The sequence below is a fragment of the Hemitrygon akajei genome, chromosome 20 (genome assembly GCF_048418815.1).
Source record: "Hemitrygon akajei chromosome 20, sHemAka1.3, whole genome shotgun sequence".
In the NCBI taxonomy this organism is placed as follows: domain Eukaryota; kingdom Metazoa; phylum Chordata; class Chondrichthyes; order Myliobatiformes; family Dasyatidae; genus Hemitrygon; species Hemitrygon akajei.
In genome coordinates, this window is record NC_133143.1 from 57,034,881 (window position 1) to 57,106,969 (window position 72,089).

The window sequence follows — 72,089 nt, forward strand, 5'->3', positions numbered from 1 at the left end:
AACACAATAAATAAAAAAATGTATGCAACCATTGCCTTTATATAAGATAGAAGAGAATGGGAAAAAAACATAATCCAGCTGGTTTTTGTCAAAAATGTTGATGGTTGTCAAAAAATTCAGGAAAACAAGCCACAATGCATATAATGACGTAATTCACTTAATTTATATTTTTATCTTTCTTCTATGGTATTCAGGAGTCTGCAGTACAAAGATACGCCATTACTTTTTGCTGTACATTCCCAGGAAAGTCTGGGCTGATAAAATCAATTCCACAAGAACAAAGAGTGCAGGGACTCCTGATTCCCATTAAAGCTGGTTTCAGATGTCCCAGTCATTTTCTAAGAAAGTCGGATACTTTCATCAGACAAGTTAATGTCACAAGGTGCTCAATTGGTGTATTAGTATTATCGATGTTATGAATGACCCCTGTTGATCATTTAGAGACAAAAGAAGTTATTCTTTCAAAAGTTATTTACGCAGACAAACAGCAGAGGTTTGGCGGTGTTAGTGATCAGTATAGGGTTTAGGAGAGGGGCCATGTTGTTAACAGGCATTTTTGGCTAACCAGTCACTAGGCCTTTAGCCTGAACCTGTGATTGAATGATACTCTCAGTGGACGCGTTATTAGGTACACCTAGACACTTACTCGCTAATGCAAAAACCTATTCAGCCAATCATGTGGCAGCAACTCAATACATAAAAGCATGTAGACATGGTCAAGAGGTTCAGACTTAATGCCAGAATGAGGAAGAAATGTGAGCTAAGTGACTTTGACCATGGAATGATTATTGGTGCCTGACTGGGTGGATTGAGTATCTCAGAAACTCCTGATCTTCTGGGATTTTCTCATACAACAGTGTCTAGTGCTTCCAGAGATAGTGTGAAAAACAAAAGATACATCCAGTGAGCGGCTGTTCCATGGGCAAAAATGCCTTGTTAATGAGAGAGGACCACTGGATGGGACAGAGTTACGATGGTGCTTAACAGTCATTCCTTCGAGCTCATCTGCGGAAACCAGCTTAATTTCTACCTTTGATGTCTTTCTTTTTGTTTCTCAGGATGGATGGGGTTCTATCGGAGACCCTGACCTGGAGTTACACTCAGACATAGCTTCTTTGCGGTGCTGGTACCAGCTCCCAGGGGTTCATGAACAGCCATTTTCTATATCCAAAGAAATGCGGCCTAGAAGAGAAGCGCACCATCAGGGTTCTGAGGCTTTGCGGCCCTGCGGATGAGTCAGTGTCCTGGGAGAAAATGTATCATTGGGAATAGCATATCGGCTTTTGGGAGCTCTGTACTCCAATAGAGAATCTCTCTCTCTCCCCCCTCCTCTCTCCCCGTCTTCCACTTCCTCTCTCCATTCTTCTCTCCCTCCCTCTCTCTCCCTCTCTCTCTCCTTCTCTCTCTCTCTCTGTCTCCCCCTCCCCCCCCCGTTGATGGAAGAGTTGTCGCCAATTCCCGAGTCAGAAATTTCAGAAAGAAAAGTGACGCGACTGACTTTATCATCACAAATTGTTTTGTTAATGCCTCCCCTCTTGCTGAGTGACATCTCTTTGCCCCTTCAGTAGGGAGAGAGAGAGAGAGAGAGAGAGAGAGAGAGAGAGAGAGCTGTGGTATGTCGAATTGTGGGCTGAATGATTAGCTGTTGTTGTAATGCAGATGATAGTCTTTCTTGGGGGCCTTGCTATCACTTGTTTGGTGGGTGGAGGGTTCTGACGTTTTTTGGTGAAGTGAGGATGGGGTAGGTCATTGCTTTACTGCTGCTTGTAGTGGGGAAGTAGGAGGGGTTTTGGGATTCCAACGTTTCTACTCTCACTTATCTTTGGGGCTCTCTTCTGTTGTTGTTGATGTCTGAGAAGAACAAGGATTTCAGGATGTATATTGTATACATTTCTCTGATATTAAATGGAACTATTTGAACTACTCAGGATGGCCAGACTGGTTGACAAGAAAGAGACAGTAGCTCAAATAACCTTCTGTTACAATAGTGGTGTGCAGAAGAGCATCTCTGAACCTATAACATGTCGAACATTGAAGTGGATGGGATACTGCAGCAAAAGATCATGAACATACACCAAGTGTGTATTCAAATGTGACAGAGACTAACTTTGATATACTTCTGCTTCAGTCTAAACTCACAGTGATTGAGAAAAACTGTTTATCTACCTACAGGACAATCTTTCTTTGAACATAATTCATATGGCCTCTGTCCATGCAGGAGTAATAGGATTTGCAGTTCATAATATCTCTATCCAAAGGACAAGAAAGATTTTGCTTCCTGAATACTTTTAGGTATATCTTATGGATTTTGGCCTGCCTAGATTTCCCTACCATGCACCATTTTATTGAAATCACCTAAGTTTGTTACTTCAATTCATAATTCAATGCCAAATAACTGTTGCCAAGATTAAGGAAGACATTTTATTTGGTTCACAAGTCAAACAGGTCATCAGAAATATTTCCAGTGGGACCGGGGAAAATCCCATGCAAGGCATTCAAGGGTGCTGTTAAAAACTTTTCTTGGCAACTGCAGAGCACCAAGTAGCATGGAGCTGGTTGATAACATGCTTCAAGCATATAAATCCATGAAGTGCAATGTGTCACTAAGTTTCAATTTCTGCATTTCCATTTAGACTTCTTCCCTGCAAATCTTGGCATTGTCAGTGAAAGGTTTCACCAAAATATTGCGGTCATGGAGAAGCAGTATCAGGGAAACTGAAATCCATAGATGCTGGCTGATTATTCTTGGACTCTTAAGCAAGAAGCCTCAGACACTGAGTTCAAATTAAGATAATCAAGAAAACATTGAACTATTGGCAAATGTCAACACCGTTTGCATTTAAACATGTGAGAATATAAAAGCGAGGATGGAATGTTGAGTCTTTATAAAGCACTGGTGAGGCCTCACTTGGAGTACTGGGATCAGTTTTGGGCCCCTTAGAAAGTATGTGCAGAAGTTGGAGACTGTTCAAAGGAGGTTCACAAAAATTGTTCCAGGATTGAACAACTTGTCTTATGAAGAGCAGTAGATGGTTCTGGGCCTGTATTCACTGGAATTCAGAAGAACGACCGACCTCATTGAAACCTTTCGAATGGTGAAAGGCCTTGATAGAGTGGATGTGGAGAGGATGTTTCCCATGGTGGGAGAGTTGCTGCCACAAACTACTCCAGCTGCTACCATTGGGGAAATGGTAGCACAGCATAGAAGTCAGGACCAACAGGCTCCAGAAGGAAAGTGCTAATCTCAAACCTCCACTGCCTTCCGGCTATACCCACTCGTGGGGAAGGCTCGGGAGCTGGAGTCCCTAAAGCAGTCCAACGTTGAGTTCAACGCTTAGCCCCAACTCCTGAGGCACTGCTGGTGCCAAATTGTATCAGACTCTGTCATCAGCTGCATGGAGAAAGGGAACTTACCACATGGGCTTATTCTCCATATTGTACTGCCCAGGCTTGTGCATCACGGAGACAGCTAGAACACAGTACCCATGGTCGATCTTGTTCTGGAGGGAATCTACTGAGCAATTAGAGTTCAAATAGTGATCTGTGTGTGAAACTACTTCCTAACCTGAATAAGCTCTTCACTTTCTATTTTCTATCTTCCAAAAATGACCAGGCATTCCCTTTTATATCTTATTCTTCACGGTTCAATCCTATTTAATTGATTTTGTGGTATTTTATTCAGTCTAAATATATTACATCGATTGCACTGCCTTTCTTTACAGTGGAAAGGGTTCGTTTGCATACCATCCAGGCCAAACATAAGTGCACTGAGGCACAAAACAGCGTTACAGCCACAAAGACATTTGATTCATGCTGTTGATGAGATCACTGCATTATGGATGGCCAATAGCTTCACTAAAAGTATTATACAAAGCTGAGTTTTATACAAAGCAGTACAAAGTATTATACAAAGCAGTCAATGCAAAACGCACTTGCACAAAGAAATCACAGCATAAAGAAATAATTAACTAAATTGCGACGGATTTTGGTTTCAGCCCTATTTCTGTTAGATACTTCTTATCACAGCTATCACTGCCAGTGTTTGGTGCAACCGTATTTTGTGAATTTTTTGCTTTTTAACTCAAGAGGCTTGGTGAGATTTGCCCTCATCAGCCGGAGATTGGACATTGAGAAACCGGATTATTTCTTTCTCAGTAGGTATCTGTAATACGACTCAAATCATTATCAAATTCCATGTGGTTAGGAAAGGTTTACAGAAGATCTGAAGAGGTTGCTACAATGCCCACACACAATGCAGAAAATAGAAAAGCTACTGTAAACCAAGATGAGACTCTATATAATGGTGATGAATTTGAAGGCAGTAAAATTCAAGGTTCAAAACAGGTATACAGTATGTCCCAAACATTACCCTGAGATTCGTGTCCTTGCAGGCATTCATAGTAGACCAAAGAAATGCAGTAGAATCAATAAAAAAAACTACTGAAAGAGACTGACAAGCAACAAATTTGCAAAAGAAAACAAACAGAGCAAATGCAAAAAATATAAATCAATAATACTGAGGACGTAAGCTGTAAGTGAGTCCAAGAGTTGTGTTCAGTGTTGTGGTGAGTGAAGTCATCCATACTGGATTAACTGCACTAACTATGTACAGTTCATTAAGAAAGAACTAGTGAGAAGTATTAGCACTAAGGCAGGGGTTTCCAACCTCTTTTAAGTCATGGACCACTATCATTAACCAAGGGGTCCGTGGAGCCCTACACTAAGGACTTCCCTTAGAACATCTGTGCCTTTGTGATGTGGCTCGGTGGTGGGGAAGCTGTTTAAGGGTATTACAAACCCTACCATCAGAACCTCTAAAATAAAAATTGACATTTGGCAAAATCACACTCCCAGGGTATTCCTCTCCATAGATGCTGTCTAAACTGCTGAGTTCCTCCAGCATTTTGAGTGCCTTGCACGTGGTCGCTTCTTAAATCATCAGTGCCGATATTGTATCACTAGATGGAGCACTTCACCATAGAGGAGTATTCTGTGTAACAGGTAGGACATTGCCTGACAGTAAACTTAGCATCACACCCCCCAGAACATGTGTGTCCTTTCAATGTACGGCTGTACTACTTCGATGGTTGTGAATCTAACACTATAGGTGTTATCTAATTGATGAGTAAAGCAAATGATTTCCCTCATCTAAGGACTGAGGTACAATTTCTACATAGGTCAGGAAGATGATATTTGTTTCCAGGATAAGGTATTAGTCTTTTCAGTATTACCCAAACTCTTGAAATGTTATTTGCCCTGAACATACACAATTCCTTCTTGCCTTTTGCGCAGCCGAGATTCATGCATTATTAACAATCTGGCCTCTTCCCCTATACTTTCCCACTCTTGATAAATGGAGCCAGCCTGAAACATTCCCCTTCATGGATGCTGCCTGACCTGCTGATTTCCTCCAGCATTTTGTGTGTGTTACTATTAACAGTTTAGTTGTACCATGATGAGGCAGATTGGAAAGGAGCATTAATTACTGAGTCGTATGGTCTGCAGTTGTCTGAACTGTTGTGATGGTACAAGGGATTTTACCCACTGCACACTAGACTGGTGGTCCCTAGCGGGGAAATGGACAAATGGTTACTTGGGAGATATCGCCCCGAGGCTCAGTCCATGTGTGAAAGGAGCAGACGAACTGCCAGACATGAAAGGGCATCCAGTGGTTTCAAAGCCTTCCTAATACAGGATGGCACTCTCATAGGAATTAAAGCATGTGGCCAACCACAGCCCGTATGTTGTTAGTGTGCTGTTTTAGTCTGGAACTAAACAGATTGTTTCTTTTCCTCTGGGGGTTCAGTATAAGTGATGCACCATCAATAACTCACTCTGAGACGTAAGTAGTGAGATATCGGCTTTTATTGACTGGAAGAATGAACAACACAACATCCTGGAGAATGAGGGCCGGCCTCAGGCCTCATTCGCCTTTATACAGGGGTTTGTGGGAGGAGCCACAGGAGCAGTCAGCAGGGGTCTGTTGGGAGCAAACCACTCTGGTATATGTAGTTCACCACAATAAGATATGGTGGCTTGAACAATGGAGCACAATAAACCATTTTTTAAAAAGTTGACGAACAACTGCAGTTAGAAACATAGAAACATAGAAAACCTACAGCACAATACAGGCCCTTTGGCCCACAAAGCTGTGCCGAGCATGTCCTTACCTTAGAAATTACCTAGGCTTACCCATAACCTTCTATTTTTCTAAGCTCCATGTACTATCCAGGAGTCTCTTAAAAGTCGCTATCATTTTCACCTCCACCACTGTTGCTGGCAGCCCATTCCACGCACTCATCACTCTGAGTAAAAACCTTACCCCTGACATCTCCTCTATACCTGCTTCTAAGCACCTTAAAACTATGCCCTCTCCTGCTAGCCCTGGGGAAAAGCCTCTGACTCTCCACATGATTGCTGGAATTCAGAAATAAAATGGATACATTGAAAACATTAAACCGGTCAGACAGCGTCAGTGGAAAGAGAAACAAAGTTAGTGCTTCAGATCAAAGGCCTAAGGGCAAATCAAAGATCCAACGATGCTGACTAATTTGCTGACTGATTCCAACATTTTCTCGGCATCTCAGCATTATCTTTCATTAATTCCCTAAGATATGGGGGAGGGGACACGGGGAAAGGGGCACAGTGATAGTGCCATCAGAGAAAATGAATGAGAAATAAGCTGGTTAATAAAACTATACAAACAAGATCAGACCATTATATGCAAATAAAATCTCTCCCATTCAGTGTGCAAAAAGAGTGAAAACAAATTCTGATTAAAAAAAAATCTTTAATGTGAAAGATTAACTCTCTCTCTTGACTTGCTGCGTGTTTCCAAGACTTTCGCTTTTCATCACTAACGTATTACACTAACTCTACAAGTGATTTAGTCAATTAAAACTTGCACAAATGATTTCATCTATGCAATCCTCTTACTTACAAAATACTGTACTGTTTCTTACTCATGTATTTTTAAGCAGTTCGAACAAAGAAGGAAATTAGTGCATCGAACTTCTATAAAAAACAGATTGATTTTTCGAAGTTAACTAAAAATATGACATGTGTTTTACTGGCTAGCAAATATTAAGAATAAGTTTTAATCTCACCAACATATGTCATGAAATTTTGTTGTTTTGTGTCAGCAGTACAGTGTAATACATTAGAAAACTATAAACTACATTAAGAAATATGCAGTGAAACACCTGAGTTTCCCTGGCTGCGTAATTCCAGGGAAGACAACCTCTGGCCCTGCCAAACTTTAGAGACTGAGGCGCACTTGATCCCACCCCAAACCCCAGTTTGTGTGGATGCTGTGTCATTTGCTACCCTGTTACAACTTAATGCCACAAAATAACAGGCAGTACACTGCATACGATTAATGGAATCATATTTATGAATCTTAACTGAAGGGTTTGTAAAGAATAATAAAAGGAAAATGGCCCTTTCTAATTAAACAGTCAAATGTGCACCAAGTTGGAGCTCATCTTGAACTTCTCTGTCACTCACATGCTGGGCCCTCGGTCTGTGTGAAAGCACACAGCACCTTCTGAACGTCGCTCGCAATCCACCTGGAATGAGTGGGTCTCCCACCAGATCGTATGCCAAGACCAGTTCTCCCAGCGTCTTCTCTCTTTATCTCCTCTCAAACAAAAGCCTAAGACCAACCTTATTGTTCCTCACCAAGAAAACCTCCTGCTAATTGGATGGCACACAAACCACATCAGCCCTCATCTTCAACACTAACCCAAACAGGCTGAAAACAGAACAGACTGCTCTTACAGAGCTGCTAAATGAAACACCTGCAGCATAACGGTAAAGATGTGAACCTGGCCATTACAGCAGTATATACGAGAATTAAATTGAATAAGTAGAGCAAAAAGAGAGAGAATATAGTGAGGTGCTGTTCATGGGTTGGGTCATTATCCATTCAGAAATTTGATAGAGAAGGGAAAGAAGCTGTTCCTAAAATGACTGTGTGTCTTGAGGCTCCTGTACCTCCCCTCTGATGGTGGTAATAAGAAGAAAGATGCCACCTTTTTGAGGCATTGCTTTTGGAGTGATTCATGATGCTGAGGTGGCTAGTGGCCATGATGGAGCTTGTTGAGTTTAAAACCCTCTGTAGCTTTTTCAGATCCTCTGCAGTGATATTTTGACATACAGGGATACATGTAAATCCATACTACATTACACTCGTATTTTGAATTCTATATTAATTTTTGTAATGGTATTTTTCTGAAAAATGCCTTCTAAAAAAACTAACCTCCATTCATTTTTGGACAAAGTTTCAATTGTTTGCTATTTATTACAGAAATATAATCTGTTCCTTTCAAAACACAAATACAGAAGAAAATGATCTATCTTTATATTACCAAAATTTACTTCAGTCATTTTACAATAATAATAATAATAATAATAAAAACACAGTGAAGAACATCCTAACATGCTGCATCATTGTGTGGTATGAATCTGCATTGCGGCAGACAGGAGGTACTCCAAGGGTCATTGTAACTGTCACAACAGACTCTCATGGAAGAACAGTTTGATATCTGATGGTGGTCCCTCAATTTCCACCTTTCAATTTCCTGCAAACTGGATTCAATCTAATACAAAAGCCTGACAGGACGACCAGATTCAAGGACAGCTTACAGTCTATAGAATGTTTTCCTAGTACAATAAGATGCACTCTTGATCTCACAATCTACTTTGTTATGACCTTGCACCTTGTTGTCTACCTGCACGGTGTTCTCTCTATATGTTGCAATCTGCTAGTGTTTTACATCAATGCAATGTATAATGAATGGATCTGTATGAACAATATAGAGGACAGTATGTAATGAATTGATCTGTATTAATGGTGTAAAGGACAATGTGTAATCAATTAATCTGTATGAACAGTAGAGAGGACAGTATGTAATGAGTTGATCTTTATGAACAATAGAGAGGATAGTATGTAATGAATTGATAATTATGAACAGCAGAGAGGACAGTATGTATTAAATTGATCTGTACGAACAGTACAGAGGACAGTACGTAATGAATTGATCTTTATGAACAGTACAGAGGACAGTATGTAATGAATTGATCTTTATGAACAGTACAAAGGACAGTACGTAATGAATTGATCTTTATGAACAGTACAGAGGACAGTATGTAATGAATTGATCTTTATGAACAGTACAGAGGACAGTATGTAATGAATTGATCTTTATGAACAGTACAAAGGACAGTATGTAATGAATTGATCTTTATGAACAGTACAGAGGACTGTATGTATTAAATTGATCTGTACAAACAGTACAGAGGACAGTACGTAATGAATTGATCTTTATGAACAGTAGAGAGGACAGTATGTAATGAATTGATCTTTATGAACAGTACAGAGGACAGTATGTAATGAATTGATCTGTACAAACAGTACAGAGGACAGTACATAATGAATTGATCTTTATGAACAGTACAGAGGACAGTATGTCATGAATTGATCTTTATGAACAGTACAGAGGACAGTATGTAATGAATTGATCTTTATGAACAGTAGAGAGGACAGTATGTAATGAATTGATCTTTATGAACAGTACAGAGGACAGTATGTAATGAACTGATCTTTATGAACAGTACAGAGGACAGTACGTAATGAATTGATCTTTATGAACAGTACAGAGGACAGTATGTCATGAATTGATCTTTATGAACAGTACAGAGGACAGTACGTAATGAACTGATCTTTATGAACAGTAGAAAGGACAGTATGCTGTCAAGAGAGGTGATAAAAGCAGATACAATAGCAATATTTAAAAGGAACTGAGACACGCATGAACAGACAGGGAATGGGGGATGTGGGCCAAGTGCAACCAAAAAGGATTGGCTAGATTGTCATCATGGCTAGTATAGATGTGGTGGACTGAAGGGCCTGTTCCTGCGCAGCTCTCTTCCATGTTCCACTTTATAATGCAGCCTGGAGAAATCCATGCTGTCTACCCCTGAACATCTCAGGCTATCTAAGTGCTCATCTTCAAGGAGGAGATTCCAGTTATTTTCTCATAATGGACCATTTGGTTTCTTAAACACCAAACCCATTTCACAACACCCATCTCTGAACTGAAGGTAAATATTGCACTTGCACAATTATTGTGCGAGACACTAATTGCCACATTGGTGAGTGTGTTCAGCTAACTCTTAATGGAAAACTCCAAAGTGGACAGATAATGGGATCCCTCAAGTTCAGTATCAATTTGGTGTCTGTACTTCCAGTCAGCATGTCAGCAGTACTCTCCATTAGCCTCAAACCACCGAATGTGTTCAAAAATAAGTGAGCACCTGCATAGTATCCATTGGTTACTTTCATTATGCAAATTTCATAAAGCAAAAGAAGTCTCAAACAATTGAACAGGAGCATTACTAATAAAGAAATGAATTATGTTAGCTATATTGTGAGAGAAATGCAGAAATCCATCATTTAGGACTTAGTAACAGTATTCTTAGAAAATCACAATGTGCTTACAGACAGTATGGTTTTATTCAAAGATTCAAAGTACATTTATTATCAAAGTATGCATGCAGTATGCACCCCTGAAATTTGTCTTCCCCACAGGCAGTCATGAAACAAAGAAGAGCCATGGAGCCAACCCATTCAAAAAACATCAAATTTCAAAACCCCCCCATGTGAAAAAAATCGTGCTGATGATTTTATGAAGGCAAAATCAAGCAATGGTTTTGATGGAGCTACTGAAGAATTTAAATGTATGCAGATTTGGTGATAATACAAAACTCAATGAAAAGAGGTTAAACATGCGGACAAGGAGGTTACAGCTTGTAAAACTGACGTTGTACATTTTGGCAGGAAGAATATGAGAACAGGTTATTTTTTTCAGTAGTAAGATACCAAGAAAAAGCACATATGCAGAATGTGTTAGATTCAGGAGACTCAGAAAGGAAGCACGTAAGTACAGACAGTCAGTAAGATAAATGCCTACCTGGTCTCTTCTGCAAGGGATTTGGAGCTATATTCCAGAGAAAGGGAATGTTGTCCTTGGAGCCAGTGCAACACAGATTCACTGGAATTTCTACCCACAGAGCACTGTAAATGCTGTGATATTCCACCTGAGATTCCAGTGGATGTTCAGTTGTTGAATATACTCAAGCTTGAGATTACTAGATTTTTAGACGTCAGAGTGAAGGAACGTAAAGTGATCACATCCAAATTGGGATTTAGCATGGGATTATTCATTGTTTTATTAAATGGCTGAAAGTTACCCCTGATTCAACTTTCTCATACTCTTACATTCAATGCAAGAAAAATGACCAGATATAAAACAAATGCAATTCAGTGCCACAAAATTCAGACGTAAGAAGATAATGTTAAATTATGATAAGATATCTGATCACACTGACCTGCAAGAATTGGAAGAAAATAAATACAATGGGAAGGATTAAATTCAGGATTTTCACTACAACTGTGAATAATATGGGCAGCACAGCAGTTTAATGGTTATTGTAACACTATTACAGTATCAGTGACTAGGTTCAATTCCTACCACTGTATGGAGTTTGTATATTCTCCCTATGATTGTGTGGGTTTCCTCTGAGTGCTCTGGTTTCCTCCCACAGTCCAAAGACCTAGGAGGTAGTAGGTCAGTTGGGTGGTGCTGGCTCTACCTTGAAGTAGGTAAATCTGAAGCATTGTGAAATGATTAATAATAGGTCATAATAAGGTCATAATTGCACAATAATTATGAACAGAATGAAAGGGGTTATACATAGTTCAGCAATACTAGCTTATTGAAGCAGTGTCTATAATTATTTTAAAGAAAAGTTAGAAAGTTATAAGAGGAAAAAAATGTCAAGAGTAATAAAGTAAGTGATCAAACATTTTATTGGTATAGTCACATATCTATTCATGTATGTATTTATTTGTTTGTTTGTTTGTTTATTATTCATTCATTCATTCATTTAGAGATACCATGTGGAACAGGCCCTTCTGGCGCAACGAGCTACACCATCAAGCAACATCTCCTATTTAACCCTGGCCAAATCACAGCCTAACTTACAATGACCAATTAAGCTACCAACCAATAGATCTCAGCAATGTGGGAGGAAACGGAAGCACCTGGGGGAAACCCACATAGTCATAGGTAGAACGTTCAAACTCCTTAGAGGTGGCGTCAGAGCTGAATTCCGAACTCCAGAATCCCAGATCTGTAATAGTGTCGCGCTAACTGCTTCACGATCATGATGCCCTTATTTTCTGAGGAATTGTCTCTATAATCCTAAACCATTATACTAATTTGGAACAAAAAGGGACTGGGAATTTAAAGAAAACAAGGCTTTTCAACAGGGTTTGCGCCTGTACAATGAGAAGAGAAAAGAATAACAGTGCATTTTAAACTTTAGAAATCTAGAATTACAATAGGGAATGCTGGGGACACACATCTGTCAGCGTTTGAAGGAGAAGGACAAGGTCAATTTCAGCTGAGACCCTTCATCAGAACAGACATGTTGAGGAGGATTTAATAACATAAAGACTGGAGAGAGACCCCAGGCAGAGGTCAACACTATTTTCGCAAACAAAAAGGCATTGGCCTTGGGAGCCTGAGTGTAGGTTCGTCAGAATCATTTATTCAAGACACCTGAGAGTGTAATAGATTTACAAATGATTCCATATACAATTACAAGCATATATTAAATTTAAAAATAAAAACATTAACTTAATGCAAATACCATTTTCTTATTTATGGTGATCTCAGGTCACTGCTGGATTGTAGCAACAATAAATCAGAAAGTGACCAGCAGAAAGTGTAACAAATGGTGAGTTCATTCTCAATCTGTCAATGGCTTTATATGTTTCCCTTTTACCCTACAGCAACCTTGTGACTGATATTCTTCATAAGCATTACAAAAGGCCAACGAGATCAATATGTTGCTGGTTAGTTTATGGAGTCCTGTAGCTTACCGGCACAGCTTAGTTTTCATGAAGGTATAAAAATCATTAAATGTGCTAAGTATGATTTAATAAACTCTTAAACAACGGATCTGTGTCAATATTTCTATGACATTGCTGCCTTGAGTCTTTTATAAAACGTGTAAAGTTCCAGCCTCGGCCATAATGCTATACTGCTATTCATAACTTCTGCTGATATATTTTGTTAGTTTTAATTTATATTTGCTCTTATCTCCTTTAGAAGTGCAAAAATAACATGATTGTTTGTGCCCACAAAATTTAGTCACTTAATGTAACTCAGCTTGAATTTCATGCAGTCATATTAAAAACCAAAGTTCGGGATTATTTGAAGTTAAATTTTAAACGCATTACATAAGAGACTTTTTAATATAATTTCCATTCAAATGTCAAACCAGAGTCTCTCCCTATATTTCACTCTGATTACCATATAAAAATTTTGCCATTAGGTTGGGATTTTGATAATCCTGGATGAAAGTTCTTTGCATAAACAATACCCCTATTTCTTTCTCTGTTACAGGGTCTCGGCCTTAGTGGCAGAAGTAAACACAAACCTTTGACAATACTCTCACTGTGTTTCAATAGGTGACAGCTATGGCACAAAAGCAATGCCAAAAACCCTTGACAAAGTTAAGGAAAATGCCAGAAATCATAATGTGAAATCAGAGATATTGGAAGCCTCAACAGTTATGTTGCTGGCCAGTGGGTAGCAGTTTCAGTAGTCAGCATAAGAACCACTTCAAATATTTACTTCACCCTCCAGAGATCTAATATTTTCATTAAAAATAGTATGATGATATCCACAGATCCTCCACAGAACCAATGTATACAAACATTGACAAATACTAAAAAGAAAATTACAAAGCATTTTCATGTGACATCAAAGCTAAGATACTAAAATAGTCACCTTTCTCTATTTGGGGAAATCAACTATTCCCATTGCTTTACATTGCCTGGAGCCAAAAATATTGCATCAGATTTTAAATTCACTTTTTTGAAAATCCAGTGACCAATTGCTATTTTCAGCTTTGCAAAGGCTACTTTTTAATTGAGTACGCTGCTGTCTAATTAAAAGTTCACTGTTCTTTCAATTAATTGGAAATGCAAATAAAGGCGCCTTGTCCGTGCCTTTCATCATGGGTTTTCAATCGGTGAAGACCGACCGAATCGGGATTTGAATCAAGTAGTAGGGACATCATTTTATTCAAACAAAGTAATTAGAAAAGAAAGATAAAAGAGACAAAATAAACAGATTAAGGAGTCTTACGCATTCTTCGTATTCTTGCTGGATGAATCAAATAAGTGAATTTTGACCAAGTTTTCATTCATGAGATTCCTTGAAATACAGACAATGACCTAAAATGAAAATGGAATGTCTTTGAGGAGAATGGTATGGCAAGTGATTAAAAATTCCAAGTAATATTATCTGTCATCCAAATACGCGAGGTTTCTATCCAAACTGCATATGCAAAGCTAGTCTAAGTGAGTACTAATCCACTTGACACTTTAAATTGGCCTCTTGGTGGGAAAGGGATAAAACTCTGCACTGCTACACCAATTCCCAGTATGATCTGATCCGTATCTTGATGAAAGCTGTAGATATCAAACAAAGCAACTTGTATTGATTGCTCTCTGACCAGTCTGGGCTGTAATAAACTTGTTGTTACCAATTAATGTATTAGATACAGAGGAAGAGAAGCAATATTATTGTCCGTACTCTGCAGCAGTAATTTGCTTCATAATCTGCAGAACTACCAAACTATTCAGCAGTTTATTATCTGAAAGTATTTCAGAAATTGCGCATAGAACAGCTGGGGAATAGTGTGACTGTAAGATGTGAAAAGACAATACAGCATCAATTTAACTTTTTTTGATGATAGAGAGTGTAGATCAGGGGTCCCCAACCTTTTTTATGCCACAGACCAACGCCATTAAGCAAGGTGTCTCAGATTGGTAACCCCTGGTGTAGATACACATTCTGTACTCTGTGCACAAGCCAGGAAACATATGAAATAAATCCCTAATACTTACGTGACTTTTACTAACTGTAACAAAACAATAATATTAGAAGCTGGGGCAAATTTCCCATTCTTGGTATATTTTCCTCTATTTTTAATACAAGTAGAAAATAATCAAACCAAGAAAAAGCTCTAACATCAATCTACGTTGAGTCCAAAGATGTCTTCCTCAATGAACTCCACTAGTTTATGAGAAGTTTGTGAAAGTAACATTCTGTTAATGTTTTACCTTGTACTGCAACACTGTGTAATAAATGGATCTGTATAAATAGTATGCAGGACAAGCTTTGCTCTTCACCTTGGTACATGTGACAATACTGGGCCAATTACATTTCCAATTGCAGGTCAGAGAAATGTTTTTCTACAATAATGGCAGGAAGAAGCCTTCAAGGACTCCAAGACTCCATGACAGAAGCAGACGCATGAGATCAACAGCAAGTACGCTGCCGACCTTCATGATCCACACAGGAGTTGCGTTAATGATCAAACGAGGTTAGTATCTGAACTTCTGCTCTGAGCATGTACCTGCCCAGTTGTCCTTTAAAAGTTGTTATTGTACCTGTCTCAACCACTTCCTCTGGCAGCTCATTCCACTTATATAGCACTGCTTGTGTGAGACAATTGCCCTTCATGTTTCTATTAATTTTTTCCCCTTTCACCTTGAACCTATTTCTTCTAGCTCTTGATTCCCCAACCATGGGAAACAAGTCAAATGTATTCACTATTTCTGTCCCTCATGATTTATATACCTCTCTATATAAAGACCTCCTCTCAGTCTCCTACTCGCCGATGAATGAAGTCATAACCTGTCACAGCTCTCCCATCAAGTCCTGGCAACATCCTTGTAAATCTTTTCTGTGCTTTTACTAGATTAATATCATCTTTCCTACAGCAGCATGACCAAAACTGACCACAATACTCCAGGTGCAGCCTCACCAATGTTCTGTACAATCATAGTATGACCTGCCAACATGAAGATCAGTGTGCAAAACCCTTCTTCACCACCCTGTCTAACTGTGAATGCACTTCCCGTGAACCACTTACTTGCATTACAAGGTCCTTCCGGCCTACAGCGCTTCCCAGACTCCTGCTATTCGCTGTGAAATCCTACCTGGATTTGACTTTCCAAAATGCAGCACCACACATTTATCTGAGGACGTTGCAGAGCTGAACCAATTCAGTAAAGAACTGGATATCATCAATTCACCGCGGGTTTTGTTTTTTTAAATATTGGCTTGATTTCAGTGAAATGCAACTCAGCCAACTTCATCATAGGCACAAGACTCCCTGCCATCAAGGACACCTTCCAAGGGCAGTGCCTCAACAATGCGGTGTCCATTATTAAGGATCCTCACCATCCGGAACATCCTCTATTCTCATTACTACCACGAGGAGGAGATAGAGGAATCTGAAGAAACGAACTCAGTGTTTTAGGAGTGGCTTCTTCACCTCTGTCATCGGACTTCTGAATAACTGAGCGAACTTGGCCTTTTCTCCTTGGAGTGACGGAGGATGAGAGGTGACTTGATAGAGGTGTATAAGATGGTGAGAGGCATTGATCGTGTGGATAGTCAGAGGCCTTTTCCCAGGGCTGGAATGGCTAGCACGAGAGGGCACTGTTTTAAGGTACTTGGAAGTAGGTACAGAGGAGATGTCAGGGGTATGTGTTTTTTTAAAAAACACAGAGAGTGGTGAGTGCATGGAATGGGCTGCCAGCGACGGTGGTGCAGGCGGACACGATAGGGTCTTTTAAGAGACTCCTGTTCAGGTACATGGAACTCAGAAAAATAGAGGGCTATGAGTAACACTAGGTAATTTCTAAGGTAAGGACATGTTTGGCACAGCTTTTTGGGCCAAAGGGCCTGTATAGTGCTGTAGGTTTCAGTGCTTCTATGTTTCTAATCCACGAAAACATGAACACCGCCTCACTATTTCTACCCATTACCCACAACATTGGGTTTAGGAACAGTTATTATCCCTCAACCATCAAGCTCTTAAACCAGAGGGGATAACTTCCCTCAACATCACGCGCCCCATCACTGAACTGTTCGCACAACCTACGGACTTACTTCAAGGGCTCATCATCTCATATTCATCTCAATATTTATTGCTTATTTATTTCTTCTTATGTTCTTCTCTGTATATTTATATTTTAATATTTGTTCTCTTTTGCACATTGGTTGTTGTCTGTCTGATTGGGTGTGGTCTTTCATTGATTCTATTGTGTTTGTATTTACTGTGAATGGACACAAAAAAAAAAGAATCTCAGGGCTGTATATGGTGACATCTGTGTACTTTGATAATAAATTTACTTTCAGCTTTGAACTTAAACACAAACACAGCTATGTGATCTACCTAGGGCTGTGGCTATGTGTGTGCATTTGCTGACTCCTTGCACATATGAAGAGCTACAAAGAGATAGAAAACCAACAACCTTTGCTAGCATAATTCCTGTGATTGCTTATACCGCCCAGGCAAATAAAATATCAGTTATATGATTTATGAATTTATGTATTGATAAATTCAAGATCCAGAAAATCTGTTTGGAAGAGGTCAACAAAAATCCGGAGGCTAAATCCTTCACGATTTGCAAGTTGCTGTGCCCAAGAGGTTTGACACAGGTTACAGATTCTACTGCCATGAATGGATCACACTCAGGTTGGAGGAGCAGCACCTCATATTCCATCTGGGTAGCGTCCAACCTGATGGAATGAACAACAATTTCTCTAACTTCTGGTGATTTCTCTGCATCTCTTTCTCTATTTTTCCATTCGCAATCCTGGCTGCTCTCCTCTTTCTTTTCTCCTCATCTGCCCATTACCTCCCACTCGTGTCCCTTTCCCTTTCTCTTTCTACTATGGTCCATTCTCCTCTCCTGTCATATTCTTTCTCCTTCAGACCATTACCTTTTCCACCTATCATCTTCCCCTCCCCCACCCACCCACCTTACCCCTCACTTAGCTCCACTTATCACCTGCCAGCTTGTACTCCTTCCCCTTCCCCCCCCCACCTTCCTATTCTGCCTTCCTCCCCCTCCCATTCCAGTCCTAACGAAGGGTCTCAGCCCAAAACGTTTATTCCCCTCCATAGATGCTGCCTGACCGGCTGAGTTCCTTTAGCAATTTGTGTGTGTAACACAGATCGTACTTTGTTGTTAGAAGCTCAAGATCTGTGTCATCTCCTGACAGGACAAAGTGTATCCTTGGAAAACACATCCATTCAGGCACGTCAGGGAAACTTAGCTTCTTCCTGCGTCATGAAGAATACCTGTTGTGAGCTTCATATTGCTATCACATCTGTTCAGTCTAAAACAAGCAGAGCTCTGATGTGAGCAATTTCCAAAGTACAGAAAGTAATCCTTCAGCAAAAGAAATTCATTCCTACAGACATGTAAGAAAGCAGCTGGCAGTGCTGAGCTTTAATTGTATTATCCACTGGCAGGGTTTTGGAAAATTCCTGCACATTCCGTCAAGATTAAAAATGACTTGAAATCACAATATAATTGAGGGATTAAAATATATTGTCAGACAATCTGTCTGTAGTGAGGGAATAGCAGGCAAGTAGCTAACACACGTGAATTATGTCAAAATCTTGCAGGTTGGAACCACTATGCTGATACATCTGCATTTCCCACCCACCAACCTGCATGCTCCTTCAGGTTAAAATATCCTCCCCAGGGTGGAAAAGCAGAAAATGGAACTCAGAATTTTTAATTCACTGCCAAATCAAACAAAGAGTAGGAAGGAAAGATGGGATGAAGAGAAAATCAAATAAAACATAAAGTATCACTTAGATTCTTTAAACCACCAACATTAATTATAACTAAAGGAATGAGATTCTGTGTTTTAAGAGTAAATTTTAGCTCATTAGCAATAATTACAAAGTCTGACTATTAAAAACACACTTACAATGTACTAAGTAAACCCTGAAATGTTATTTATAACAGGCCCTTTTGGCCCAATGATTCTGCACTTGATCTAAACATCAAATGTCTTGGTAATTTTATTTTCATGATCAAAAATGAACTGACTGTTCCTCCTCTCCTGAAACAGTTCTCAGAGGACTATCCAAAAGGCGTGAGTTGGAAGGACTAGGACACACTTGTGGTTGGTAGGGAAAGGAGATGAGACTTTGCTGGTGGAAGATATTGAAAAATCTGCCAGTGGTTGAGAATGAAAGGAGAACGAGTGGCATGTAAGGAATGGGAAAGATCAACTTGACATCGAAGAGGGGTTGATATCAGGAAGTGCCAACATTTTATGTCAGGGGACCGTTGGAGTTGTAGATGTGTGAGCAACCAGCAAAGGTGAAGTTGAATGCACAGGTGCAGAAGAACAAGGTGATGAATCAGGAAGCTGGTAAGAGGCTAGTTAGCAGGGGTGGTGTGGAGTGGGGAAATTCTTCACGCAGAGGGTCATGCGAGTGTGGTACAAATTTGCACAACACTACAGCCTATTAGGGAGAGTGAACAGGAGATAGGGAGTAGCTATAGGGAGTTAGTCACCTCGAGGCTACAGGTGTAGGATAAGTGGGTGACAGTCAGGAATGTGAAGGGAAGAGCTCAGACAGTAGAGAGAACCCCTGTGTCCACCCCCCTCAGTAATCGATATCTCATTTTGGATGCGGTGGGGGGGGGGGGGTGACCTAACAGAGGACGACCATGGCGATCGGGTCTCTGACACTGAGCCTGGTTCCATGGTGCAGAAGGGAAAGAGGAAAATGAGGAACACGGTAGTCATAGGAGATTTCATAGTGAGGGGAACAGACCGGAGGTTCTGTCAGCCTGATGATGTGTGCCTCCCGGGTGCCAGGGTACAGGATGTCTCGGATCAAGTGCACAGCATTCTGAAGGGAGAGGGTGAACAGCCAGAAGTCGATACACGTTGGTACCAATGACATAGGTAGAAAAAGAAAGGAGATCCTGAAGAGAGAGTTCAGGCAGTTAGGTAGGAAGCTGAAAAGCAGGACCTGTAGGGTAGTAATCTCAGGATTGCTGCCTGTGCCACATGCTAGCCAGTGCAAATATAATGTGATCAGGCCTATTAATGTGTAGACTGGTGTAGGGGGCCGGGCTTCAGATCCCTGGATCATTGTGGTCTCTTCTGGGGGAGGTATGACCTGTACAAAAAGGACGGGTTACACCTGAACACAAAGGGGTCCAATATCTTAGTGGGCACATTTAATAGAGCTGTGAGGGAGGACTTAAACTAATTTGGCAGGGGGATGGGAACCAGAGTGATAGGGTTGAGGAAGGGGAAAACAAAAATAAATCAAAGATAGCATACAACAGAGATTATAGAAAGAATAAGCAGGAGATGAACCTTAATCACAGCCAGTGACATGAGTTACCGGGCAATAGAGGCATGGTGCAGTTAAAACAGAAAGCAATAAATACTGGACTGAAAGTGTTATATTTGAATGCACATAGCATAAGGAATAAAATAGATGATCTTGAAATTCAGTGACAGATTGGCAAATATGACGTTGTGGCCATCTCTGAAACTTGGCTAAAGGATGGCTGGCATTGGGAGCTGAACGTCCAAGGATATACGGTATATCGGAAATATAGCATAGTATGCAGAGGGGCTGGTGTGGCTCTGTGTATAAGAAAAATATTAGGTCGTTATAAGGGATGACTTTGGATTGGAAGGTGTAGAGTTTCTATGGGTTGAGTTAAGAAATGGCAAGGGTAAAAGGACGTTAATGGCAGTTGTATACAGACCTCCTTCAACAGCCAGGGTGTGGATTACCAATTACAGCAGGAGATAGAAAAGGTGTGCCAGAAAGACAATGTCATGATAATCGTTGGGGATTTTAACATGAAAGTGGCTTGGGAAAACCAGGTCAGTACTGGACCTCAAGAGAGAGAATTTGTAGAATGTCTACAAGATGGCTTTTTAGAACAGCTTGTTGTTGAGCCCACTAGGGGATCGGCTGTGCTGGATTGGGTGTTGTGCAATGATCCGGAAGTGATAAGAGAGCTTAAGGTTAAGGAATCCTTAGGGAACAGTGATCACAATATGATCGAGTTCACGTTGAAATCTGAGAGGGAAAAAGTAAAATCCAATGTGTTGGCATTTCAGTGGAATAAAGGAAATTACAATGGCATGAGAGGGGAACTGGCCAAGGTTGACTGGAAAGGGACATTTGCAGGAAGGACAGCAAAGCAGCAATGACTGGAGTTTCTGCAAAAAATGAGGGAAATGCAAGACAGATATATTCCAAATAAGAAGAAATTTTCAAAGGGAAGAACTACCGTGGCTGACAAGTGAAGTCAGAGCCAAAGTAAAAGCAAAAGAGAGGGCATACAAGGAAGCCAGAGCTAGTGGGAAGATAGAGAATTGGGAAGCTTTTAAAAACTTGCAGAAGGAAACTAAGAAGGTCATTCAGAAGGAAAAGATGAATTATGAGATGATGCTGGTGACTAACATCAAAGAAGATACTAAAAGCTTTTTTAAGTATATAAAGGTTAAAAGAGAGTTGAGAGTAGATATAGGACCAATACAAAATGATGTTGGAGATACCGTAATGAGAGATGTAGAGGAACTGAATGCGTATTTTGCATCAGTCTTCACAGTGGAAGATGTCTGCAGTATACTCGACATTCAAGAGTGTCAGGAAAGTGAAGTTGTGCAGTGCAAATTATGACTGAGAAAGTGCTCAGGAACCTTAATTATCTGAGGGTGGATAAATCTCTTGGACCTGATAAAATGCACCCTCAGGTTCTGAAGGAAGTAGCTGAAGAGATTGCGGAGGCATTAACGATGATCTTTCAAGAATCGATAGATTCTGGCATTGTACTGGATGAATGAAAAATTGCAAATGTTACTCCATTATTTAAGAAGTGTGGGAGGCAGCAGAAAGGAAACTATAGACCTGTTACCCTGACATCCATGGTTGGGAGGTTGTTGGAATCGACTGTTAGGGATGAAATTACGGAGTACCTGGAGGCATGTGACAAGATAGGCCAAAGCCAGCATGGTTTCCTGAAAGGAAAATCCTGCCTGACAAACCTATTGCAATTCTTTGAGGAAATTACAAGCAGGGTAGACAAAGGAAATGCAGTAGACATGGTGTACTTGGATTTTCAGAAGGTCTTTGACAAGGTGCCACACATGAGGCTGCTTAGCAAGATAAGAGCCCATGGAATTACAGGGAGGTTACTAACATGGGTGGGTCATTGGCTGATCACCAGAAAACAGAGAGTGGGAATAAAGGGATCCTATTCTGGCTGACTGCTGGTTACCAGTGGAGCTCAACAGGGGTTGGTGTTGGGACCGCTGCTTTTTACGATGTATGTCAATGGTTTGAACGACAGTATTAATGGATTTGTGGCTAAATTTGCCGATGATACAGATAGCTGGAGGAGCAGGTAGTGTTGAGGAAACAGAGAGCCTGCAGAGAGACTTAGATAGTTTAGGGGAATGGGCAAAGAAGTGGCAAATGAAATACAATGTTGGAAAGTGTATGGTCATGCACTTTGGTGGAAGAAATAAATGGGCAGATTATTATTTAGATGGGGAGAGAATTCAAAATGCAGAGATGCAACGAGACTTGGGAGTCCTTGTGCAAGATACCCTAAAGGTTAACCTGCAGGTTGAGTTGGTTGTGAAGAAGGAAAATGCAATGTTGGCATTTATTTCTAGAGGTATAGAATTTATGAGCAGGGATGTGATGTTGAGGCTCTATAAGGCACTTGTGAGACCACACTTGGAGAATTGTGTGCAGTTTTGGGCTCCTTATTTTAGAAAGGATATACCGACATTAGAGAGGGTTCAGAGAAGATTCACGGGAATGATTCCAGGAATGAAAGGTTTACCGTATGAAGAACACCTTGCAGCTGTTGAGCTGTATTCCCTGGAGTTCAGGAAAACAAGGGGGGATCTCATAGATACAGTCGGAATGTTAAAAGGCCTGAACAGATTAGATATGGCATAGTTATTTCCCATGGTAATGGATTTTAGGAAAAGAAGGCACAACTTCAGGATTGAAGGATGTCCTTTTAGAACTGAGATGCAGAGAAACTACTTTAGTCAAAGGGTGGTGAATCTGTGGAATTTGTAGCCATGAATGGCTGCGGAGGCCAAGTCATTGGGTGTGTTTAAGGCAGAGATAGATAGGTTCTTGAAAGCATATGAGGTGAAGGCATGGGAGTGGGGATGACTGGAAGAATTTGGATCAGCCAATGATCCAGACTCGATGGGCCGAATGGCCTACTTCTGCTCCTATATCTTATGGTCTTAGGGTCTAAGCTGCCAGCAGAAGATGCAAGTTTGACTGGAATACTTAAGAGAATTTTGAATGGGAAGAGTATGCTGGCACAGGTGCATGTCAATAAGACTAGGCAGAATAACATTTTGGCATGGACTAGATAGGTCGAAGTGCCTGTTTCGGTGTCATAGCGCTCTTTAACTCCATGCCTCTATGCTTTGGCAACTTTCTTTGCAGAGTAGCCCGGTGACTGGAGGGTCCATGTTCCCCTCCAGTGCTCCAAAAGGAGCGTTGAATGAGGAATCATCCTATGAACCCTTGCAATGGAAATCATGTCAGGTTTATAATTCTGGCCATTGGCCGGCAGCTCTCAGCTGAATTCTGCAATGGCAATTGTTGCAAGCACAATTTATCCTGAGCTAAATCCAGTTCCGATTTGATATGGCTGAAAAAATTTCTCAGTGCTGCACATTCTGAGCACATATTCTGTATAAATCATCAGGGTGCGCAGAGTGAGTTTGCTCTCTGATTAAAGATGTGAACACGAGAATCTGTATTCTGCTCCTGCACTGATCACAGAGTTGTTTTTTCAGGGTAGTTGTTAAACCTAAGATCCATCTGTTCTCTGTGTGGTGCTTAAAATATTCCATGGCACAATTTTCACGAAGGTGTTGATTCAATATTACTTTCTCATTATTAAATTTCTGTTTCTAAGTTCCAGTACTGAGTATATCTCAAAACTAGTATGTCATTATTAGAACGATGGCTGGAATTTTTGCAAGAAGTGCAAACATTTCTGCATAAATGTAAATCTTTCTTTTTCAATGCACAAAGAAACACATATATCGTTTGATAATTCAGATTCAGCCTGGAACCAGCAATGATGAATTTGTTGCATTTACTTTTGAAATAATTCCATTTGCAAGTTTTGTTTTAAAATTTCCTAATAAAGCTTAGGCTTCATTTATACCACAATTAAAATGCAGAAGTATGGAGTCTTGAAATTGGAGATTTTTTAAAAGGTATTTTCAACATTTGATTAATCAAGAGAGGCATGTGACTGAGTACCTGAGAGCCAAGCCATTAACAATACAATTTAGAAGCCAGCATGTTGTTATATTATTTATAGATGAAGCCACACTCAGGTTAGAGGAACAACACCTTATATACCGGCTGGGTAGCCTCCAACCTGATGGCATGAACATTGACTTCTCTAACTTCTGTTAATGCCCCTCCTCCCCTTCTTACCCCATCCCTGATATATTTAGTTTTATTCCCCCTCTTTTTCTCTCTCTCTCTGGCCATCACTCTGCCTGTTCTCCATCTCCCTCTGGTGCTCCCCTCCCCCTTTCTTTCTCCCTAGGCCTTCTGTCCCATGATCCTTTCCCTTCTCCAGCTCTGTATCCCTTTTGCCAATCACCTTTCCAGCTCTCAGCTACACCCCACCCCCTCCGGTCTTCTCCTATCATTTCGCATTTCCCCCTCCCCTTCCTACTTTCAAATCTCTTACAATCTTTCGTTTTAGTTAGTCCTGGCGAAGGGTCTTGGCCCAAAACGTCAACAGTGCTTCTTCCTGTAGATGCTGCCTGGCCTGCTGCGTTCCTCCAGCATCTTGTGTGTGTTGCTTGAATTTTCAGCATCTGCAGATTTCCTCATGTTATGTTATTTTGTTGGGTTTAAAAGAATCACATTATCAATATATCCCAAATCCAGCCATTTTATCCCATCTCATCTGCCTCTTTTCTAAACAATGCAAAACTAATTCCAGTAAATTATTTATGCATTATGCCAATGACACATATATATTGATTTGCCCTATTGCCCCCTTCAGTGGATGGCATGGTTAGCATAATGATATTAAAGGACTCGTGACCCTGGTTCAATTCCACCATTGTCTGTGAGGAGTCTGCATGTTCTCCCGGTGACCACACGTGTTCCCTCTGGATGCTACAGTTTACTTCCACATTCCAAAGACACATGAGGTAGTTGGTTAATTGGTCACATGGATGTAATTGGGCAGCACAAGCTTGTTGGGCCAGAAAGGTCTGTATCTCTAATTTTTTTTTTAATTGCATATGGTCTATTTAAACAAGCTTTATTTTTTATTTGTATCATAACTGTAATAATAATGCAAGATGTTAAAAATGGATTGATATTTCCTAAATGTTTGTACATTAAGTAAAAGATCAAGTTGTTTTTCATTTGTAGAAACTCATCCTTGCAGAGACATGACTTGTAGGTTGGATTTACGAGTTACATTTCTTCTGGCGGAACATCGTTCACCTAGAGGAGAATGTCATGCGTGAACTGAAGGAGAAGAGACTCCACGAGGAGGAACCACAGTTCATGTGACAGATGATGGCACAACAGGAACAACAGCTGCCTGAACAAATATTGAATAGGCTGCATAAAGCAGCCATTACTTATTCTGGTGACCTGCACTAGATTCCTCTAGGCAAGGTGGATGCTGCTCCAATAATCATCCTTGCAACTTCACTGGATCAGGAACTGAATTCATGGGGACAATGATGAAATTAATGCCTATGGCATAGTTAGCTCTTTAACCATGTACCAGATCAAAGCTAAATATCAGCTCTCCTAGTATTTATTCAGTAATGGTAGAAAAGTATACTTCTTTCTTATAACAAAATTAATAACCTCCCTTCACAAATTCCCCACCCAACCCTGCTGGGAAACTAATGAGATGAGATTGTACTGCCCACACAGTTTGAATATCCAATAAATTCAGTTCAAAGTAAATTAGGCAAATGAAAACAAGTGACTGGTGGAACCCTACACACATCTGACTGTGAAAGTTGTATTAAAATTATCCCAGGACATTTCAACAGTTCCATTCCTTAGGCTTCTTCGATTAGAGCATAGTTAATCTTCATCTCAATTCCATTTTTGTATCTCATCACCTTGTTCCTCAATACCTAGAGAAGAACGACAAAATGCATTCTTGGAAAAAGTAATGCAGTTTAATAGTATCCAATAAAGCTGCTCAGTATTTAGTTACAGCAGAAGGCAGGAAATTTCATTAATTTTCAAAGAAGTTTATGCGTATTATTTTATTTAAAAATGTGTGATTTGAATTTCACAGAAGCAATGCTTCCATTTCTTCAAAAATTATCCACAGCGTGTTATTTCATACTAAGAAGGAGCAGTGCCAGCTGTTCATTAGATTTCTTAGATGCATTTCTCACAAAATATTATATAAACACACTGATTTCCAGTCTATCTTTGCTTTTATGCTCCAAGCATTATTAAAAATTATTTTTGATGTAAGCTTACCCTTTATTTTCAGTCTTATTGTAGCTTTTAGCAATTTATCATCTCTCAGTATTAAAAATAAAGAATCATTTCATGAAAATTCACATGAATGTCATCTTTTTAAAAAAGGGCTTTCTCGATCTGTGGAACAATATAATTACGACAGGACCATTATCAAAATGATCAACAGGTAATTCTGTACCTCCCTGAAGTTCAACAGAAATCTGTTGGCAGAGATATAATGTTTATGCATGCTGACAATTCTAGATTTATAAAATGAACCATGATTGAAAGGGCCACACAGAACAATCCCAGAGCATTGCTAACTTAACTTGCAAACAAATGACAGCTACAAATTCAGGTGTTATAATTCTGGCAGATCATAAAATGGAAGATTTCAATAGCAGCCTTCGGGAGGAATTTAAAATGTTTATTCTTTAATCCAGAGAGAGAGAGAGAGAGAAAAAATAAAGTCAGCACTCTATTATTCAGTGATAAACTTTATGATAAATAATTTATCACTTTAGTTTTCATTCACAGAGAGAAACAAAACTTCCATATGCATCCGCCTCAGAGAGCATTAAGGTAGATAAATCCCTTGGGTCTGACTGAGTGCGTCATCAGACTTTGCGGGAGGCCAGAAAGGAAATTGCAGAGATATTGCAATTAGTGGACACTGTGTTTGACATGGACTTGTTGGGCCAGAAGGTCTGTGTCCATACTATATGGCTCTACGACTCGATCGATGCCATTCACCATGAACATCAGAAGAATGAAGAGATAATAATATCATTAGGGCTTTGTGCTTCATCATTAATTCTAGACTACACAGGCTTCAGTCTTCTTGCAGGCAGCTCTTTGCAGATTCACTCAGTACTTTAATTATATTCATTCTATACTTCTAAATCTAAATTCTCTGTCTCCTAGAATTACTAATAACATTCTTTTCATAATCAGCTTCCTTTATGTCCCTCCACTTTGTTATTTACCTGCATGTAGCTGTGGCACATGGTATAATTGGATAGTACAGAATTGTAGGGCAGAAGGGTTATTGTGGTGTATCTCAAAATTAAACAGACAGATAAATAGATATAGAAAGATAGGTAGAAAGATTGGTAGATGGATAGATACAGTGCCTATAAAAAGGATTCACCCGTCCTTGGAAGTGTTTTATTGTTCTATAACATTAAATCACTGTGAATTTTATTTGGCTTTTTTGACCCTGATCAACAGTCAAAGTGAAAACAGACCTCTACAAAGTGATCTAAATTAATTTAAAAATCATTAATTACATAAGTATTCACCCCCTTTAATATGACACACCAGGTAATCAGTGGTTTTAGTTGGTTTGAGAAGTCACATAATTAGTTAAATGGAGATCACTGTGTGCAGTCACGGTGTTTCAATTGATTGCATTAAAAATATACCTGTATCTGGAAGGTCCAACTGCTGGTGAGTCAATATCCTTGCAGGCACTACACCACAAAGACAAAAGAACTCTCCAAGCAACTCTGCAAAATGTTTATTGAAAAGCACAAGTCAGGAGATGGATACAAGAAGATTTTAATGTCACTGTATATCCCTTGGAGTACAGTTAGGTCAATCATCAAGAAATGGAAAGAATACGTCACAGCTGTAAATCTGCCTAGAGAGGGCTGTCCTCAAAAATTGACTGACTGTTCAAGAAACGGACCATTGAGAGAGGCCACAACTAGACCTATGGCAAATCTGGAAGAGTTACAAGCTTCAGTGGCTGAGATGGGAGAGACTGCACATACAACTGTTGCCCAGGTGCTTCACCAGTCACAGTTCTATTGGAGAGTGGCAAAGAGAAAGCCACTGTTTAATCCAATTGAGAATTTGTGTATGAAATTGAAAAGGGTTGTTCACTTACAATGCCCATACAATCAGACATAACTTGAGCAGTTTTGTAAAGGAGGATGGGGAAAAATTGCAGTGTCTAGTTGTGCAAAGCTGATAGAGACCTATGCATACAGACTGAAGGCTGTATTTACTGCCAAAGGAGCATCTACTAAATGCTGACTTGAAGGGGATGAGTACTTATGCAGTCAGTTATTCTGTGTTTTATTTTTGTAATTAGATCACATTGTAGAGATCTATTTTCACTTTGACATGAAAGAGTATTCTTCTGTGGATCAGTGTCAAAAAAAGTCAAATCAAATCCACTGTGATTCAATGTTGCAAAACAATAGAACATGAAAACTTTCAAGCGGGGTGAAGACTTTTTATAGGCATTGAAGATAAATGAAAAAGTGAATGAATGAACGTCCAAAAGTAATTGCCTGAGAATTAAAATGTGAGATTGAAAGAAAATAAGAATGAAAGAGACCTAGGTGTTGCAGTAGGCCTAGATTGAAATCTGATGACCAGTATCCCATAATAAGCTATTCAGAGTCTTAGTGTGGAAAGTGAAAAATGATTCAGATGACAAAATTGAAGTATTACCAAGGATGAGTTGAGGGATTAATGAAACCAGCCACTTTTCTCTAGATGTCATTTTTAAAATCAGCATTATGACTTACTCAAAAAAAAATTCAATATGATGATTCATTTAAAACTGACATGGTAATAATGAGCCATGAGAGCACTCCTGGAGTAACTTATTTGTTTCAAGTGTATTATTTATCCTGGAGTAATCGCTAAGAAATGAGCGAGCGATGTAAGAGAGTTGGTTTTGCAGCTGGGGTTTAACAGGACTGACACGAGCTCTCAATAATTTCTGGAGCACTTGTTCAATAGCTAAAAGAACATCATAGCATTCATGTAAGTCCATGAATTGGGCCACAGTTCTACATGACAAGGACTTCCTGAACTTGAAGGAAAAGGTCAAACTGGGAACTTTTAGTTGACAAAAATATATGCCCTCTTGTTCAAGTTCAGCTACGCTCTTCAAGATGTCTCCTAAAATTGTTTCATTAGCCTGCTTAGTGCAGACTGTATTCCAAGTCAGTATAAACTGTCTTGCTTACTGAGAAGGACAGATTCAATGGGTGTGAACAGCTGCTGACAGATGGTGCATCATAGATGAGAGCCCACATTAGTTTGATAAAACCGATCTTGACGTCAACTACCTATCCAATCTGATCTTGGACCATGTCATTGTGACTGCCAAAAATACAAAAGTAACTTCGAAAGCTTCACAACTCTTTCCAAGCAAGTATTTTTCCGCCCTCTCTTCGAAATCTATTCTCTTATATTTCCTACTGTTTATTTTTTATCTAAGCTGACCCATTTTTCTCTAATTTTGAACATATCACTCATAAATTACCAAGCTGAAGGTTATATGAAAAAAGACCATGAAAGAACGCGTGGCATGCAAGAGAATTCCTACAGGCACGTTTTTCCGCAAAAAATTCTGTAAACAAACACGTAGACCTCGATCCTATTTATAGGACGATGCGGGCGAAATTCCACACCACAACACACGGAGTTCTTCACACAGCCAATCAATGGTGAGATTTCCTCCCCGTAATCACAATTGAGTTTCCAGAATGATGTAGAATTAGCTCAGCCAAAAGTATATGAAGGCAAGGATTTGAAGATCATACCTCAATCAACAGCGCACCGACGATACCTCCTCGCATGGTGTCAAAACGTTTGCAGCTAACTTGCCAAGATCAGAGAACAACCAAACCAGCCATCAACCACTGGATCTGCACATTATTTCTAGCGTGAGATCATAGGAATTTATAGCATATATGGGAGGCCTTTCAACTGCAGATTGAAAAGTTAATCATATTTGAATTCACAGCCTGTGCTTTGCTTGTCACTTGTAACCAACTCATCCTAAAGTGCTGACTATTAAAATTAATTAGAGAATCATCTTCTGACTCTTTCTAGCCAGATAATTTTAGGTTCTGACCATCCTCTGAATGAATTAAAGTTTTCTCTCCTATCCTCTAACAGGGGTTCCCAACCTGGGGCCCATGGACCCCTCGGTTAATGGTAAGTGTCCGTGGCATAAAATTGGTAAGGAACCCCTGCTCTGATTGAAAGCTCCTCTAGAACAATGAGGTTCATATTTCAAAGGTTTCAAAGATACATTTAATGTCAGCGAAATGTATACAATATACATCCTGAAATGCATTTTCTTCGCAGTTGTCCATGAAAACAGAGGAGTGCCCAAAAGAATGAATGACAGTTAAATATTAGAACCCCAAAGTCCCACCCCCCAGCATCCCCTCCCTACCTCGCGTAAGTGGCAGCAAGCAACAATTACCCCTCCACCCACCGGAAAAATAAAGAATCGGCACCCTCCACCGAGCACTCAAGTGTGCAGCAAAAGCAACAGCAAAGACACAGACTTGCAGTACTCTAAAGACTATGCGTTCACTCTGGTATTCGACATGCCACAGGTTCTCTCTCTCCCTAATAAGGGAAGGAGAGATGTCTCCATATCACAGCGGTTTATGATGTTAAAAGTCCATTGCATCACTTTTTTCTGAGCTCTGTGCCCAAAGATCTCAGGTCTCTGGGCACACAGCCAAAGATCTTTCGGCTCCCACTACACACCGGTCCGGGACATTGACCTTCAATCCACCCATCTCCAGAGCCCTGAGATCCTCGGCCTCCAAAGGCGAACCAAACTCTTAGGTCGTACTCTTGGCATGTCGGATAACGGCCAGCCGTGGAACTGCAAGAGCGGGTTCCATTCCCGCAAAGAACCGAAGTCAGCGTGTAACTCCAGGTCAGGGTCTTCAAAAGAACCCTGAAAGGGAAAAATAGAGATATTAAAGATGGAACTAGAACTGTTTCCCAAGGTGCAAGCAAAGAAGTCGCCGTTTAGCACCATCTTGATTGTGACACTACTTTATCTCGCATTCTATCCAGTTATGTCCTTGCACCTTATGTCTGCCCACACTGCTGTAACAAAGTAGCTTGTATGGATGACGTGCAAAACAAATTTTTCACTATACCTCAGTATAGGTGAAAATGATAAATCAATTTACCATTGCACAATACCTAGACAAGATTCAGTGTTAGGCCAATAAATGTAACATTCAAATCATATATTGTCCCAAAAAATGACCACTGCTTCAAAAAAGCTACTCCTGATTTTCCATTGCCATTCATTTAAATTCTACCCAAACCTTTCCATCGTCAACACCTTGCGATCATGTTTGACCAGAAATGTAACTGGACCCGATACATAAATACAGAAAGTACAAGTGCAGGTTAGAGTCATTGTGTTCTACTACAAATGGCATGCTTTCCTGCTCCACAAAGACTCTTCACCATTTTCAGTTTATAGGTTAAGAGTGTGATCAATAACAGGCAGTCTCCAGGTCACATAAGGGTTCTGATCCTGAGAACAGTCTGTAAGCCGAATTCTCACTCAGTCAAATATGTTCATTTGCTGCAGTAACCCACACCATTTTGTTTTACGTACACATGAAAATTCATTCATTCATTCAGTTATCGCTCTAAGAACTTCCAAATTAAATTAATGTAGTACATACTCTGTCCAGATATTAATGAATACTATGAATTATTTTTTTCTCTCTCTGCTCAGGCTGGTAAAACCTGAGGTATGGGCAGAGCCAAGCATGCTCATTTTTCAATTGCTAAGAACTTTCAGACTATTCTAGTGATTTTTAGTATAGTGTTTTTTTTAGAGATTTACATAAATGTTGTTGTGTAGGCCTAATTGTTTAATGCTATTGTGCACTGACTTTAGGATGTTAGCAGTTGTAGAATTTGCTATTGAGCCTATGTATACCTTGGTCATGTTCTGAAGTCTTTCAATTTCCTCTTTTAATTCAGCATCTATCTGATATTTTTCATTTATTGATTTCTGTAAGTTATGTGTACTTGGAATGGCTATATCTGTTATGTGAGTTCTTGCTTATTTATCTTGTATTTTCATATACGGTTGTTTATTATGGATTATCCTCTCTGTAATAACAGATTGGTTGTAATATAATTAGTGGGACTCTGACTCTAAAACTGAATTAGGCCTGTATTTAAAGTATGGTATGGTTTCTTGTATGAGTTTAGATTTTAATGGAAGATGTTGGTGAATGATGTTTGCTGCTTCATTGCGTATGTAATCAGATTGAGTTAAACTGCCGCAGGATCTTATAATGTGTTGGGTTGTTTCTGGTTTTTGTTTGCAATTTCTGCATTTATCACCTTGAATTTGTTGGTTTTTTATTGTGTATATTTGATCATTTTTGTGTTCACCACCTCATCCTCTATTACCCCAAGGAACCCTTCTGTTTTTGGGAAGAGATCTTCAACTCTGAGCCAGGCATTTGACACTTCCTTGTCAACATCTAGTCTGCTCAGATGTGGGGATGTCTTCCATGGAGGGTCATGCACTTCCATTGGTTAAATTTTTCTACAACAGTGACAATGTCTTCATTTTTCTCATTTAAGTTTGGTAGTGTGTATTTCTTATCAGAACTGCGTATGCTGGCATGGGGTGCTGAAACCTGTTTTTGTAGACAAAAGCATAAACTTAGAAGTTTTATCAGACTGTGGTATAAATTTTAATGTCTGTTATTCCCCTTCCTCCTTCTGTCCTAGGTAGTGATAATCTAAGTGTATTTGAGTAAACATAGTGTTTTCCAAGAATTGTCATTCCACTTATTTTTCTTTGTAAAATTTCCAGATTAGTTTCAGAACAAGATATTATGCCAAAAGAATATGTCCATATTCTTCTTCTTGTTCTTCCTATTATTATTCTTATACCAGTTTGAAATTTTAAAAATGCAAGCAATAACTTGTTTAAACTTTGAATTTCCATAGGTCAGATTATTCATAATTATGAATAATCTGAACTCTCCATTTGACTGGATGAGTGCATCTCCAACACTATTCATGATATCTTGAGATTAACTGAACAAAACAAAATTGACTCAGTGGCATTTCAATTTTTCCCCCCATGTCTATCACATTGTGGGTGGAATATGTATCAGCTGTTAAATAGACTGAGCAGCTCACAAAGGATTGTTCAACACCTCTCAGATTAGAGCACCACTAAGAATGAGAAAAAGAGTTAATTTGATGCTTCCCCTCATAGGGAAATTTAACGTTAGTCTTTTAGTGTTAGATTAAAACTTACAGATTTCCCAAGTGCAACTATATGTGAAGATCTTCAGCAAATGGATCAGGCCAGGTCAGGAAGATGGCTCACAATATATTTAGCAGGAAATTAAGTAAGGTAAAACCCATAAGTAATTAATAAAATATAAATACAGGGAACATTTCCCCACAGGTTGATCTCAGAATCTAATAATAACTGAAATAACATACGGGTTAAACACATGCTGAAAATTCTAAACATTTGACTCTTTTTAATTGGTGGAGTTTTAAAGTAGGAGTCTATTAGTGAAGTGACCTATAAGGTAAAAGCTTTGAAGGAATTGTACTTTGTTAAAAAGGTTCAGATCATAATTCTAAAGAGAGACCATAGAAGCTCGCAGACCAGATGCTTTGAAGTATATTCCTTCTTAAGACTCCTTAAAAAGCTAGATAAGCTCCTTATTCACACTCCAAAAATTATTGAGTGGCTTCTTCCCCATATTAACTTTAAATCCATTGAACAAATTCATAAAAATTAAATCCCTCTGGATAAACAGCCTAACAAACTTGAAAGTACCATCAAGCTAGACCTCAGCAATATATCTCAGAGTACCATTTCAACAGATCTCCAATATTTATTCATACTCAATAAGATGTCAACAGAAAATAACGATCCTCTGTCTTCATATTGCAGAATCAGGTTTAACAATTTTGCTGAGGATTTTTACTAGTACAATTAATAATGCTGAAACGTTTAGATGTTTTACACAGGAGACAGGATCCGAATGAATCAATATGGCCAACTTTCAAGCATCTTAACACACTGCAAACAAAAGTTAGTTTCTGCTTTGAACATGGTTCAATATAAAGTCTACATTATTGTAAGAAAACATCAGGAGAATAGACGGAGAAAAGAAGGTATAAACATCTTTCCACATATCTGATAATTTTAGATGCAAGGCGCTATGATGCACCCAGGTCTATTTTATCCAACTCTTTTAATCTATCCATCTCAATCCTCTGAATGAATGAATGAGCCTCGATGTCAACCATCGATGCGGCATCCTAGCTGTCTAGATACGCAAGCCTGGGCAGTGTGAGATGGAGAGCAAGCTGTTGCCCATATAGCAAGCTCCCCCTCTCCACACATCTGATCAACCCAAAGGGATGGCAGAGACCGATACAGTTTGGTATCAGCATCGCAGGAGTCGCCAGTCAGCGTTGTATTCAAGGTGAGACTTCCTTAGGGACCCCAGCTCTGGATTTTTTCCCTCGGGGTTTACTCCCAAAGCTTTCCCCATGAATGGGTATAGCTGCAAGGCAGCGGAGGTTTGAGATCAGAGTTTTCTTTCTCCTAGGGGTGCTGCCATTCATGGCTGACATGACCCATCTGCCCAAACTACTCTACTACCACCAAAGTCACATGATCAAAACCATCGCAGATAAATCCTCACTATGTTCCACCCACATCTTAGAGCTACGGCATTGTACTGCTCAGAATTATACCTTCTCAACTGAGCAATTTTTTTGCATCAGTATTCAGCCCCCCCTCTCCCCCCTTTAGGCCTGAACTGTATTTTATTTTTAGATCGTCTCTTGATTAAATGCTTTTACAATTCTGTTTATTTCCTCCTTCAATTTCCCAGACAGCTGGTGTTTGAGTCACCATTTACTGTCCTGCAACATTTCTGCAGCTACCAACCATCTCATATTTCAGTACCTCCATGAGATGGAGATAAATTTCCTCCCACTTAATCGTGGTATAATGAAAGCCATTTTCTCTGTCATGTGCTATATTTTCTACCCACCTTATAAACCCTAACTTTGGCAATTGCCCAAGCCTAGTGCAAACCATTCGAACTGGAGCAGGACAGTGGAAGAGCACCCAGAGAGTGGTTGTAATCTGGCATGCTCAACGTGAGGTGGAGCTAGAGGCAGATTCTAACAATGAAGGTGTATCAGCAGGAGCACTTGAATCACTAAAGTACAGAAGATTAAAATAGACTGGTATTTCCTCTGAAGCTGTGGAGGCTGAGGGGAGATCCAATAGAGGGTTATAATAGAGGCATAGATGGAGTGGACAAACAATATCTTTTTCCAAGGGTTAAAATACTGGAAGGTATGTATTTAAATTGAGAGGGGGTAATTTTAAAGCAGAATCAGAGGCAAATGTTTTTACTCAGAAAGTGGTGGGTGCTTGGAATGCGCTGCCTGAGATGGTGGTAGAAGCAGATACATCAGGGACTTTTAAGAGACATTTTGACAGACATATGAATGTGAGGAAAATGCAGGGATATGGACATTGTAAAGGCAGTTTAGAAGATCATTTGATTACTAATTTAATTGGTCCAAAGGGACTGGTTCTGTGCTGTACTCTTGTATGTTCTATGTTTTAACCTTTGATCCCAAGATCTGCTTGGATCCATATAGCCACAGTAACATCAAGACTTCCTAACTATATTTCTGTAACACCATCTGGTTCCACTGTCTCAACTTACCTGCTTTGGAAACCCTTCTCTATATTCTAATTGTGACTTCTCTAACACATAACCAAATTATTTTGTAGTTCCCTTCTTCCATAAACAAGCTTTGCTGCTTCTGACCTAAATCGTTCATCAACGTTGATGAATCGGGATGTTATGTTGAAGTTGAATAAGACATTGGTGAGGCCTAATTTGGAGTATTGTGTGCAGTTTCAGCCACCTACCTACAGCTAAGATATGTAGAAAGAGTACAGAGAAAATTTTCAAGGATGCTGCCAAGACTGGAAGAGCTGAGTTAAAAGAAAAGTTAGATAATGACTTTAGTCCTTGGAATGTAAAAGATTGAGGGGTGTTTTCATAGAGGTATACAAAATTTATGAGGGGTATAGATAGAGTAAATGTAAATAGGCTTTTTTCCACTGAGGTTGGTGAAAAGCTTAAGGAGAACATGAAGGGAAACTTCTTCACTCAGAGGGTCATGAAAGTGTGGAATGAGCTGCCAGCGCAAGTGGTGCGTGCAAGTTTGATTTCAATGTTTAAGAGAAGTTTGAATAGGTACATGGATAGAAGGCTATGGAGGGCTATCGTCCCTGTGCAGGTCGATGGGAGTAGGCAGTTTAAATGTTTCACGTGCACTAGATGGGAAAAAGGGCCTGTTTCTGTGTTGTACTTTTCTATGACTCTATCGTTAATACTAACCTAATTAATCCCCACACTGCAGAAGTGCATTATTCTTAAATGAGTGTTGCGTTATTGCCAGAGCAGTCACTCTTACTCTCATGGACAGGGGCTATGAGTGAGCATGAGAAGTTATGGCTGAGCAGTCTGGGAGTAAGATTAGATGGCATGGAGTTGTGGTTGATAGGTTTGGGGTTGTGACTGAGGGGAGCTGAGAATGTGAAGGGGGGGAGATGAAGGAGGCAGCAGGAGGTTTCAGACTGTGGTTAGGATGACAATGTAGAATTGAAGGATTGATCAAGGACAGTGATCAACAGTTTGATTAGGGCTAATATGAAGATCATAATGGGCTGAGGAAGGGATTGAGGATGAGGTTTTCATCAGGAGGAGAGGTTACGATTTTGTGATGAAGAGGATAGTGGGTAAGGTTGCGACGTGCGTGTGGTTGTGCTAAAGGTAAGACTGTAATGAAGGCGCAGTTGAGCAGTGAGTGTGTTTGGGACAGAAGGCAAGGCTGAGGAAGGTGTGATGGTGTTGGGATTGTGAAGAGGCAAGTGAAGTTGTGATGGAAGTAAGGTTGCAAACGAGGGTGATCTGGGATGATCACCTGGGATGAAGTTTAAACAGTGGTGTAAGGTTTTGATGAAGTGAGCAGGGTTTGATGGTGGTGGAGTTGTCTTGAAGATGTCATTGTGAAAAGAGAGTGTGGATGTGATGGAGGTGATGTTGCAATTGGAAATGAGGTAGTAATAGGGGTGAGATTTAACACTGGTGAGGTAGTGATGTGTGTCTGGTTTTGATCAGGATGAGTTGCTGCTGTGGCCAAGGTTATGATGCAGGTGGATTGTGATGAGAAGAGTGAATCCTTGATGAGATTGTGGTTGTGGTGGACATCAGGGTTTAGTTAGGGGCTTTGTGGTTGTGACGCAGGTTGAAGTTAACCTCTTCCCAAACACCTTCAGCTTTCTATGTCATCTGTTGAGTTAGTTTTCCTTCCCAGCTGAATTCATTTAGGAAAGGAGATTGTTATCCTGGGCAAAGTGCATAATATCTCTTTCATTCTTGTGCCCTGAGCAATTTTATAAAGCCCATGAAATATGTTTCAATTCCACATCAGAATGCCCTCTGTCTGATGATCACCACATTGAATTTAATGATTACCATTTCATGCCTGTAAGACGTGAGCACCTTCATCAAATTTCTCAACGGATAACCTGAAATTGAGTTATCTCAGCTTCATCGAAAATGGCCCATTTTAAGTTGACAGAATTTCAATTTATTCACATTCTTTCCCTAATTCTCTTGCATTTTATTTCGCTAATTACATTTCAAACTTTTAGATGTCTTCCTGCCAAAGGAAAATTTATTTATTGTGCTTTAGGCATTTTGGGACCACTGAATAAAGCCTCCCATTTTCTGCCAGTGAAATGCTCACATATTTCTTTGCCTTTTTTTTTGTCTTAATAGAGGGCAATTTACATTCATCTGTTTTCATAAGCACACTTCTTCCCCTAGGTGTCTTCCTGTGTTGATGGCTGCCAATTCTTGCTTGCAAGATCTACATTTGCAAAGTTATCTAATCGTAGGAACAACCGGGTACACATGCAGAGGTTTTAGCATGACAAAGATCAAGGAGATGATCAAATGGACAACTGATGGTGTTTCATGATGACAGTCTCATAATTGACGAACATATTCCTCCAGTGATCAACGATCAAACAATCAAATAAAAACTGACAGACAGATGACAGGGATGCCCAGAAGTGGAGGGATAACAGCAAATAGTTGATTTTTTAAAATTTGTGTCGTGCAAAATATTGGTTTCTTTGAACTTGTGAGCATCACATGACTGTACACAGGACTGCTGGATTTTACCTATGTTGCTTGGCACCCAGTTTTAATTTGAAAGTCTTGCTTATATGTTTTAAAGTACAAAAACACTATTTGACATCTTGTTTTCCACTACACTCTAACTGTCCCAACATGCACCTCAACCATCCTTGACTCTACCCAAACAACGTCCCGTAGACAAGTACTTTTCCTCACCGCATATAAATGATGAGATGTGAGAAGCAGGAGATGTAGCACCTTAAACCTTACTATTCAAGATGTCAGGGGAGTTGTTTGCAAACAGTGATTGGTACAAGTTTATAATATTAAACTGCTTGCCTCGAGGTCCATGTTTTTGGTCCCACTCATGGGCCAAGTTATGAGGAAAATCAGAACTTCCTGTAATATGGGAGAAGGAAGATCAGACACCCATGATTGATATTGGAATATTGGAAAGGGAACTCAGATATTGGACCGAAGGTAGGAAACATGACCAGCAAATTTAATAGTGGGCTGCTGAGGCCTGGTTGTTGAAAGTTGTTCAACTTGTGACATGAGTGGCAAGTCTTTATCTTCTTTTTACTTATTGGGTGATCAATCCCTAGCAGCCTCAACATTTTTGATATCTCTCTCTCTCTCTAAAATATCGGAGGATAACAAGTAAAGGCATTACATAGATAAAGAGAAAAAGGTGTGGGGGAGAAAGAGGAAGAAAAGAATGGAAGAGAAAAGAAGGATTTCTCTTTCGACTGCCACTGTGTCTACTACCAGATAGGTAAACTGGTTCCTGTGTATTCAGCAGTAACAATGGAACAAGATATACACAGAGGGCAATTGGCCATGTGTTATAATTCTAGATACACAGTAGAGCATATTAAACCAACAATTGTTCCGAGGAAGTATCAAATCAAAAGGAAAGCATGTAAAATGATTCCTGAAATATCCTGGTGGGGAGATTTGCTAAGGCTACTGGGGAGACTTTAAACGAGAATGGTTGGGGGGTGGGAATCAAATTGAAGAGACTAGGAGAGAGGAGGTTAGTTCACAAATACAGACAGCTTGTAGACAGTGTGTGAAGGAGGATAGGCCGGTGATAGAGAAGGGGAGCACTCAGACCGAAGATGTAGAGGAGAAGGAAGGAAAAGAAGATTGTAAATTTGTTTGCACCGTTAGGGACAAACAGAGAGTAAGAGGTGGAGAATTTCTTAAATACATTTATTTTAATGCTAGGAGCATTGTAAGAAAGATGGATGAGCTTAGAGCATGGATTGATACCTGGAAGTATGATGTTGTAGCTATTAGTGAAACATGGTTGCAGGAGGGGTGAGATAGGCAACTAAATATTCCTGGATTTCGTTGCTTCAGGTGTGATAAAATCAGAGGGGCAAGAAGGGGAGGTGTTGCATTGCTTGTCAGAGAAAATATTACAATGGTGCTTTGGCAGGATAGATTAGAGGACTCGTCTAGGGAAACTATTTGGGTGGAATTGAGGAATGGGAAAGGTGTAGTAACACTTATAAGGGTGTATTATAGACCAGCTAATGGGGAGCGAGAATTGGAAGAGTAAATTTGTAAGAAGATAAAAATATTTGTAGTAAGCACAAGGTTGTGATTGTAGGAAATTTTAATTTTCCACACATAGACTGGGAAGCCCATTCTGTAAAAGGGCTGGATGGTTTGGAATTTGTAAAATGTGTGCAGGATACTTTTTTTGCAGCAATACATAGAGGTACCGACTAGAGAAGAGGCAGTGTTGGATTTCCTGTTAGGAAATGAGATAGATCAGGTAACGGAGGTATGTGTTGGGGAGCACTTCAGGTCCAATGATCACAATGCCATTAGCTTCAATATAATTATGGAGAAGGATAGGTCTGGACCCAGGGTTGAGATTTTTGATTGGAGAAAAGCTAACTTTGAGGAGATGTGAAAGGATTTAGAAGGAGTGGATTGGGACAATTTGTTTTATGGGAAGGATGTAATAGAGAAATGGAGGTCATTTAAAGGTGAAATTTTGAGGGTACAGAATCTTTATGTTCCTGTCAGGTTGAAAGGGAAGGTTAAAAGTTCGAGAGAGTCATAGTTTTCAAGGGATATTGGAAATTTGGTTTGGAAAACGAGAGAGATCTACAATAAATATAGGCAGCATGGAGTAAATGAGGTGCTCGAGGAATATAAAGAATGTAAAAAGAATCTTAAGAAAGAAATTAGAAAAGCTAAAAGAAGATATGAGGTTGCTTTGGCAAGTAAGGTGAAAAAAAAACCAAAGGGTTTCTACAGTTATATTAATAGCAAAAAGGATTAAAAGGATAGTGAGGGATAAAATTGGTCCCTTGGAGAATCAAAGTGGACAGTTATGTGTGGAGCCAAAAGAGATGGGGGAGATTTTGAACAATTTCTTTTCTTCGGTATTCATTAAGGAGAAGGATATTGAATTGTGTAAGGTAAGGGAAACAAGTAGGGTAGTTATGGAAACTATGATGATTAAAGACGAGGAAGTAGTGGCACTTTTAAAGAATATAAAAGTGGATAAGTTTCCAAGTCCTGACAGGATATTCCCTAGGACCTTGAGGGAAGTTAGTGTAGTAATAGCAGGGGCTCTGACAGAAATATTTCAAATGTTATTAGAAACGGGGATGGTGCCAGAGGATTGGTATATTGCTCATGTGGTTCCATTGTTTAAAAAGGGTTCTAAGAGTAAACCTAGCAATTATTGGCCTGTAAGTTTGACGTCAGTGGTGGGTAAATTAATGGAAAGTATTCTTAGAGATGGTATATATAATTACCTGGATAAACAGGGTCTGATTAGGAACAGTCAACATGGATTTGTGCATGGAAGGTCATGTTTGACAAATCTTATTGAATTTTTCAACGAGGTTACTAGGAAAGTTGACAAGGATAAAGCAGTGGATGTTGTCTATATGGACTTCGGTAAGACCTTTGACAAGGTTCCACATGGAAGGTTAATTAGGAAGGTTCAATCGTTAGGTATTGTTACGATACGGCAACAAGGAATATAGAATTGAGACAGGTATTTTATAGACAAATAAAACAATTATTAAACACTGCTCAATAGAAATGAAAAGTAAACAAATGACTAACTTAACCGGAAGTTAACTGCTCTACGATAACTCGAACAGTTCTTAAAGCAGTAAATGTGAAAACAGTTCTTAAAGCGATAAATACAAAAGTGCAAGTGATTTATACAGTCAATTAGGAGAGGCTTTCCTGAAGTAATGAATTCCTTTACAACGTGATGTTACTGCTGATCCCAGCCGAGATATGCCTTGCCCAAAGGATTTATGACGAAGGAAATAAAAACGGCTTAAAGGAACTGACTTTTTTCTTTGGCGAATAATGCTGCACCCAACCCTTTCTGCTTTTATAGCAGGGATTATCTCGGTTGCAGGTTACTACCTTCTGAACGAGGATTCAATAAGGTCGATCCTGCAGTAAACCGCCGATGACACCAACTTTACTCAATCCATCGGGTTCTTGCACTTCGATAAATCTTCACTCTCCGACTGGACCAAAACTGGCAGCATTGTGGCGAAACTGCCGGCAATAACCTCTTAGACTTAAGATAGAAATTAAAACTCCACTTTAAAACAAAAACTGTGTCATGGGACGAATATGTAGCATAACGGAGTAACTGACAAATTAAACAATGGACTGACCTGCGTCACAAAAGGGCTTCCTCGTTTTATACCTGTGGGAACAGACCATCTCATGACCTCCCACTGGTGGGAAAATTACATCATGTGACCTCACACTGGCGGGAAATTACATCACCCCACCGTCACAAGACCATTACATCATGCTCATCAGATACTCAATTACATCATGGTCATAAGATAGTCACAAGATACCCACGGGGCACGTAATAGTATTAATATTGAAGTAGTAAAAGGGATTCAACAGTGGCTGGGTGGGAGATACCAGAGAGTAGTGGTGGATAACTGTTAGTCAGGTTGGAGACCCGTGACTAGTGGTGTGCCTCAGGGATCAGCACTGGGTCCAATGTTGTTTGTCATATACATTAATGATCTGGATGATGGGGTGGTAAATTGGATTAGTAAATATGCAGATGATACTAAGATAGGTGGCGTTGTGGATAATGAAGTAGGTTTTCAAAGCTTGCAGAGAGATTTAGGCCAGTTAGAAGAGTGGGCTGAAAGATGGCAGATGGAGTTTAAAGCTGATAAGTGTGAGGTGCTACATTTTGGTAGCACTAATCAAAATAGGACATACATGGTAAATGGTAGGGCATTGAGGAATGCAGTAGAACAGAGTGATCAAGGAATAATGGTGCATACTTCCCTGAAGGTGGAATCTCATGTGGATAGGGTGGCGAAGAAAGCTTTTGGTATGCTGGCCTTTATAAATCAGAGCATTGAGTATAGGAGTTGGGATGTAATGTTAAAATTGTACAAGGCATTGGTGAGGCCAAATTTGGAGTATTGTGTACAGTTCAGGTCACTGAATTATAGGAAAGATGTCAACAAAATAGAGAGAGTACAGAGGAGATTTACTAGAATGTTACCTGGGTTTCAGCACCTAAGTTACAGAGAAAGGTTGAACAAGTTAGGTCTTTATTCTTCGCAGCGTGGAAGGTTGAGGGAGGACTTGATAGAGGTATTTAAATTTATGAGGGGGATAGATAGAGTTGACATAGATAGGCTTTTTCCATTGAGAGCAGGGGAGATTCAAACAAGAGGCCATGAGTTGAGAGTTAAGGGGCAAAAGTTTAAGGATAACAAGAGGGGAAAATTACTCAGAGAGTGGTAGCTGTGTGGAACGAGCTTCCAGTAGAAGTGGTAGAGGCAGGTTTGATATTGTCATTTTTAAAGAAATTGGATAGGTATATGGACAGGAAAGGAATGGAGGGTTATGGGCTTAGTACAGGTCAGTGGGACTAGGTGAGAGTAAGCATTCGGCACAGACCAGAAGGGCCGAGATGGCCTGTTTCCGTGCTGTAATTGTTATATGGTTATATGCTTATATGTCATATGGTTGTTAAATGCCAAATAATGGGAGAGATTTCAGAAATTAGCAAAGAATTATTTTGCAAAATAGAGTAAGACTTCTTACAAGTGTACAGTACAAACATAAATAAAGTAGATGAGTGAACAAGGGTTTTAAAGTCATATTATTATATAAAATGGAAACAGGCCTTACTGCCCATTGCATCTAGCCAATCATAAAACACCCATTAATCCTATATCAGACCATTTTAACCTCCCCACGTTCTCACCTACTGTTCCTGTATTCTGTCCATCGCCTACACACAGCCAATTAACTTAGAAATCCACCATCTTTTGCTTGGGATGTTGGGAAAACCTGGAAGACTCAGAGCAACCCACACAGTTAGAGAAGGAATATTGAAAATCTGCACAGTCAGAAATTAACCCAAGTAGTGAAGCAAGAAGTCTATCAGCTGCACTATCATCCAGTATAATGTGGAGGAATGTGAGATTAGTTACTCTAGGAGGAGAATGAAAGAGTAGACTAGGGTTTCATTGGAAAGACTCTTCAGGATGCCCCTGTCTACGGCAATCAAAGCACAAAACATAGTGGACTCATATGCAGGCACCACGAATACAGAAGTTTAAATGGAGTTGTTGACCTTAACAACAAAAAGTGGGTAATCTTACTACAGTTGAGCACATTGATGGAACCACATTTTCAACTGTGTACAGTTCTGCTCTTCTTAGTTAATGAGGGTTTGGGGTATAAAATAGGAAGTTCCAATGCAACTTCACAGGATTCTAGTAACACCACATCAGTAAGTAATATACTTGTATTAAAGGCAATGTTATAAAAGTTTGTTGGCTTGTAACCTCATAGAAATGTAGAAACATAGAAAACCTACAGCACAATACAGGCCCTTCAGCCCACAAAGTTGTGCTGAACATGTCCCTACCTTAGAACTACCTAAGCTTTACCTAAAGCCCTCTATTTTTCTAAGCTCCATGTAGCCATCCAGGAATCACTTAAAAGACCCTATCGTTTCCACCGCCACCGGCAGCCCATTCCATGCACTCAACACTCTCTGCGTAAAAACTTACCCCTGACATCTCCTCTGTACCTACTTCCAAGCACCTTAAAACTATGCCCTCTCGTGCTAGCCATTTCAACCCTGGGAAAAGCCTCTGACTATCCATACAATCAATGCCTCTCATTATCTTGTACACCTCTATCAGGTCACCTCTCATCCTCTGTTGTTCTAAGGACAAAAGGCCGAGTTCACTCAACCTATTCTCATAAGGCATGCTCCCCAATCCAAGCAACATTCTTGTAAATCTCCTCTGTACCCTTTCTGTGGTTTCCACATCCTTCCTGCAGTGAGGCAGCCAGAACTGAGAACAGTACTTCAAGTGGGGTCTGATCAGGGTCCTATATAGCTGCAACATTACCTCTCAGCTCTTAAACTCAATCCCAGGATTGATGAAGACCAATGCACTGTATGCCTTCTTAACCACAGAGTCTACCTGCGTAGTAGCTTTGTGTGTCCCATGGACTCAGGCCCCATGATCCCTCTGATCCTCCACTCTGCCAAGAATCTTACCATCAATGCTATATTCTGCCATCATACTTACCCTACCAAAATGAACCACCTCACACTTATCTGGGTAGAACTCCATCTGCCACTTCTCAGCCCAGGTTAGCATCCTATCAATGTCCCATTGTAGGTTGTCCCATTGCAGGATGGCTGTCCCATCTGACAGCCCTCCACTCTATCCACAACACCTCTAACCTTTGTGATGAAGGATATTTAGTAAGTAAATGTTGAACAGGTTGGACCTACACTCACTGGAATTTAGAAGAATTAGAATCAATCTTATAAATACATAAGATTGGGAGGAGATTGATAGAGTACGTACACGATGCTGGAAGAACTCAGCAGGTCAGGCAGCATCCGTGAGAAAAGAGTAGTCAATGTTTCGGGCCGAGACCCTTCATCAGGAATGGGGGGGAGGAGAGGGCCGAAGCCCAGTAAGAGAGATAGGGGAGGGGGAAGGGCTAGAGGTGCCAGGTGGAAAACCAGAGGAAGGATAAAGGGGGGAGGGGATAAGCATGAAAGAACTGTAGAGGTAAAGGAGCAGAAAGTTGAAAGGGGAGAGGGGCAGAGAGGGACCTAGGATAGGGGAAGGGGGAGGGGGAGGGAATTACCAGAAATTGGAGAATTCAATGTTCATACCACCAGGCTGGAGGCTACCCAGACAGTAGATGAGGTGTTGCTCCTCCAACCTGAGTTTGGCCTCATCATGGCAGTAGAGGAGGCCATGTATGGACATATCTAGATGGGAATGAGAGGCAGAGTTGAAGTGGGTGGCAACCGGGAGGTCCTGTCTATTGTGACAGACGGAGAGGAGGTGCTCGACGAAGCGATCCCCCAATCTGCGTCGGGTCTCGCCGATGTAGAGGAGGCTGAACCGGGAGCACCGGATGCAATAGACGACTCCAGCAGACTCGCAGGTGAAGTGTTGCCTCACCTGGAAAGACTGTCTGGGGCCCGGAATGGTGGTAAGGGGGGAGATGTGGGGACAGGTGTAGCATTTGCGCTTACAGGGATAAGTGCCAGGTGGGAGTTCTGTGGGGAGGGACATATGGACCAGGCAGTCGCGGAGGGAATGATCCCTGCGAAAAGCTGAGAGGGGTAGGGAGGGAAAGATGTGCTGGGTGGTGGGATCCTGTTGAAGGTGGCAGAAGTTGCGGAGGATAATGTGTTGGATCCGGAGGCTGGTGGGGTGGTAGGTGAGGACAAGGGGAACCCTGTCCCTGTTGTGGTGACGGGAGGATGAGTTAAGGGCTGAAGTGCGGGTGGTGGAGGAGATGCGTGTGAGGGCATCTTTGATGATGCCAGAAGGGAAACCACGATCCTGAAAGAAAGAGGACATTTGAGAAGTCCTGGAAGGAAAGCCTCATTCTGGGAGCAGATGCGGCAGAGATGGAGGAACTGGGAATAGGGAATGGCATTTTTGCATTGGACAGGGTGGGAAGAGGTATAGTCAAGATAGTTATGGGAGTCAGTGGGTTTGTAGAAGATGTCTGTGGATAGTCTGTCTCCAGAGATGGAGACCAAGAGATCAAGAAAGGGGAGAGAAGTGTCCGAGATGGACCAAGTGAATTTAAGGGCTGGGTGAAAGTTAGAAGCAAAGTTGATGAAATTGACGAGCTCAGCATGGGTGCAGGAAGCAGCACCAATGTTGTTGTCGATGTAGCAAAGGAAAAGTTGGGGAGTGGTGCCAGTATTGATTTGGAGCATAGACTGTTCTACATAACCCACAAAGAGGCAGGACATAGCTGGGGCCCACGTGAGTGCCCATGCTACACCCTTGATCTGGAGAAAGTGGGAAGAACCAAAGGAGAAGTTATTGAGAGTTAGAACAAGCTCCGCCAGCTGGAGAAGTGTGGTGGTGCTGGGGAACTGGTGGGGTCTGTTATCCAAAAAGTAGCGGAGGGCTTTGAGGCCTTCTTGATGTGGGTTGGAGGTGTATAAGGATTGAACATCCATGGTAAAAATGAAGCGGTCGGGGCCGGGGAATTGGAAGTTATTGAAGAGGTGAAGGGCATGGGATGTATCCTGGATGTAGGTGGGGAGAGTCTGAACTATGGGGGATAAAATGGAGTCCAAGTAGGCAGACACAAGTTTGGTGGGGCAGGAGCAGGCTGAAACTATGGGTCTGCCGGGACAGTCAGGCTTGTGGATCTTGGGGAGGAGGTAAAGCCGAGCTGTGCAGGGTGTGGGAATTATGAGTTTTTTGGCTGAGGGAGGAAGGTGTCCGGAGTTGATGAGGGTGGAGATGTACGGGAGACAGTGGATTGATGTTTTTTGGTGGGGTCCTGTGGCAGGGGTAAGTACGAGGAGGTGTCGGAGAGCTGCCGTTTGGCCTCAGTGAGGTAGAGGTCCGTCCGCCAGACTACTGCAGCACCACCTTAGTCTGCAGGTTTGATGGTGAGGTTGGGGTTAGTGCGGAGAGAGTGGAGGGCAGTGCGTTCAGAGGGAGTGAGGTTAGAATAGGAGAGAGGGGTGGTGAAGTTGAGACGGTTGATGTCTCGGTGACAGTTAGAGGTGAAAAGGTCGAGAGCAGGTAGAAGGCCCGATGGGGGTGTCCAGGAGGAGGAGGAGCGTAGAAGCCGGGAGAATGGGTCATCACTGGGGGGAGGGGGGGAATCCTTGTTAAAGTAGTAGGCTCAGAGACGTAGGCAGCGGAAGAAGAGTTCAGCATCATGGCGGGCACGGAACTCACTGAGGTGGGGGCGGAGGGGGACAAAAATGAGGTCCTTACTGAGGACAGAGCGTTCTGCCTCAGATAGGGGAAGGTCAGGGGGGATGGTGAAGCCACGGCAAGGGTTGGGACTGGGGTTAAGGGAGGGTGAGGAGTGGGAAGTCTCGGGGGAGGAGGAGTGTTGGGATGTTCAGGGAGAGCGGGCAGAGGGGAGGATGAGGGATCGGAGGGATGGAGAGGGGATAAGGGATGAAGGGAAGGCTGGGAGTCACAACGAGAATAGGAGGTAGCAGGGGAATAGGACGGGCAACAGGACCCCATGGCAGCATCGACGGTCCCGGCCATAGGATCCCGGTCTGAGCCGGACCCGGAGCTGGGGCCTCCGGAGCTTATAGCCCGCAGGGCGTCAAATCTGTGGTCCGAGTCTGGAGAGACAGAGTGTTCATTGTCCACCGGGGGCTGGTGCCCATGTCCAGGGGGCCGTGGTGCCAGTTGGGGTCGGAGTTCGAGGCGGATGATTCTTCGACGTGCTGAAGGTCTGAGAAGTAGGAGTCTGGGCTGGAGGCAGTCGTCCTCGTGGGATGCAAGCGAGCAAGCTTGTAATCCTTCTTGGACATGAGGAAGGAGAAGAAACGGCGGTTGGAGGCGTGAATCCGGCGGAGAATGAAGTGGAGTAGTGGACCATGGCAGATGGTGGAAAGCGTGGCTCGGAGTGGTGGCAGAGACAGTGATAGGAACCACAGGTATCTCCGCATGGCAGTAAGCGTGGCTCGGAGAATCCGACAGGAGAAGCAGAGGGAGCATCGGTTAACAAAATGGCGGTACCTAGGATCCTCGCTGGGCCCGAACTGGGAAGCCTGGAACCGAAGCTGGAATCCCTTCGGTATGAGATGGCGGCGGAGACACGTTCCCAAAAACGAAACACGGCTATGGTACCATGTCTGGGTCAGGATGTGGTCGAAGAGGCGGAGAGAGGCAGAGATAATGGAGGGTGGGCAGTGAGCGAGTGTCTCACTGAACTCCCGTCGAAGAGAAGATTTGAACTTCTTCAGGGTAGACATACCTCGAAGAGATTTCGCAGCGGAGTAACAAATCAAAATACAAAAATACAATTGGTTTTCCACCTGGCGCCTCTAGCCCATCCCCCTCCCCTATCTCTCTTACTGGGCTTCGGCCCTCTCTTCCCCCCCCCCCCCCCCCCATTCCTGATGAAGGGTCTCGGCCCGAAACGTTGCCTACTCTTTTCTCACGGATGCTGCCTGACCTGCTGAGTTCTTCCAGCGTCGTGTACGTATTCTTGTGTTTTGATTGATAGAATAGATGCTGAGATGCTGTTTCCTATCACAGAGGAGCCTAGAATAATAGAACATAATTTCAAAATAAAGTGTCATCCAATTAACATGGAGATGAGGAGGTGCTTCTTCTCTTAAGGGGTTAAGAATCTTTGTGAATCTACCTAAAGGGCTGTGGGGTTAAATAGACAAAGTTATTGTCCATAGGGAAACTAAGATTAATGAGAAACAGGTTGGCAAGAGAAGATTACCTATGATCTCAGTGAATGACAAAGAAACACATGGCTCCTATACCTGGATATACGGATGCATCAGGAACCCAGATTTTATATTAGATCTCCGATTTGCCTACACTTCACATGTGAGTGGAGGATACTCCATTTGTCTTCCTCCAAGATGGTTGTGCCATCTACTTGGAAACCTGACTATACTTCTTGATGGCCAATTGCAGCCTGAGAAATTCTGACAGCTTCTGAAAACTGCAAAACCAATTAAATCCTTTGTTATTTCCATTCAGATGTGTAAAATGAAACTACTTTATTATGAATAATCTGTAGAAGACACAAATCTTTGTTGTTCCACAACCTCAGGACAATTATCTCATATAAGCTTCAAATACATTTTTTAATTATAATAATACACTGTCTGATCGTGTCTGGCAGTAACATATTCCTTTTTGTAGGGAGCTGCCAATGGTCATAAAATTGTCCTAGAAACCAAGCGAGACTCAGTTTGAGAAGTCAGTAGAATATGTAACGTTATCAAGGAGATAGAAGAAGTAATAGCTTAACGCCTGAGGAAAGCTGTTGGCTGCCATTGACAGTTCTTTAATCTGGGAGTAGCAGATCACTCAAACTTTGCAGGAGAACTGGTATCGTTATACTCCCTATCTGCTGAATGATTAGTAAGTGGGCCCAAAGGCAACTTTTAGAGTTGAAGCATGATATCGTTCAATCACTCAACAGCATACAACTTCCATCTCTTTTACACCATTTATCACCTCTTTCAGATGCTTAAGACTTTCTATCTGCCATTAAACAACATTTACCACGGTTTTCACAGTCTGTGTCCTTCACTAAATTAGGACTTAAAATACATTCATTGCACTAATGACTCAGGCTACATCCACACTAGACCGGATAATTTTGGAAAACGCCGGTTTTGCGTAAAAACGATAGGCGTCCACACTATGCGTTTTTGAAAATATCTCTATCCACATTGAAACGGAGATTTTGGCAAATCTCCTCCTACTGTCGCATGGCAGGACAGATCTACCGAAAACAAGCAACACGTTTGGTGTCGAATCTCGCCATAAAAGTGCACGTTTGTGTAGTTACAGACTAGAAAAACTTTAAAGGACAGACAGCTGTTGGCTTTCACGTAGGAGAACTTAAAAGTAAAAAAAAACAAATACTAGAGCGTACGGAGGCAACCAACAGGGAGTTCACGGACAGTATGACCCAGCTGACGACGAACATTGAAAAACTGACTAACTCTGTTGCATTAATAAAGCACCTTGTTAAATGCCTAAATCATGTCTGCATCAGTGTTATCTTGTATTTCCATACAATGTTACATTAGGCTGTTACACATCTATTGTCAGAGAAGTACTTGCAGAAGTAGGTAAACCACCTTCATACAAGCAAGAACAGAAAACAGAGCAAAGTGAGTATACTTATTTATTCAGTAAGTTATGGGTCACAGTATTTGGTGAGTACATTTCTAACTCTTCTGGCTTCAGTCTTGTTGCCGTCTGTTCTGAAATTGTTAGGTTGCGTTCAAGAAAACAATGAAATGGCGCGCTGCCGTCTGACAGCGTTTTCAAAAGTCTCCGGTTACCCCGTCCACACTGATCTGCCCGAGCAGCGCTTTTGAAAATACCCACCCTGGAAAGTGTTTCTGAAAAGCTCCGGTTTCAGGGTATGAAAACGCCGTTTTAGTATGGACGGAGGGTAAAAACAAAGAGAAAACTCTTCAGTTACGGATTTATCCGGCATAGTGTGGATGTAGCCTCAGTTTAACATACAGGGTATACAATGGATTCCAGTTAATAGGGACACATTGGGACCAATACATTTTGACCTAATTAAGTGGCTGTCTCAATTAGCCAAAGTTTCATGGAAGTAACTGAGTAACAATTTCTGAATTTAAATGAAATACAGAACAAATTAAAACACTACCAATACCTCTACAGTGCTATAAAACTGGGTATTATGTATTAATAGTTATTGATAGAGGAAGTCATCTGCCGTGTTCTTTTGATTGACTGTAGATGAACAAAATCAGTTTATACACTTAGTGAAGATAATGGTTTGCCTTTACACTAAACTTTATCGATGAATCCTTCAAATTTTCATTTTCATTGCAAAATTCAAGATGATTGTAGATACCTTAAATTCTTCATAATTCCTAACTTGTTGAAGTTGTGAAATCATTCTTTTTCTCTCCCAGCAGTTTCTGGTATCTCCAAGCCTGAATGCTTGAAACTGCAGCCAGCAAGACAATTCTGAATTGTCTTACTGCTAATTTTTCACCAACTATCAGTGACAAAAAAATCTCCCTTTCTGAACACGAACATATACAACTGATGCTATTTATAAACTGATCGCTTCATGGCGTGGTGTCTAATGACCACAAGTACAAATGATTGATGATAGTTAGAAACTATTCAGCAACAGCCTCCTGCCCTAATTAAGTGGCATAAGTGTCCAAAATAAATAAAAGGAATCCTGGCTATTTTCTTGATTTAGTTTTTGTTCTCTAAGAGTCGTCCCAAATAAACAGCTGCCCTGACTAAATGATGGCCTGATTAATCAGAATTCATTATTTTAATAGGACCTACCATTGGATTTTTGTTTCTAGCGATATATTTTCTCTGTAGCTGTATTAAATGTTTTAGATTTGTGGTTCTTCTTGGCCTTTTAGCAAAGTGTTTCATTTTAGCTTTGAATGTTATCAGTTCGTCTTAGTCTTATTTTCCTCATAGTTTTTCATCATTGGGAAGGTGACTCATCTCTCATTTAAGTGTTTTTGCATCAGCCAAACTGAATTATTATACTTATCAGTCTCAGTCTCAATTCATATTTTTACAGTGAATTTCATTCAGCTAATTTCCCAAAGGAGTTGAAGTCCTGTTTAGTTGTAGAGATGCCAAAGGATATATTTTATTTTCTACGGTATATTTAGAACTCCTGATTTATTCAGTATACTTAGATCTTCAGCTGTCCTTGTTGTTTTGTTTGTATCTTTCTCTATTTATCTTCTGTTGTCCAGTTGTTTTTTTTTTCAATATGATGATACTTGCCTACAGGGTTCAGTTGTTTCTTGGCATTAGATTTATTTATACAGTCCAAACTTAATTTTAATTACAAAAGGCAGATGAAAAATCCTGCTTGAAAGTGTTAGTTACAGCACATTTTGTTGCTCTTCCGTTTGTGAGTCTAAAGGATATTTCAGATCTTACTTTAATGATAGCTTTTGCTTTAGCTTGCATGGTGAGGTGAGGGGAGGGGCTCGGTGCATTTGCTGGAGTAAATGGGGGGAAGGGGAGGGGAGAGGGTTGATGCTTTTGCTGCTGGTTGTGTATGTGGAGAGGGCGTCTTTGAGGGTCTGATGTTTCTGTCATTCTTTCATTTTTTTTTCTATTTTGTGGATGTCTGTGAAGAGTAAGAATTTCAGGTTGTACACTGTATACATTCTCTGATATTACATTGAACCATTGAACATTTGATTTGAACACCAAAAGCGTTGGTTGAGACTCGATTGGTGAGCTGAGACAGTAATGCATTCTCAGGCCCATGCTTTTTGAGACCCCAGATTCAACCCCGGTTGGACTTCACTGATACTGTGTGGAAGGGAAATTGGAGGTGTACAATCGAAAATACCTGCAGATGCTGAAAATCTGAAGGAAATGAGACAATGCTGGAAACATTCAGCAGGGCAGGTGGAATCTGTGGAAAGAGAAATGGTGGACACTCCTTGTCCAGAAACTCTCACCAGAGTTGGGAGAGAGAAGAAGCAAGTTAGTTTTAGAGAGTGGAGGTGATGGTTGGGAGAGATGGGTAGGTGAAAATGGAGGGGGAATGGATGGCTTGGAGGCTATCTCGAATAGGGTGAGACCAGATGACTTATTCCTATGATATCATCCCTAATGCCCATCAGTATTTTCCCCACAGATTAAAGATATTTCTCTTGTGAGCATTGAAAGGTTGGGTAAGATTTTATTTTCAATGATGTGCTTAATCATTTCCAAATTTTTCAAGTGCATTTTGTAGCCAATGAAATATTTTCAGAGTTATCACAGTAGTGCAGCAAGAATAGCTGTTACCTGACAGCTCCAGTGATTAAAAATCCTGAATAGAGTGGGCGCGGAGAGGATATTTACTATAGCAGGACTCTATGACCAGAGGGCACTATCTCAGAATACAAGGACTCCCTTTAGAAAAGAGATGCTGAGGAACTTTTTCATCCAGAGGGTGGTGATTCTGAGGAATTCAGTGCCACCGATGACCAAGTCATTGGACATATTTAAAGCTGAAGTTAATAGGTACTCGATTGGAAAGGGAGACAAAGGTTACAGAGAGAAGACAGGAGAACAGAGTTAGAGGGAAAATACATCATCCATGATCGAATGGTGAAGCCAGGGGACAAAAAACAATTGTTGACAGAAGAGATGATTAGTGTAGGTTAGATGTTTAGAATCAGAATCAGGTTTATTAATACTGACCTACTGTATGTTGTGAAATGTGATGTTTAGTGGCAGCAGTACAGTACAAAATACAAATCTACTATAGGCTACACGAATAATGAGGTAGTTTTCATGGGTTCGTGGAATGCTCAAATATCTGATGGCAAAGGAGGAGAGCTGTTTCTAAAACACTGAGGGAATATCTTCAGACTCCTGTACCTCCTCAACAGGGCACGTCCCAAACAGAGGAAGTGTTGGGGCAATGACACACTCACATGACAGCAGTCTACACTGAGACTGAATCTTCTGTGTATCAAATGGTCAGGACCACAGCATGGATGATTTATCATGGCAATTGTAAGATGGCACCTCAAACAATATGGCCTTTTCAATTCTGGTTGCTTTAAACCTTCCATATTCCTTCAGTAATCTTATACAATTAATCCCGCTAACTGCATACACTCAGTGGTCACTTTATTAGGTACACATGTACATCTGCTAGTTAATGCAAATAACTAACCAGCCAGTCATGTGGCAGTAACTCGATGTATGAAAGCATGCAGGCATGATCAAGGAGTTCACTTGTTGCTCAGACCGACTATCAGAAAGGGGAAGAAATTTGATCTACAAGGGGTGACTGATAAGTTCGTGTCCTAAAGTAGAAGGAGCTGAGTTATACAGCTCTCGTTACATGCACATGCAGTTCAACTCTTTGCATGATTATGCAGAAAGTTTGAAGTTAATAACTCATCTCAGAAACTGCTGATCTCCTGGGATTTTCATGCTCAACGGTCTCTAGAACTTACAGAGAATGGTGTGAGAAACAAAAAAAAACATTCAGTTCTGAGTGAAAACGCCTGGTTAATGAGAGAGGTCAGAGGAGACTGGTTCAAGCTCACGGGAAGATGACAGTAACTCAAATAACCACCAAATAACAGTGGTGTGCAGAAGAGAATCTCTGAATGCACGAAACATCAAACTTTGAAGTGGATGGGTTACAGCAGCAGAAGAACACACCGGCTTCCATTCTTGAACCAATAAAGAACCCACTGAGTGTATAATGCAATGTAAATTGTCAAAGTATACTACATTACTTGTAGACAAAGAGGACTGGAATGGGAACAAGGTCCAAACACAGCACTCCAACAACTTTCTCAGCACAGGCCATTTGACAATTGACTTTTCCCATAAAGTTTTGGAGGACAGGTAGACTGAGTCTTTAACTCAAAATGGATTTGTAATGTACCTGGGCCTCTAGTTTTCATGTCTCGGACAGAAATTGTGATGAAAACTTTGCACTATCAGTGAATAAACTGCATACATAGGAAACATGGATAGAAGATGGCTGGATATATTCATTCAATATGATTGTATTTTTCCTTTACTTCACTACTAAGTAATTGCAGATGCAGACATACATCCTAGATGGTGCTGGGACACATCATCAGTGACGTAACCTGGGGTCATCAGGTGTTTCAGGTCTTTCAACATCAGACACTCTCACCTAGGCGACCCAGCCAGGGTTGGTCAGGCCCTGGCTTGTGTCCAGTCAGCATTGGTCTACAGGTCAAACCTTTTGATCCATAGCCATCTGGACGCTCACTCAGCAGCCACTGTGTTGGTTCTGATGGTTCTTTTCAGCCCCTGTAATGCCAAGAAGAGACAAGGTTCTGCAGAGCGAGCAGCCAATAAAACCTCTACACCCCACCTCTGTAGGCTTGCATTGTGCCTTTCACACCTGTCTCTGGCAATGCTCCTACCAGCTCCTGGTAACTGGCTTTCTTACACTCAAATGCTTCCTCAATCCAGTCTTCCAAAGGCACTGTCAGTTCCACCATGACCACCTGCTTCGAGGTTTCTGACGGAAGGACCATGTCAGGCCTTGGGGATGATGATGTGATAAACTTTAATTGTCTGCAAAGATCAAGTTTCAGTGGCCAGTCAGAAGCCGTGGCGAGCAAGCCTGCTGGTGGTTTGGCCTGAGGCTGTGGTTGGTCTCCATCTTCAGCAAAGGCTATGGGCTTTCTGGGTTGGCAGAGGTGTCGGCTGTTGCTAACGGCCGAGGACATACTTCCTGCACCTGGTCATGGCGCCAGCAGTAACGGCCTTCCCCCAGGGCTTTTGTGCAGCTGCTGATGGTATGTTTCAGGGTCCCTCTGTCAGGGCAGAGAGGATGTGATGGTGCCTCACTTTTGCCTGAAGCAAAAAACACTCACTGCACTAGGCAGGACACTGTACACAACCTGGATCATGAAATGATGTGCTGGGGTTCTGCCTGCCTGATGTTGGACAGGAAATCTTCCATTTCAGCGCACCCTCCCACTCTGTCAAACCTCCCTGCTTTTTTAGTTAGCTGCTTACTGATTCTGGTATAATATATGCTGTTCGGAACTGTTGTAACAGGAGTATTCATTTAATTTTAGTTAAAAAATAAATTTAATTTTTAACTTGAAATAGTTTGTTTCTATTGTGTCTTGCAACGATTGTATAATTCGCTCATCGGCGTAGTATTCGTGGCTATGATAATCCTATAAACTGAAATTAATATAAATCGTGCACAAATATTCTTATGGAGCATACTCTATATAACAGTTTACAGGTTCAGATACAGGTTCACCATCAGATCTGTTGGTCAGAGGTCAGAGCCCTAACCAGAATTACAGGCTGTCTGACTTTGATAACCAGTGGGAAATGTTGGAAGCAATCTACATTACTCTTAAGACCTTTCCTATTTTGCCACTTCATTAGGAAGCCACTAATCTCTTTACTCAATGAGATAGATAAGGTTTTGCTAATACACCCGACAGTCAGAGTTCAATCAAACTTCAATCTTTGATGCTTAACTTCCAGAAGTTCCTGGCTGTTCTTCAGAGAATTTTATCTCAAATTCCTTGCTTACTTTCTCCAATACTCATCATGATGGGAAGCCTATTGCTGCAGCTTACTGCAGATAACAAATCCCATTGCTTAGACAGGGCTGATCACACCGGCTTGCTTCTGATAAACAACTGTTTGAAAGTATTTAACCATTTTATCACCAGCCAGAATACTCCTTCCAGAAACACTCTTTTTTTTATTTAGAGATAAGCACATAACAGACCCTTCCGGCCCAACAAGCAGCACCACCCAGCAGCCCACCTATTTAACACTAGCCTAATCACAGGACAACTTCCAATGACCTTTAACTTACTAACCAGTACGTCTTTGTACTCTGGGAGAGAAGAGGAGGACACAGATGAAATCCACGCAGTTCACGGGGAGGATGCACAAATTCCTTACAGACTGTACAAGCATTAAACTCCAAACTCTAGATCTGTTTTCACTTTGACGCAAAAGAGTCTTTTTCTGATGATCAGTGTCAAAAAAAGCCAAATTAAATTCACTGTGATTCAATGTTGTAAAACAATAAAACATGAAAACTTCCAAGGGGGTTGAATACAGGGAGGAGGTCAAACACCTAGAGAGCTAGTGCAGTGACAACAACTTGATGCTTAATCTCACCAAAACCAAGGAGGTGATCGTCGATTTCAGACGGTCTCAGCCTGAGCACACACCCCTCAGCATCAGCGGCTCCACAGTGGAGAGAGTGGAAAACATCAAGTTCCTTGGGGTGCAGATCTTGGACAATCTTACCTGGTCCAGGAACACCACTGGGATTGTGAAACGGGTTCAGCAGAGATTGCACTTTCTGAGGAAACAAACAAGCATCACTCCCCACTAACATCTTAACTACATTCTACAGAGGAGTGATTGAGAGTGTGCTGACCTTTTGCATCACAACCTGGTACTCCAGCTGCAGTGCTGCTGACAAAAAAGCCTTGCAGAGGGTGGTTAAGGGAGCAGAGTAGGTTATTGGGGTCTCCCTACCTTCTGTCCAAGACCTCTTTCAGAGTCGATGCCTCCAGAAGACACGGTACATCATTAAAGACCCCTCACACCCTCTCCATAAACTGTTTGTTCTTCTGCCATCAGGCAAATGTTACAGGAGCATCAAAACAAAAACTACAAGGCTACTAAACAGCTTCCTCTCACAGGCAGTCAGACTGCTAAATAGCTGCTCTACCTGACTCTGCTCTGGACACTTTTAACTTGCACTGGACACTTGTAACTTGATTTTAACTGACATGTGGCTGTTGTGTTTTACTATTTATTGTTGTGTTTATTATTTAGTGTTGTGTTTGTTATGTTATGATTGAACTTGCCCCTGGGAAACGCTGTCTCATTCTGCCCTGTAGAGCTGATGTATGGTTGGAATGACAATAAAGTTTTTGAATCTTGAATCTTGAATCTTGAATACTTTTAATAGGCACTGTATGAAGGCAAGTTAGCCAAGAATTAAAAGCTGATATCAAAAGTCTTCTTTTCAGAGATATAAAGAATAAAAGAGTGGTGAAAGTGCATAATGGACTGCTGGAAAATGACATTAGACAGGTAGTAATGGGGCACAAAGATATGGCGAATGGACTTATTAAGTATTTAGTGTCAGACTTCACCGTGGAGGACATTGGCAGGATGCTGGAAATTCAAAAATGCCAGGGGACAGAAGTGAGTGCAGTTGCTATTACTAAGGAGAAGGTGTTTTGGAGGCTGAAAGGTATGAAAGTAGATAAGTCACCTGGATCAAATGGACTACACCCCAGGGTTCTGAAAGAGGTAGCTGAAGAGATTGTGGAGGCATTAGTAATGATCTTTGAATAATCACTATATTCTGGAATTGGAATATTGGAAAATTGCAAATATCACTTCGCTCTTTAAGAAGTGAGGGAGGCAGAAGCAAGGAAATTATAGGCCAACTTCAGAGTCAGGAAGATCTTGGAGTGTATTATTAAAGATAAGGTTTCGGAGTACTTGGAGTACATGAAGAAATAGACCAAAGTCAGTATAGTTTCTTTAAGGGGAAATCATGCCTGACAAATTTGTTGGAATTCTTTAAGGGAATAACAGGCAGGTTAGACAAAGATGTGTCAATGAATGTAGTTACTTGGATTTTCAGAAGGCCTTTGACAAGGTGCCACATGCGAGGCTACTTAACAAGATAAGAGCCCATGGTATTACAGGAAAGATACTAGCATGAATAGAAGATTGGCTGACTGGCAGTAGGGGGAATAAAGGGGGCCTGTGCTGGTTGACCGTTGATAACTAGTGGTGTTCTTCAGGGGTCAGTGTTAGGATCACTTCTTTTCAAGTTATACAGTACTGTGCAAAAGAAGAGTATTCCTTAGATATGTATATCTAGGGTGTCTAAGACCTTTTTCTGGTAGATGGAGCTCATCAGCCTAGGAAGGCAGTCCACCTAAGAGAGGGAAAACTCTGATTTCAAACCTCCACTGCCTTGCGGCCATACCCACTCACGGGAAAGGCTTCGGGAGTAAACCCTGAGGACAAATCCAGAGCTGGAGTCCCTAAGGCAGTCCGACGTTGCCTTCAACCTCGCTCTGGCAAGTCCTGTGATGACACTGGTGCCAAACTGTATCAGCCCTTTCCCTTCCCTTGGACAACATCAGTGTCACGGAGAGGGGAGATTAGCTGCATGGGCAACAGCTGGTCTTCCATACTACCTTGCCCAGGCCTGCGCCCTGGAGAAGACACTCAGACTTTTCAGGTGCAGATCCATGGTCTCATGAGACTAAAGGACACCACACTAGGACCTTTGCACAGTATTGTATGTCTATGATTTGGATGGCTTTGAGAACAAGTTTGTGGATGATACAAAGATAGCTGGAGGGGCAGATAGTGTTAAGGAAGAAGGGAGACTGCAGAAGGACTTAGACAGATTGGAAGAATGGGAAAAGAAGTGGCAGATGGAATATAGTGTAGGGAAGTGCATGGACGTGCAATTTGGTGGAAGGAATAAAGGCGTAGGCTATTTTCTAAATGGTGAAAATATTGAAAAAGCAGAGATGCAAAGGGACTTGGGAGTCCTTCTGCTGTATACCCTAAAGGTTAACTTGCAGGTTGAGTCTGTGGTAAAATAGGCAAATGCAATGTTAGCATTCATTTTGAGAGGACTAGAATATACAAGTAAGGATATAATGCTGAGGCTTTATAAAGCATTGAGCAAACTGTACTTTGAGTAATGTGAGCCGTTCTGGACACCTTATCAAAGAAAACATGTGCTGGCATTGGAGAGGGCCCAGCAAAGTTTCACGAGAATCATGACAGTTATGAAAGAGTAACAACTGAGGAATGATTAATGGCTCTGGGCCTGTACTCACTGGAGTGTAGAAGAATGGGGGGGGGGGGTGGATTATATATTGAAAGGCATGGATAGAGTGGATGTGGGGAGGATTCTTCTGATAATGGGTGAATCTAGGACCAGAGGCTGCAGGCTCCGGATGGCGGGACATGCATTTAGAACAGAGATGAGAAAGAATTTTTTTAGCCAGGAGGTAGTGAATCTGTGGAAGTCATTGCCACAGGCAACTGTGGAAGCCAAGTTATTTAGCATTTTTAAAGTGGAGCTTGATTAGTCAGGGTGTCAAAGGTTACAAAGAGACGGCAGGAGAATGGGATTTAGAGGGATCATAAATCAGACAAGATGGAATGGCGGACAAGACTAGATGGGCCGAATTGCCTAATTGTGCTCCTATGTCTAATGGTCTTATGTATATAAGCTATTCCATGTGTTTATATTGATTATGCTTTTAAAAAATTTATTGTGTTCCTTATCTTACTGTGTTTTTCTTCCGACGCAGAGTAACACATTTTTCATATCCTCTTTACACATGTTCTTCTGGAAATAACATTAAACAATCTTGAATCTTGAACTTTGAAATCTTTGAGTTGTTACAGGAAACTGGAGCACCTGGAAGAAACCCACACCGTCATGCAGATTTACAGACAGTGGCGGGAAGTGAGATCGGATTGGCGATGTTGTAATAACGTTATACTAACAGCTACGTGGCCATGCTGCTCCCACTTACTACAATGTTCAAATTCAAAGTAAATTTACTGTCCAAGTACACGTACATAACCATATACAACTGTGAGATTCATTTTCTTGTGGGTATATGCAGTAAATCCAAGAAACACAATCGAATCAATGAGAGATCACACGAAACAGGTTGGACAAACAACCAATGGGCAAAGGACAACAAATTGTGCAAAGCAAAAGAGAAAACTATAATAATAAATAAATAAACAGGAAATAATCAAGATCATGAGGTAAAGAGTCCATAGGCTGTGGGAACAGCTGAGTGATTGGGAGAGATTGAGTGAATTTATCCCCTCTGGTTCAGCAGCTGATGGGTGAGAGGTGACAATTTTTCCTGCACTTGGTGGTGTGGGCCCTAAGGCTCCTGTACCTTCTTCCTGATTGCAGCAGTGAGAAGGGAGCATGTCCTGGGAGGTGGGGGCCACTGATGATGGATGTCACTTTCCTGCGACAGCTCTCCATATAGATGCACTCACTGGTGAAGTGGGCTTTACCTGTGAAGAACTGGGCCATATCCACTACTTTTTTAGGATATTCTGTTCAAGGATATCGGTGTTTCCATACCAGGCTGTGATGCAGCCAGTTAATTAACTCTCCACCACACATCTATAAAAGTTTGTCCAAGTTTTCGGTGTCGTGCCAAATCTTTGCAAACTACTAAGGAAGTAGAGGCACTGCCATACCCTTCTTTGTCATTGCACTTACGTGCTGGGTCCAGGACAGATCCTCTGAAGTGATAACACCGAGGAATTTCAAGTTGCTGGTATTTTCCACCTCTGATCCCCTGAAGAGGACTGGCTCATGGACCTTCTGCTTCCTCTGCCTGAAGTCAATACCAGCTCTTTGGCCAACCTGACACTGAGTGACAGATTGTTGTTGGGGCAGCACTCAGCCAGATTATAAACCTTGTCCCCCATACGCTGACTCGGCTATCGTCATACACCTCTTCATATATATTTGGACATATACGTTACTTTTAGTGCCAAATACTGAGGTAGAAGTTTAATAGACGACTTCTATTACAACGTCTTTATTTCCTTTTAGTTTTGTTTTAGCAGCGCACTTCCCCTTGTCATTCTGAACTGAAGGGCTTTTTCTGTTCCATGAGGCAAATAGAATAAATAATAGCCTTGCCTCCCAGCAATATATCTGAGAACATCGTGGGCAGGCTCACCATGATTTTCCACTAATTATTTTAAATTATGGGAAGATTCCATGCAGTTTCTTGATTTGCACTCTCAAAGGATAAGGCTGCATGGCTCAAGTACACATGTAGCGAATTAGCCCCAAAGACCAGATTAAAACCAAATGTGTACGGAAAGGAGAAACAAAGGTCAGTTGTACAAAAGACAATGCTATGGAAGCGATGAACGTAGATTCCTGACTAGACAGTTATCTTTCTTTAAACTTCAGACAAGTGAGCTCTTTAGTTTATAAAGATTGGCTTTATTTGTCAAATGTACATCGAAACATACAGTGAAATATGACATTTGTGTCAACGACCGACACCGTCCAAATAAGTGCTGGGAGCAGACTGTAAGTCTCACCATGTTTCCGGTGCCAGCGTAGCAGGCCCACAGTTTACTAACCTGGCTCCGTACACTACGTCTGGGAGGAAACTGGGGTGCCTGGTGGAAACTCGTGAGGTCACAGCGAGAATGTACAAGCTCCTTGGAGACAGTGGCAGGAATTGTACCCCGATCTCTTACTGCTGGCACTGTAAAGCGTTACTCTAACCAGCACACTACCATCCTCCTCCCTCAATATGCTGCATGGTCCTATGGAACTATGTTCTCTATTGAACTGAACATGTTCTATATATCTGAACTTTCCCAGACTGTTTCGATGACTTTGTCGTTTGCTGTTTTAGATTGTATTTTGCGCTCGATTTTTGCCTTTTGCATGATTTGTTCCCTTTTTCTCCATGTTGGGTGTCTGATGTTTCCTTTGAACGGGTTCCATGGTGTTTCTTTTTCTCGTGGCTGACAAATGTCAGGGTTGTGTACTGCATACATACTTTGATAATAATAAATGTAGTTTGAACGTCGATATTTGTCACAGATTCAGAGAAAGTTACAGCATAGAAAAGCCCATTTAGTGTATTGAATCCATGGAAACCATTGACCATCTGATTACACGAATCCTACATTGATCCTTCTAATTATTTTCCCAAGATTCTCATCAACATGCCACTTACTGTCCATGGTTAACTTTACATGGTGAACTAAAATATCAACCAGCATATCTTTGAAACGTAGAGGGAAATTAGTGAACCCAGAGAAAATCTATGTGGTCATTGGGAAAACATACAAATTCCACACAGACAGCACCCAAGGTCTGAGTTAAGTCCAGATCTCTGGCACTGTGAGGCAAGAATGCTACCAGCTGTGCCATACTGATGCTTTAGATTAACTTTATATTACATTTTAATTAGTCCCTTTCCAAGTAAAATAACAAATCATGATGATTTGTTGAAAAGAGGTAAAGGTAGGGTGTTTTGGTATATTGCTGTTGGTATTAATAAGTTTTCTTAGACAATAATTGAAGTTTTTTTCCTTGTGGAATAATAGAGATTATAAGACCATAAGACATAGGAGCAGAATTAGGCCATTTGGCCCATCAAGTCTACTCCACCATTTCAACATGGCTGAATCATTTCCCTCTCAACCCCATTCTCCAGCCTTTACCCTATAACCTTTCACATCCTGACTAATCAAGAACCTATTGGCCTCCACCTTAAATACACTCAATGACCTGGCCTGCACAACCAACTGTAGAAAGGAATTCACACATTCGCTGCACTCTGGCTGAAGAATTTCCTCCTCTTCCCTGTTCTAAATGGACTTACCTCTATTCTGAGAGTGTACCCTCTGGTCCTAGACTCATCCATGGGAGGAAACTTCCTCTCCATATCCACTCTATCTAGGCCTCCCAACATTTGAAAGGTTTCAATGAGATCCTCCTTCGGTCTTCTAAATTCCAGTGAGTAAAAACCTAAAGCCATCAAAAGCTTCTCATATATTAAGTCTTTCATTCCCAGAATCATTCTCATGAACCTCTTCTGGACCATATTAATTTGCTATACAAATTACTTACAATATAAGCTATCAGGTATTGATTACTTCTGCTGAGATACATTTTCAAGTTTGTGGTTGGAGGTGTTGGGGAAGAATGAAATGAATAGACAGAGTTATGTTTTTTTTAGTGGTTTTAAACTATGATTTTTTCCTGTCTAAGTGCTGCACAGTGCTCAGGTGAAATGCAGAAAGATGAAAAACCGGCATCGCCTACGAGATTTTCATTCCATTAGTTTCAAGGGAAGAAGAAGTCCAGTGAAGACAGCTTCACATAAACACTAGAGATTCTGCAGATGCTGAGAATCTTGAGCTACACACACAAAATGCAGGAGGAACTCACCAGGTCAGGCAGCATCTATGGAAGTGAATAAACAGTCCATGTAACATGCTGAGACTTTTAATCAGGACCGGAACAGAAGGGGAGGAGTACAAGCTGGCAGGTGAGAGCTGAGACCAGGATAGGGGGAAGGTGGGTGGGTGGAGGAGTGCGAATGAAGTATGAAGCTGGTTGGGGATAGGTGGAAGAGGTGAAGGGCCAAGGAAGAAAGGACGGTGGACCATGGAAGAAAGGTAAGGAGGAGTGGGACCAGAGAGAAGTGAGAAGAGAAGAGGTGAGAGGGATACTAGAATGGGGAACGGAAAAAGAGAGAAGGAGAAAGGGAAGAAATTACCAAAAACTGGAAAAAAATCAATGTTCATACTATTAGTTTGGAGGACTGCTATTAGTGTGTAACCTTTGTGCAAACCATCTCTTTTTTGTTCTTTATCCAGAGAGTGATATTAGTTCCCCTTAGTCTTCATTTTTTCTGTGTTTTTAAGTAATACATCCTTGAGCGTCTTAGTTTCATCTAAACCAGGTTCTATCCACGCAGTTCAAAATTTCAACAAATTTTTGATGTTTTAAGTGGTGGGCATGTGGAGAAGTGGTTTGCTAGTAGAGGAACGAGAAGACCAGGACTGCAAGCAGCAAAAAGCAGTCATCTGAGAATCATCTTCTCCCAATCATAGCGTTCTTTGTACAAGGATAAATTGCAGGAGCTTGTCAAAGGTGCAGGATGTACAGAGGTTAAAGCTTAATAGAACAATACTGAAAAAAACATCAGTCAGATAATGAAACTAGTCTTTGATTCACATCAACTCTGCCTGTGGCCTTTAATGTAGTATGAACTATAAATTCTTAGGCCACTGGCTTTTCCCAAGCAATTGCAGTCTACAATAACATTGCACAGTGAACCATGACCATCTGTATTCAAAAGGTGATTGATTCATTCATCCAGCTGGGTGATCATTTTCTACATCCCCACAGATGTGTTAGGAAACAGCTGTAATGAAATAGTGTCCAGCTGCAGAACTTCCTCACATCCTACAATATAGAAACCCAATGCAAATACAAACAACTCATACATTTTTTAAGAATTGCTATTCCCTGAAAATCTAGATTTTCTTTTAAGCTAATTTCATCTGTTTAATATGGGTACATGACCAACAAAGCTAGCATTTGTTGCCCATCCAGTAGTTGTATAAAGTAGTAATTACAACTAACTGGCTTTATTAGGATACTTCAGAAGGAACTTGTGGAATGATTAGTTGTTCTGGTCACTTACCTACAAGAAAGGTATCAAAAAGATCAAGAGTGCAGAGAAAATTTACAAGGATATTTCCAGGGCTTGAGGATCCTGAGTTATAGGGGGAAGGATGAAGAAGTTAGGACTTTATAACGTAAGGCATTGCAAAACAAAAGGAGACTTGATAGCGGTATGGAAAATTATGAGAGGTATAGATAGGGTAAATGAAAGCAGGCTTTTTCCAGTGAGATTGTGTGAGACTGGAACTAGAAGTCATGGATTAAGGGTGAAATGTTTAAGGGGAACATGAAGGGAATGTCTTTAATCAGAGAGTGGTGAGAGTGTTATCATCGGAGTGGTGGAGGCCTGTTCAATTTCAACATTTAAGAGAAATTTGGGTAGGGTAATGAATGGGAGGGATATGAAAGGCTATGATCCATGTGCAAGTTGATGGGGTTAGGCAGAATAATAGTTCAGCTTGGAGTAGATGGGCCAAAAGGCCTGTTTCTGTGCTGTAGTGCTCCATGAGTCTATGATTCTATGTCAGCTGGAATTATATTGAGATCAGACCAGACAGCAACATATGGTTTCTTTCCCCAAAAAGCTGTTAGTGAAACATTTAGACATTTATAATAGGTCAGCAGCTTGGCAACTTTTATTCATATTTCCAGAACTTTGCAATTTAACTTTCACTATTTGAATTTATTTTCAGTGTTATCCAAACTGGCAGTTCTGTAGCCTGAACCAAGGTTGCCTGTCACTTGTCCATATTCAGACAAGATGTTAAACTAAACCCTAGCCAACCAGTTCAATTAGACATCAAACTTCACATGACAGTATCCAGAAAAGTGTAAAGTCCTTTCATTATCACAGTCAACAAGCATCTCTCAGCTAATACTACCAAAATAAATGTGCATGTTAGTTATTTCATTATAGTTTATGCATAAAGTGGTTACAACACTTGTTAAATAATCGTGGTGATGTCACATCAAAAGTATTCACGGAATCTACAGATGTTACTTTAGTTGACTGGCTGTGTTTGTTTTGTAGTATTTTCTAAGGTTTGTTTCTAAAGGAAAGGACATGTTATAAAGCTATAGATGATGATGCCTACCAGTCACAAATGCAAGACAGCAGAGAAGCTGCAAATGTACAAGTGCAGACAAATCATTGAAGAAAGAACCTTCAGGATCTTAATATAGTAATTTGATGCTTAGACAGCTCTGCAAGTGCCCTACAGCAAACAAAGTATGTCAAATTATATGGTATGTTGCATTCTATATAACTTGCCAATCCAGGGAAGTGTCAGTGTGAAGTTAATGGAAGAACAGTTCCACAATATTGCCGTGGATGAAATAGGTTTTCAGCAATTTGTAGCAGGGTCATAGTAAGAAATCTGTACAAATCTCACAGAGGCACGTTTCAGCTGAAGACAATTCATTTGATGCAACCTCGTAAGTCACTTTACAGATCTATGTTATCAAGGTTAAATAATCAACAATAACAGCAGCATTGCAATTTGATCATTTGAAAATAATCTATACTATGAAATCTAAAAATACATTTATGTAAATTTGATATTAAGTATTCTGACAGATATGGACAGAACATTGGTGGTCAATGGACTTTCTTTCAACTTCGCCCTATGGTACAACGTTAACTCTCTCTCCATAGATGCTGCCTGAATTTCGAGGTACTTCCAAAATTAGCTACTTTATTCCATGCTTTAAACAGCTGAAGTGTTTCACCTTTTGGTCTCTTCAAATATCAGTGTGAGCTTTGTGCTTTTTGGTATTAATTTAAATCATCTGTGAATACTTCCCAATCTTCATAGTAATGTGTGGCCACGAGACGCACATAATGTCACTGACTGATATTTGCAGAATTGACCAATGAGGACGTTTTGAAAAGCTGGTGCCTCAAGAAATTGGCATCAATCATTTAGGACTCTCATCATCCGGCACATGCCCACTTCTCATTACTACCATCAGGAAGGAAGTACACGATGTACTTCCCAATACTCAATCATTTTAGAACAGCTTCTTCCTCTTTGCCATTAGATTTCTGAACAGTCCATGAACCCTTGTTATTTTGCTTTTGCACTATTTATTTATTTGCAGCTTCAAGGAATCTTTATGTCTTTGCACTGCACTGCTATTGTAAAACAGCAAGTCAAAAGCAAAACCTTCTTACTCTGACGTCTCCCCTTTCTTTCCAGTCCTGATGAAGGGTCTCGGCCTGAAATGTCGACTGTTTATTCTTTTCCATAGATGCTGCCTGGCCTGCTGAGTTCCTCCAGCATTTCTGAGTGTGTTGCTTTGCATTTCCAGCATCTGTATATGTTCCTGCATTTGTAAATCAAAATCAGAATTAGGTTTATTATCACTAATTGCCATGAAATTTGTGGTTTTGCAGCAGCAATATAGTGCAAGACATTAAAAATCCTATAAGTTAAAATATGAAATATATAACAATAACTAAAGAGTGCAAAAAGAGAACAAAATAGTGAAATAGTGTTATAATCTCCTGCACCTCTTTTCTGTTGGTAGTAATGAAAAGGGGACATATCTTGAATTGTGGGGGTTGTTAATGATGGATGCCACCTCTTGAAACACCACATTTTAAAGTTGTCTTTGATGGTGAAAGTGCTTGTGTCCTTAATGGAGATGGTTGAGTTTACAACCCTTTGCAGCTTTCCTTGACCCTATGCATTGGCGCCTCCATACCAGGCAATGATGCAGAATATTCTCCATAGTACATATAGAAATTTGCTGAAGTCTTTGGCGACATATCAAGTCTCCTCAAACTCATAATGAAGTACGCTTCTTCATGATTACATCAATGTGATAGGGCCAGGAAAGATCCCCTAAGATGTTGATGAGCAGCATCTTGAAGCTGTTCTCCTTTTCCACCAACGACCCCTTGCTGAGGATGGTGTACATTTACAGTTTCACAATACTTATCTGTGATAATAACCCTGATTCTGATTTTTAAATTTGGAGATCAGAACTAATGTGTTAGAAGGCTCAGTGTCAGTGGATGATAGCAATCATTCTGAATCTTGAAAGCTTCCACTGACCAGGAAAACTGAATTATTCTTTCTATATCTGCTCTGAAGACATTACTCAGTTTTGGTTCAATCACAGGTCATACAATAATCAAAGATTCATAGTCTTCTTTGTAGTTTCCCAAATTGGTTCTGTCTAGTTTGCAAGTTGAAAGGATGGATAATTAAATATGACAAATGAGGGTGATTATTGTTCATTTTATCTAGTCTTCTGAATGTAATTGTTCTTCATTATCTGCATGAACACCATGCTTGAGTTTGCTTCGAATGGTATGCTGAGCAGTGCTGATATTGCAGCTCCTCTGCATGCCCATGGCACATCAATGAAACTGATACGCATTGCACCTACTTTTCAAACATTTCCTGACCCAAATACAGCTGGTGCTGCAGACTGGCGTAATAAAAGGAACCAGAGCACAAGCACAGGAGCATGGGTCCTGGGATTTGATGGAACTGATGCAGCACTTGTGTTCTGCAAAGGTTGTGAGAAGCTGAGAATCCAGGAACATTAATGGAAGGAGCTAAAGACGAGAGCTTTGTGGAATTCACAATGAAAGCAGACAATACAAGGTGTTGTGTATTTGGTATTTCAGTAATATTGAAAATATATTGTTTGAGTAAGCACTCTTCATTTATTTAAATAACTCATTTTGGGTTATATGTAAAAATATATAAATTGCGTATATCATGATGCTATCATGTTATATGTGTACTCCTCAATTAAAGTAAAAACAAAGTTAGACTCGCATTTTGGACTCTCCGCCTTTTCCTTTAAAGTTGCTTCATGTTTTGGAGTTATGAAACTTAACACAGGTGACCGTCAGCAAGCCAGACAGCATCTGTGAAATGAGAAACTTGTTTCTCCCTCCCCCTCCCGGTTTCATCTTGTGTTTCTTCTTCCCCTCCCACTCCCCCACCTTCTAACTCTGACTCACCATCTTTTTCTCTTCGGCCCAAAACGTCGGCTGTACTCTTTTCCATAGATGCTGCCTGGCCTGCTGAGTTCCTCCAGCATTTTGTGTGTTGTTGCTAATGTTTGAAGTTGATCAGAATTTAGTAAGAGGAAACTATGTGGAAGTTTTAAGTAGCAGAGATGGAAGAGAGATGGATGGAACAGAAAGTGTATCAGTTTCTGTCCAGTTTGCAAGTTGAAGGGATGGAAAATTAAATATCACAGATGAGAGTGATTATTGTTCATTTTATCTAGGGCAGGGGTGGCCATCCTTTTGCATTCCATACATCAATTTTTTCACGCACGAGTTCAGATGCGCCATACAACTCTTGTACCCCAATTCAATTCTTGTAAAAATATGTTAATATAGACATATTTAGCATTTTTACATATATTGATTTAGTATGAAAACAGATGAACATTACTTATCTTATTAAGACTTTTAACAAATATATTTTGTCTTCTTTTGCTTTCTTCCTTTTTCTTAATCATATATTCTTTCCGTAAATCAAACCCGATCACTAGCTTCAGTTTTCCTTTTATTTCAGTCTGATGTTGTGTTTTATAGTGTCTATTAAGATCATGTCTTCTATTATGTGAGAAAGTGTTTTCACAAACAATGTACAACGGTTTTCCTGATGGACCTGCTATAAATAAGAACTCATTTTCCCACTGTTCATTGAATTCACGCTTACTATCACTTTCTGCTTTTCTTTTGCTCATTTTCTTTTGTGCTGTGATGGGTAACTGAATGTAAAAACAAGGCTTAATTTTCAAAAAAGTACAAAACTGCAAATGTTCACAAAGTATGAACAAAGCACAACTCATTAGCGCACGAGTGTCAATGGTAAACTGACTGGCAAAAACCTGCGACGCACCGCTGGTGCAGACGCCTGGCGCCTCAGGATCAAACAAGTATCAAACGTGTATTGAACAGTTACGGAATGACTGCAGAGCAAAAATCCTTCTTTCCTAGTTTCACTCATTGAACATTTTTTAAATTGAAAACAGATTAATGTGAAAGAAGATAACATTCACCAAAAGATGTGCACGAAATAATAAAATCGCTAAAAATAATTGCTAACTTTTAGATTTATTCCCAGTAAGACCCATTTCTAGCTCTAAGCTACTTGAATTCCTGTTATAGATAATTTTTTTCTACAAATCGGTTTTTGGTTAATACTTTTTGCATAAGTAGGCTTACTTTTTTATCACTGGGGTGCAATGCGCCACTTCTAATCATCCAATGCACCACTTTTGGCACATGCGCCATAGATTGGCCATCCCTGATCTAGGGTGAGGCTTTGTTTGCTGTGGGGATATATTGTAGAGATACTCTGGCTGACGGCTTGGTGGGATCTGTTGGAGAGAATAAAAATGAACAACTGCCATGGAATGAGAATATTTGTAAAGGGAGAATGAAATAAAAGGAGCTTAAAAGTCGTGGAATGCCAGACGTGCTCAGTAGGTCAGGCTGTGCTCTGGGGAGACAAACACTAAACTGAAATCACCAGTGGATGTCTTACAAGAGTAATGGCCAGTTTTCATACAGACTGAAGAAGCAAGGTGCCTGAAGTTGTGAAATGTGATAGCCAATCCAGAAAGCTGAAAGTGAGGCACTACTCCTCAAGACTGTGTTGGGCCTCATTGTAACCTTCAGACAAGGAAATCAGCAAAATAGCACCTTCTGATAAGCAAAATAGAGACCTTCATATCAGGATGATTTAGAAATTACAAGATTTTAAAGAAACAAAGAGCACCTTTCTTTCCTAACGCTACCTCATCATGAATGTTTACTAAATTAATTTGATGTAATTTATCTTATCTTTTGATTTGTCTTTATTTTTCAATTAGATCTGCATTTCTCAATGTTGGGTCTCAACACCTCCTGGAGCTCTTGGCAGAAAGGCCACAGTCAATCTACATTGGCAGAAGTGTCTCTAGCTCTACCACCCTGAACACCAGCACTCCCCAAGGCTACACGCTCAGCCCACTGCTGTTCACGCTGCTGATGCATGACTGGATTGCTGGATCCAGTTCCAACTGAGACATCAGGATCACTGATGACACAACAGTGGTCTCATCAACAATGATGATGAGATGGTGTGCAGAGAGAAGGTAAAGTAGCTGGAAGAATGGTGTGAGGACAACAACTTGATTCTCAACGTGGACAAGACCAAAGAGATGATCGTTGACTTTAGGAAGATGCAGGCTGACTATTCCTCACTGCACGTACACGGCTCCTTTGTGGAGAGAATTAGAAACACCAAGTTTCTCGGAGTGCCTATGACAGATGATCTTTTCTGTCCTTTCATCACCAACCCTTCAGTAAACAAAGTACTGCAGTGTCTCCATGTACTGAGGAAATTGAGGCAAGTGAGGCTCTGCCCATGCCCACCCATCCCATTTAACCAATTTTTACAAGAGAGTGCCCTAATCAGCTGCATCACCATCTGGTATAGGAATTGCAAGGCATCTGTCTGCAAATTCCTACAAAAGATTGCAAGCACTTCTGAAACGATCTTCACTTCCACCCATTAGAGATATTTATCAAGAGTGTTATGAATGCAGGGCCATAAGCATTTCAAAGATCCACTCCCATCCATCTAACACGCTATTTGAACCCCTAACATCAAGCAAGAGGTACCAAAGCATTAGGACAAGAACTGTTAAGAAGGGAAACAGCTTCTTCCCTCAAGGCCCATAAGACTACCAAACTCCCTGTCACCACCCAGGTCTCATCACATATCAAGCACCAGCTTTTCATTTGTGGTAATATTGTTTTATCTG